We start from the raw sequence: 67557 nt of genomic DNA, 5'->3' as shown, positions 1-67557 counted from the left end.
ATAAATGGGGCCAGGGTTGTGGTTCAGTGCTACAGCACTTGCCTAGCATGTGTGATGCATTGGGTTTGACCTCTAGCACTACATAAAAATAAACAAATAAAAAATAAAGGTGTTGTGTCCATCAACAACTAAAAAGTATTTTTAAAAATTCTCAATAAAATGTTGGCAAATAGCATGCAAAAGCATATTAAAAAAATAGTGCACCATTATCAAGTGGAGTTTTTTCCATGATTGCAGAGATGTTTCAACATATGGAAATCAATAAATAAATTCATCACATCAATAGAGTTAAACATAAGAATCATATAATTATATCATTCGATGCTGAGAAAGCATTTGACAAAACACAGCACCCTATCATGTTCAAAACATTAGAAAAATTAGGACTAGTAGGAACATACCTCAACATCATAAAAGCTATCTATGCTAAACCTAAGGCCAACATCATTCTAAATGGCAAAAAGTTGGAAGCATTCCCTCTAAATCCTGGAACAAGATAGAGATGCCCTTTTTCACCACTTCTGTTCAACATAGTTCTTGAAACTGTAGCCAGAGCAAAAAGACAGATGAAAGAAATTAAAGGGATGCAAATAGAAAAAAAAAAAAAGAACTTAAATTATTATTTGCTGATGACATGATTCTATCTTAGAGGATACAAAAACCACCAGAAAACTTGTAGAATTAACTAATGGATTCATCAAAGTAGCAGGATATAAAATCAATACCCATAAATCAAATGCATTTCTATATATCAGTGATGAATCCTGACAGAGAAATTAGGAAAACCACCTCATTAACAATAGCCTTGAAAAATATATACTTGGGAATTAACTATAGGTGAAAGACCTCTACAATGAAAACTACAGAACACTAAAGAAAGAAATTGAAGCAGACCTTAGAAGATGGAAAGGTCTCCCATGCTCTTGGATAGGCAAAATTAATATTGTCAAAATGGCCACACTTCCCAAAGCACTATATAGATCTAATGCAATTCCAATTAAAATCCCAACATCATTTCTTATAGAAATAGAAAAAGCAATCATGAAAGTCATTTGGAAAAATAAGAGACCCAGAGCTGCCAAAGCAATCCTTAGCAAGATGAGTGAAGCAGGAGGCATCACATTACTGGACCTTAAACTACACTACAAAGCTATAGTAACAAAAATGGGATGGCATTGGTACCCATATAGACATGTAGACCAATGGCACAGAATAGAAGACACAGAAATAAACCCATATAAATACAGTTATCTCATTCTAGATAATGGCACCAAAAACAAACATTGGAGAAAAGATAGCCTCTTCACCATGGTGCTGGGATACTGGGAATCCATATGCAGCAAAATGAAAATAAACTATCTTTCACCATGCACAAAATTCAATCAAAGTGGATCAAGGACCTAGGAATTAGTACAGAGACCCTGCACCTAATAGAGGAAAAAGTAGGCCTAAATGTTCATCATGTAGGATTAGGCCCTGACTTCCTTAAAAAGAGTCCTAAAGCAGCTAAAGCATAAGAATAAAATAAAAAATTATTAAATGTGATGACCTCAAACAAAAAAGCTTCTTCTCTGCAAAAGAAACAATGAAGTGAACAAATAGCCTACAATTTGGAAGCAAATTTTTGCCACACACATGTCAGATAGAGCACTGATCTCCAGGATACATAAAGAACTCTAAAAAGTTAATACCCCCCCCAAAAAAACCAAACCCAACAAAACAGAACAAAACAAAAACCAAACAATCTAATAAAAAAATGGGCTAGAGCTGAACAGAGACTTCCCAGAAGAAGATATACCTTAAATCAACGAATATGTGAAAAAGTCTTCCACATCTGTAGTAATTATAGAAATGGAAATCAAAACTACTCTAAGATTTCACTTCACACCAGTCAGAATGGCAGTTATCAAGAAACAGAAAATAATAAATGTTGGCGAGGATGTGGAGGAAAAGGCACACTCATACACTGCTGGTGGGACTGCAAATTGGTGCAGCCACTATGGAAAGCAGTGTGGAGATTCCTTAGAAAACTTAGAATGGAACCACCATTTGATCCAGCTATCCCACTTCTCAGTCTATACCCAAAGGACTTAAAATCAGCATACTACAGTGACACAGCCATATCAATGTTCATAGCAGCTCAATTTATAATAGCTAAACTGTGGAAGCAACCTAAATGCCCTTCAATAGATGAATGGATGAATAAACTGTGGTACATATATACACACAATGGAATATCACTCAGCATTAAAAGAGAAAAAAATCATGGCATTTGAGGTAAATGAATGGAGTTCAAGGATATCTTGCTAAGTGAAGTAAAGCAGTCCCAAAAAATGAAAGGTCAAATGTTCTCTCTGATAAGTGGATGCTAATCCAAAATGGGGATGGGAGAGGAAATTTGGTTGGGCAAAGAAGAGGGAGGGTGGGGAAGGGGTATTAGGGCAGGAAAGATGGTGAAATGTGATGGACATCATCACCCTAGGTACATGTAAGACTGCACCTAGGATGTGAGGCTACATTGTGTACAACCAGAGAAATGAAAAGTTGTGCTGCAATTGTGAACAATGAATCAAAATGCATTTTTCTGTCATGTATACCTAATTAAAATAAAAAATAATACACTACAGTGTACAGTTGAGGAACCAGTGACTACTTACATCATTCTAAGAACCGTGATCATAGCAGTATGTATTTTTGTTTTTGAACAAGATAGTATTTTTACCATATAAAGTATTTAAAAAACAACAGATAAAACATTACTTGTCATATGCCCCTTTCATTTAGCCTTTATCTTTATGAACTACATTATTTTTGAAGGAGCTACAGACATACTTCCTTTGAAACAGAATGGATGGTATGTAGATGACATGATTTTATCCATACAAAACAGAAGTAATCTTTCTACCAAGTGGACCAGCTGTCCAGTTCCAGAGAGAGTGCTTAACATCCTCACTATTGGTAAAGCTTTGTTAACATTGCTCTGATTTAGAAGTTACCTAGGTATACACATTGCAATGAATTTCTCTTGGAAAGTTATACTGATCAAGGTTGGAAAGTGTTTTTCTGAGCTTTTTAATTTTGCTGAAAGGGAAATATTTGATTTTACAGAAGGAAGACTTTTTTTTTCCTGGCTACATTTATCACATCCAAATTCATGTCGTAGATCCTTGAAACCCTATTTTCTTTGTTTTACAGCAGAGCTCACTTCTCCAAAAGATTCTTGGTGCTTCTCTACATGCCCAGGTTCTTCAAAGTCCCCCAGATTTCAGAAGGGAGTGTGGACAGAACCCCACAGGCTAGAACTGCTTCACTGTCCACATAGAATGCTGCTGTAGGGCCTTGTTTGAGCAGTTCTACTCAATCTCTGGTTCTTTTTGTCATGGTTTATTTCTATCTTAGTACTATCTCAGAATTATTTATGGCATCCATTCTTTATGTTGTTTCAAGGAAAATTATTTAAAACATAATAAATTTAATAAGTTGGGTTTTATGTCCTTTCAGTGTCATACTGGAACGTTAATAGGCTAATACAAAGATTATGTATTACCTGTATGTACATGTATATGTGTGTGTTTATGTTTGTGTGTTTGTGCATATATTTTCTTTATCTCCTCATTCATCCATGGACACTTAGATTGATTCCATATCTTGGCAATTGTGAATGGAGCCACAATGAACACGGGAGTACAGATATCTCTTTGCCACGCTAAATTCCTTTCTTTTGGATATATTATTTGTCATGGGATTGTGTGATCACAGCATCTTTAATTTAAATTGTATTTCTTGTTGCACAATAAGCATACTGTTTCTTAAAATACTCTGTGAATCAGCCTAGAGTAATACCAATTAATTAATTAAATAAGTTTTCTGATTTCTATACTTGTTCCAGAGTCTTATTTATTTAATATTTTAGTATCAGAAAAGATTTATAAGAAATTTCTTACCCCTAACTAGTATAGTATGTGATACTGAGTGACCATTCATTAAAATTGGAGGGAAAAAGAATGAAAAACATCTAAATGAGTAAATGTGGTTTGGTTGAGGAATAAAATACATATATCTATAAGTTTTTCCCTCTTTTTTATTGCTGCATTATAATTATACATAATAGTGGGATTCATTGTTACATATTCACAAATGCATGTGATATAACTTAGTATTGTTCCCCAGTAAGAAAGATATTTATGACTATGAAAACTATACAGTATTTTCTTGCTTTCAATAGATCAATTTTATAAAAACTTTTGTATTACTTGTAAGTAGAACATTTTTATATTAGGCAAGTTTTACGATTAGCACCTTACAAAATACCTTTGTATTAATTTGGAAGTATGAAACATTGAAATATAAGTTGCAACACACCCAAATACTTTTTCTCCTGCAGAAGTGACAAGAAGAGTAAAGAGAGCAAGAGACTTCTCTGGATCATCCCCACAGGACTGGAACTCAGATCCTTGAAAGTTTCTCATCTTATAACCGTGGACCCCCTTCTCATTCCCTTACCTTGGTCTTCCCCACAGCTAAGTACCTTCCAGTTTCCACTTCATCACAAAGTCCTTGGCTAATGTTTTCTTTGCCTCATCCTCTGTATGAACCTTACTCTTTTCTATCTCAGTGAGAGTGATATTTTACATTCCAGGAATCTCAGATGAGGAAGTGCTGGATTGCTCATGCAGAGGGTGGTGGGGCTGGTGCCCAGCCATGAGGGCTCAGCAGCTGAATTCAGGGGGGTTGGCTGGGCTGGGTCCTGGCTCCAATAAGAGAGTAAGGCATCAGGAGGTCTGTCAGCCACATCTGGTTGGATAGTTCAGGATGTGTTCAATCCCCAGTATGAACTGAATTGGGGATTTGGGGGAATTAAGTACTTTATATCAACTGTCACATTTTTAGAATCTTAATGCATTTCATACATTTTACATTAACCATTGTTTTATGGTTTAGGCATTTATCTGAAGGTATTTAGAAAACAATATAGGAAAAAGAAGGGTATTTATTACATGTTGGTCATAAAAGAAAGTTAATATTATTAGCCTGTGATCCGAGCTGGCTTCATGAAAGAAGGTTCGAATCATGAGAAACCTCTAGGGAGTTTGAATTAAAGAGACAAGACTCTTAATTACCTTTAAACCAGCTCCAGGATGGCTTCTCCTAGCTCCAGCCTCAAGTTACCTATTAGGGTAGCGAGGTTTACTGAAGAGGCTAGTGAGAGGGAGAGAGAGAACATGCCAGGGAGTGGACTTTTATTGGGGAACCAAAAATTCTGGGGAAAATCCCATCCAATGAAGGTTAAGGGGTCAGCATCCCAAGGTCAGGGCGATGATTGGTCTTCGGGGTAGTGGCCGGACACACCTCTGCATGGACAAGCCCTCGGACCTGGAGAAGGGTGGGGAATAGCTCTGACACACCTGTGCCTAAGCACCTCTCACCCAACCAGGGAGGTAACTCAAATCATGGGTGAGGATGGCCTCCCACAAATATTAACCTCATTAGTATAGGATCATTTAAGATTATACAAGTAAAAATTATTCGTGGTTTACTGAATGGTGTTTCTTTTCAAAGCAGGTGAATGGTGATCCTGATGAGCTGGGAGAGGACAGTGCTGATGCTCGGCGTCCCCTGCCAGGACTGTTCAAGGATTCTGCCAGTGTTCTTTAAGGAGACCTGACCTGCACTTTGTCACTGCTTCCAACCTCCTCTTCCCCAAATGGAGGGCAAAGGGCAACCTTGGGAGGGAGAATGCTCAGGTCAGGATGGGATAAACTTTCTGGCCATGTAATTGAGGCAACTGAGAGTCCAAGGTCCCTTTCAGCATCTTGCTCACTTGAGTTACCTGGGTCAGGGGGCTGGGCTGGACTGGAAATGTGGTGGTGGGAGGCAGTCTCCTGGCACATCTAACCTCTACCTCATCTAAGAAGTTAGTAGACTGATGTTACCAGATGGCAGGGCTCATGGCTTTATCTCTGCAGTTGTGATAATGAGATGGCAGAAGTAAAATTTATGTACAACAGTTCTTGCTCCTTAGTAGGGATTCAATATAATTTTGTTTTCTTCTTTTTGTAAGATTTCCCTAACATCTCTAGGCCTTGGTGAGTCTGCCCTTGGGATAGGGATTGGTAGTGGCATTGTGGGGTGGTGGTGGCTTTTCACCTCTAAGTGGGTTTGTTCTGCAATGTTCCAGGAAAATTGTGGGTACCCTCTTTTTGCTGCTCTGATCTGCTGCCCTCTTCCTGGTGAAGGGAGTGATGTCCAGAGGGCAGGGTACACTCTGCACAGGCTTTTGCAAGCTTTTGCTTTCAATGGTGGAAGGAGCCAGAAAGGGGTTGCTCCTCTTACTGGGATGGCTTAGCAGGGGCCCCAGTGTCAGACTCTGCATAGATGTCCAGCTCTGCCTGCCGCAGTCTGGCTGGGCACAATTCAGGAGCCACTTGTCAAAAGAAACTAACTTTATTTTTAGAACCACACAAGATAAACAAAACAGCTCCTCAGGAATAAAACCCTCAGAGCAAACTGCCACCACCGGCTTCCCACAAGCCACATACCCCAACAACCTCTTCTTCCCACAATCCTCCTGCTCTTGAGGCCGATTGGCTGGGTTGCATGGGCGGAGCCAAAAAAGTCCCCCAATGAGTAGCTCCGTGGTCTGAAAGGGCAGGGAAACAGCCCAATGAGCATCACCGCAGAGGAGCCAATCAGCTAGATGTTGCTGGGGCCGCTGTGAGCCAATCATCAGCTGGTAGTCTGAAAGGGCAGGGAAACAGCTCAATGAGCATCTCCACAGAGGAGCCAATCAGCTAGGTGTTGCTGGGGCCGCTGTGAGCCAATCATCAGCTGGCAGTCTGAAAGTTTGCTGGAGCCCCTTCGGCTGTGGCTCTCAACATCTCCCCCTCTCTGTTTAAACAAGAAGCATGTGGCTTAGGGACTGTGTCTGCCTTAGGTTGTCCAATAGTACATATGGTTCTTACCCGTTATTGGATGAGCTGACCTCAAGGCGTCAGCCTCCTGTCTTAGGTTGGTACCATAGTAATTGGATCTTACCCGTCATTGACTACCAGTCCAGTATACAGCCACACCTGTGTAGAGGTCTTCGTACCAGCGGGGGGGTGAGGTTCTTTGCCTCACCTCTGTTGGCCCACAAATTTTAGCTGAACGATCATGACAAACAGAAGGGAGGAAGATACACCAAGCCAGCTGACGGCTCCTTTTGGAAAAATTGTACCACCGATGACACCATCAGCATAAATACCCCAACACTACCAGAAGTTGCTGTACCAACAGATAGTTCACAATGCATACAAGTGAGTTCACAATGCATATAAGTGATACATAGTCCAGGCAAGTTCTGCAAGCAGTTCAGTGATGGCTATTGCAGAAGCTGTAGATTGGTTTTATCTTTGTCTTCATGCACTGGGATGAAGATAGGAATTCTGACAATAATGGCTAAAGAAAAAATTATGTAACATTCCAGAAAGCACTAAAAGAAAACAATTTTCTTAACAATTTACATTGTCTTCACCGGCACTGGGATGAAGATAGGAATTTTGGCAATAATGGCTGAAGAAAAAATTATGTAACGTTCCAGAAGGCATTAAAAGAAAACAATTTTCTTAACAATTTACATTATCTTTAAGAGAATTATTAAATATAATGAAAAGGAAAGGTGAAAGTAAACAAACAGATCTGTTAACCTCCTTTTTTGTTCACATTTTAAAACAATCTTCAACAGCTGTTTACCCAATTTAAATTAAACCATTTAAATCACATGAATAAAAAAAAATTATTTGGATTCATTTTTTCATGAGCGCTCATCATATATGACATATGGACATACGTGCATTCAAACACAAAACACAAGTGTGCACACATAATACATACGACACATAACATAATAGTAAAGGCCTTATAACTTTTTACAGGTGAAATCTCCATTGCAATGTTTAAAAACTCTATAGTCAAAAAATAGAACTGATCAGCAAAACATTAACCTAGGTCTGTATGAGCTCAAAAAAAAAAAAAAAATATGGGAAAGGGCAATAATAAAATAGATATTGAAAAAAGCATTCTGGTTCTGTCGCAGATGTAAGAATAACCAAACTGGAGTTCTGGATATCACATCTTCTTTTTGGTCTGTAGAAATCGCTTTAGTTAATCTGTCTGGAATCCAAATCAGCTGCTGTTCTCCCTGTGGAAACACATAAACAGACCCCCGACTCCAGGCAATCACTGGGTCAGGACCTTAGTTAATCTCTCTGGAATCCAAATCGGCTGCTGTTCTCCCTGTGGAAACACACAAACAGACCCCCGACTCCAGACAATTACTGGGTCAGGACCTTTCCATTGTCCTGTTAGAATATCCTTCCAAAGTACCGTGGGCTTATGTACATTTTTGGGACACATATGCCTTTCCGCAGCACTAAGCCCTGATGAATCCAAATTTAAAAAGTTTAGAGTAAAAAGGGTTATTTTAAGTTTATCTTTGGGGAATATATACCCCTTCCCAATTCCTTCTTTTTGCTTTAATAAGTACATTTTAATAGTTTGATGAGCTCTTTCAACTATGCCTTGTCCCTGTGGATTGTATGGGATTCCTGTTATATGAGTAATGCCAAATGATGAGCAAAATTGTTTAAAAGAGGTAGAAGTATAACCAGGGGCATTATCTGTTTTTAACTGTTTTGGAACGCCCACAGTGGCAAAATTTTGTAAGCAATGAGCTATAACATCTTTAGTTTTTTCTCCGGCATGAAGGGAGCCCATCAAAAATCCAGAAGAAGTATCAACTGTAACATGCAAATATTTTAATTTTCCAAATTCTGGCAAGTGTGTGACGTCCATCTGCCAAATATGGTTAGGTGTCAATCCTTTAGGATTGACTCCAAGATTAACTTGTGGTAAAAAGGTCACACAATTTTGACATTGTTTTATTATTTGTCTAGCTTGTTCCTTAGTTATTTTAAAACGCTTTTGTAAAGTATTAGCATTGACATGGAACTTTTTATGAAAATTTATAGCTTCTTCTAGTGTAGAGAAAATATGTATGTCATGTGTAGTTTTATCTGCTAAATCATTGCCCAAACTAAGGGCTCCAGGCAATCCTGTATGTGCCCTGATATGTCCTATAAAGAATGGATCTTTTCTGTCCCAGATTAGACTTTGTATAGTGGAAAGCAAAAAGAAAATAGTAGAGGAAGGGGAAATCCTACCAGCATCTTCAAGGGATACTATAGCATTAACTATATACTGACTATCGGAAAATAAATTAAATACAGAATTTTTAAACATCACAAAAGCCTGTAATACTGCCTTAAGCTCTACCTTTTGAGCTGATTGTTTGGGTACTAAAAATGTAAAAGTTTGATCAGGTGTAACTATTGCTGCTGTACCATTATTTGATCCATCAGTGAATATATTTGGAGCATTCCCGATAGGTGTTTTTCTTGTCATTTTTGGAAAAATTACAGGATGCCATGACCAAAAAGACAATAAAGGATTAGATGGTAAGTGGTTATCAAATGAAACATTAGATTTGCACATGATTATTGCCCAAGTATTTAACTCATTAGCTAACTCATCAATTTGATTCATAGTATATGGAGTAATAATTTTATTGGGAGAAATTCCAAACACTCCTTTTGCTGCTTTTATTCCTTTGAGTATTAATTGTCCTACAGCCTCAGGATACCTAGTAAGAATAGTGTTAGGAGAATAAGATAAATGTATCCATAATAATGGGCCTTCTTGCCAAAATACTCCTGTAGGAATATTTTTTGTTGGCAGTACAATAAATAATAAAGGCAAACTTATATCAATTCTATCCAAATGCATATTTTCCATATATGTTTCAATGATTTTTAATGCCTTTCTTGCTCCAGGCGTTAACATTCGGGGTGAATTTGGATCTGATGGACCTTTTAGGATATCAAATAAAGGTCCCAACTCTCCTGTTGGTATACCTAGATAAGGCCTTATCCAATTTATGTCTCCTAATAACTTTTGAAAGTCATTAAGTGATTTGAGTTGATCTACTCGTATTTGAATTTTTGGTGGGCGGACCATGGTTGAGGATAATAGAACTCCTAAATAATTAATTGGAAAATTTAATTGTACTTTATCTATTGCTATCTCTAGATTATAATTTTTTAATAAGTTTGTAAGTGTGGCATAACAGTCTAGCAATGTGTTTTTAGCTTTGTGTGCTAATAATACATCATCCATATAGTGAAATATTTGTAGTTCAGGATTTTGATTTCTAAGTGGCTGGATTGCTTTGTTAACATAAATTTGACACATAGTTGGGCTGTTAGCCATCCCTTGAGGGAGTACTTTCCATTCATATCTCTGATCAGGACCTTCATGATTCAGTGCAGGGATAGTAAATGCAAAACGTGGACTATCCTCAGGATGAATTGGAATTGAAAAAAAACAATCTTTAATATCTATAACTAAAACATACCAAGTTTTTGGCAAAGCAGACAATTGAGGAATCCCCGATTGAGCAGGTCCCATAATAACCATCTCATTATTAATGGCTCTTAAATCTTGCAATAATCTCCATTTACCAGATTTCTTTTTGATGACAAAAATGGGAGTATTATGGGGAGATACAGAAGGTTGTATATGTCCTTCTGCTAATTGTTGTTTGACCAGATCATGGGCTGCTAGTATCTTTTCTTTAGTCAGGGGCCACTGAGGAACCCATACTGGTCTTTCTGATTTCCAAGTAATTTTTATTGTCTCAGTGGCCCTTTCTGAAAATCCAACCCATGTCTGTCTGTTCCTTGATCTATTTGTATTGGTGCTGCTATACCTTGTTCTTGTTTTCCTAATCTTTTTCCTTTCCTAAAACCTTGTCTAGTCATAATAGTGGGTGCATTTTGGTTGATGTTATTTGTTAATGTCAAACCTAATTGATCTAGGACATCTCGTCCCCATAAATTTATAGGAAGATAATCCAATACATATGGCTGTATAGTTCCTTCACATCCTTCAGGATCCTTCCAATCTAATACCATTGCACTTCTATGGGGATTAGTAGCCACTCCTAGGCCTCGAAGCGTTTGAGTGGCTTGTTGTAATGGCCAATGTTTTGGCCATTCTTGACGAGAGATGATGCTAAGGTCTGCACCTGTATCCAGTAGCCCATTAAATTCATGTCCTTGAATATTTAGTTTTAGCATGGGGCGAGAATCTAAATTTAAAGACAGCATAGCCCAATCTACACCTGTGGAGCCTAATCCCTTGGAACCTCTTTCTATAGCACGACTGGAAAATTTATCATGTAGGCTTGGTATTATTAGTAACTGTGCTATTCTATCTCCTGGTGAAATTACTGATATACCATTTGGAGAACTGGCTATAATTTTTATTTCACTTTCATAATCGGGATCAATTACCCCAGGACTTATCATAAGCCCTTTTAGAGTAGAAGAGCTGCGTCCCAATAATAAGCCTACTGTTCCTTTGGGAAGAGGTCATTTCACCCCTGTGGGAATGATTTGAACTCCCATCTCTGGAGTTAGTACTGATCTGGCGGAGGTGCAGATGTCCAACCCTGCGCTCCCTCTGGTTTGTCTGATGAGGGATCTGATGGACAATGTGTCCTGGGCACTACCCTGATGGGGTTGCTGGGTTCCTCCAGTGCTCCGTATATTTGTGGTTTTGGGCCCCGGAGCATTGGGCCCCCCTGTCCATTTTTTGGCAATGGAGCCCAATGCCTTTCTCCACGATATCGTGGATAAACACTTGGTCCTTGTTCGTTTTTTGATAATGGAGTACCCTCTATGGTGGTTTGAGAACGGCATTCATTAGCCCAATGTCTCCCTCTACGGCATCGTGGGCAAATACCCGGTATTCTACTCCTTTGATACCTAGTTTTGTTAAACCCTCCTCCTATGGGGCAATTCCTTTTAAAATGTCCTGTTTGTTCACAATTGTAGCATGTTCTTGGCCTGGAATCTAAAGCCTGTTTTACTGCAGCTGCCACAATTTGCCCTTGTTCATTAACGTCTCTGGCATCTAAAGCCTGTTTTACTGCAGCTGCCACAATTTTCCCTTGTTCATTAATGTCTCTGGCATCTAAAGCCTGTTTTACTGCAGCTGCCATGACTTGCTCTTGTTCATTAATGTCTCTACATAATTTAATATATGTGTTTAAATCTTCATGTTTCCATGGTCTAATGATATCTCTGCACCAACGATTCGCTTGGTCATAAGCCAGTTGTTTTATTAATGGCATTGCTTGTTCTGTATTCCCAAAAACTCTGGTGGCTGTTTGAATAAGCCTATCTACAAATTCAGCATAAGATTCATTAGTTCCTTGTATTATCTTAGATAATTGACCTTGTAAACCTCCATGTCCTTGTAAAGTCTTCCATGCCTTAACTGCATCTACAGCAATTTGTAAATATACACCAGGATCATATGCAATTTGTTGGTGCTGACCCTCATAAGGTCCCTTTCCTAACAACATATCTAGATTTCTCTGAGGATAACCAGCTGCTGCATTTCGCCTAGCCGTCTCCTTGCAAAATTCCTCATTGGCAACCTTCCATAACAGGTATTGTCCTCCATTTAGCACAGCTTTACACATATTAGCCCAATCTGCTGGCGTCATGTTCAAGTTGGTAATGGATTCGACCAAGCTTACAGTGAAGGGTGCTTGAGGACCATAGGTTGTTACAGCCTCTTTTAGCTGCTTCACTGTTTTGAAATTTAAAGTCTGGTAAATTCGCTGCCCTCCTACCTCAAATACAGGGCATGTTAATACTTGAGATCCTGTCTCAGGATCTGAACTATCCACTGCGTGGGTTGGGGGCCTCTCAGCATATGAAGGTGGCCTTGTCAGTTGGACACTTACGTCCTCTGGTGATAGAAAGGTGTTAGTAGCAGTCTCCTGTAGAGGTGGTGCTGTTGGTTGGACACTTAAGCCCTCTGGTGATAGAAAGGTTTTAGTAGCAGTCTCCTTTTGTAACTTTCCCCCTGATGGCTTTTTCTGCTCTAAACTTTCTTTCTCTGTCTGATTAGCTCGAAAGACCTTCTCTTTTACTTGAATCTTTTCCTCTTTCTGACTAACTTGAGAGACCTCCTCATTTACTTGAATCAATATATCTTCTCCTTCCTCTACCTTTGTCTGAATTGAAGGTTTTGGACTAAGAAAACCAGATACCAACGCCCACAATGCCAATGTGCCAGCTGGCAGAGTTCCTGGGTTGTTCTTTTCTATTCTTTTTAAATCTTCACCATGATGGTTCCATTGTGATATATTTAACAACTCCTCCTTAAAAAGCCATGGGCTACATTTTTGCATTGTATCAACGTATGCCCTGACTGCTCTTGATTTTACTGGGATGCCTTCTTCCTCTAACAATTTACTTAACACTCTTTCAGTTTGTTTTTTACTAATTTCTGATCCCGTATTTCTACTATAATACAACCCAACAAGATGACGCCAAACAAAACCGAGACAGAATGAAATAAAAATGGAACAACAAAAATTCATTATAGCCTTTCTATCCTCCTTATATGTGCATCCGTCCTTTCTCCCTATCTGTTCCTCAGACGTAAATAGTTTTTCCTCAGAAGTGAGCGGTTTTTCTTCCGTCTCACTCATCTCCAGGGACAGGCAACTTAAAACAAAAATGAAGCAAAACAAAAGAGGAATCTTAAAATGGCTCCCCATCCTCTCACCCTGCCCTCAGGGGCGAGCGGTTTACTTACCCTCAGTCGCTCCCCGTGCGAGCCACCAAATGCCGCAGTCTGGCTGGGCACAATTCAGGAGCCACTTGTCAAAAGAAACTAACTTTATTTTTAGAACCACACAAGATAAACAAAACAGCTCCTCAGGAATAAAACCCTCAGAGCCCAACTGCCACCACCGGCTTCCCACAAGCCACACACCCCAACAACCTCTTCTTCCAACAATCCTCCTGCTCTTGAGGCCGATTGGCTGGGTTGCATGGGCGGAGCCAAAAAAGTCCCCCAATGAGTAGCTCCGTGGTCTGAAAGGGCAGGGAAACAGCCCAATGAGCATCACCGCAGAGGAGCCAATCAGCTAGATGTTGCTGGGGCCGCTGTGAGCCAATCATCAGCTGGTAGTCTGAAAGGGCAGGGAAACAGCTCAATGAGCATCTCCACAGAGGAGCCAATCAGCTAGGTGTTGCTGGGGCCGCTGTGAGCCAATCATCAGCTGGCAGTCTGAAAGTTTGCTGGAGCCCCTTCGGCTGTGGCTCTCAACATCTGCCTCTTCTCCATTTTCCAGGGGAACAACTGCCTTTTGAAAATGAGGAATTTGGGCCCTCTGCATTGGATTCAGAAGCAGAGGATTGGGTTCTGAGAGAAGTTTGGGGCAGCTGCAAATTCTGAGGCCAGCTTTGGGGCCTGTTGGGGTCCTTGTGACTCAGATCTATCTCCAGCTGCTGTGTTTAAAGACTCTCCAGGAGTCACATCCTTTCATAGGTGGAAGAAAAGAGAAGCAGGTGAGTTGGCTTTGAAGACATCTGTGACCTAAGAGGAGGAAAGCAGGGAGAAGCTGGTGGCAGGAAGGAGCAGAGGATGAGGTAGTGCGAGAGGCAGTGGTGTGTGGGTAGGTGGAACAGTCTTGTTCTAGGAAGACCCAGGAGAAGCTTAATGAGGATTGTTCCTTTATTAATTTGTTTTAATGATATTTCTGTAACATTTTTCTTGGACCAGGTCTTGTTCTAATTACATGTAGTGACTATCAATTCACATCATTTTCATTACAAACTTGGGGGATAGATGTTGTGACTATGCCCATCATACAGATATGTAAACTGAGGCCAAGAAGGTCACGTTGAGAATGGCTGAGCCTGGAGAGCAGCCTAGAAGTCATCTCCCAGAATTTGTCCTTTTTTTATATAACAGATGGCCCTCTTTCTGCTCCTTCCAAATAGTAGGTGGTTTGGGGGTCTTTCTCTGACTAGGGCTCATTATCTCTATGCTCTGTCTCCAGGAAGGGTCCCTTACATCTCAGGCAGAAATATTTCTCAATGAAAAACAATGCAAGGATAAACCTGTTGGTGGGGAAATGCTTGACACGTGCCAAATGCAGCACCATGTCCTGAGCCCACAGTGGAAGGGACTGGGCTGAGATTCAGGTTTAGGTGAACTCCATATCTAAAAAGTCAGGGCAGGGTTCTGGGCTCCTGTGATGGGCACCACAGCCTCCTTGAGGATGAGTCTGTCAACGACACTGTCCAGGCCAAACCTGGGCATAATTAGGGAGCAGAACAAGAGGGAAGCAAGAGCTGAATGTCCTTCCTGATGGGGGCTCTGAATCTTGGCCCTCCTTTCTGGGGGTCATGAGTGGTGTGTGAATAACAGAGAGAGAGAGGAATGGCTTCCACCACAGAGCTCCAGGTATAGGAAAGGAAGAGCCTGGTGTTCTGGGCTGAGGAGAGCTGTCGGGAGCCATTCTCACACGTGACTGGGTGACTCCTGGTTAGGGTCTGAGGCGCTCTGGCTGTGTCGGAGCTTTCCCGGCCCTCTCCTGTTGAGAGAACCTGTCCGTGTGGGGGTGTAACTGACCACTGACCCCGGGGCCCAATCACTGACCCTGACCTTGGAGTGCGGCCCCCCTTCAACCTTCATTGGATGGAATTCTCCCCTGAATCTCTTGCTCCCCAATAAAAGGCTACTCCCTGGCGTGCTCGCTCTCTCTCTCTCCTGCTAGCCCTGAGTGATCCTTGCTGCCCTGCCGGGCGGTTAGTGGAGGAAACCAGAGAGGGGAGCCGTCTCGGACCTGGTCATAGAAAAAGGTAACTGAGTCTGTGTGTTTATTTCGATCTCACTAGCTAACTTTTATGCCAAGAACCTCATTAATGAAACATTGCGCTGGCCGCGTGGTAGAATTGGCGCCCACGAGGGGGGCATTCTAGATTAGCTAGATTGAGTGGGAGCGCGCGCTATAAAGATAAAGAAAAAAGTAAAAGATAAAGGAAGTGGTGACAATTTGGGTCACAAAAGGAAGTGGTGACAATTTGGGTCACAAAAGTACCTTAAGATATTGAAGGAAAGAGACGTTAAATTAATTAAAATAAAAAATTCAACTTCTACCTATAAGGAAATGTAACTATTTTAGACAGTATAATTAATCAAAAAGAAAAACAGATAAAGAAAGCTCAGTTATTACAATTCTTAGAGATTGTAGGTAAATATTGTCCTTGGTTTCGTGAACAAGAATCTCCAAATTTACTTACTTGGGAGAAATTAGGAAGAAAGTTACAAAAGGTCTGTCTTTCAAATGAATTACCTGGAAGCATAGATAATATTCAGAGAACCTGGACGGCTTTGGAAGTTTGTCTTTTTGAATATATGGGCCAGAATTTGTGGCCCCCTGAGGACCTGCTAAAAGGCATTCAATGGGCTATCAAATCTATTCAAATGGAAAATCTGCCTGAGGCTAAGTTAATTCCTTTTCCTTTAAGCCCCATAAAAACAAAAGGGCTAGGGGCCAAGCCCAAAGTTAAAAATGTAAGTTTAAACTTGCAAAATCAGGCTACTCCGCAGGGAGAGTATGGAGAGCAATATCAGAATGAAGATACCTCTGAGGTCCTAGAGAGTCTTCCAGAGGAGGTAAATGATCTTCCTGGAGAGGAAAATGTAGAAGAGATTCCTAGAGGGGCTCAGAGTTCTTCTCAGCCACGTGACTTAAAAGCCCAATTTCAAAATGGCGACAGCACAGAACCTTTACCAGCTAATCTATGGGGGAGAGATATTTTAACCAAAATGGGATTATTATTAGTTACTCCTAACTCTATGAGATCAGTTGAGGAAGTTAGTCAAAGGTATTTTCCTGGAGATGATAGGGAGACCCTTAGGGAAGAGTATCTGTTTACAAACCAGTCTCCACGACAAAGATTAGTAAATGCTCCAAGCCAAAATTTTTATTAGGGGCCCTGAGTACTTCCCCGATCCCTAAGACAGCTGAAAAAATCACCTGGCTCACAGAGGAGCCTATATGGATTTCTCAGTGGCCCATCTCAGGGGAAAAGCTTAAAATAATTCATAGGTTAGTTGAGGAACAACTTCAGGCTGGTCATATAGAGCCAACGCTTAGTCCTTGGAACACACCTATTTTAAGAAAAAGTCAGGAAATTGGAGATTGCTACAGGATTTAAGGGCAATAAATCATGCAATTCAGCCTATGGGATCCTTACAGCCAGGACTTCCCTCTCCCACAGCCATTCCCTTAGATTATAGCTTGATGGTAATAGATTTAAAAGACTGTTTTTTCTCTATAAGGTTACATCCTGGAGATTGTGAGAGATTTGCTTTCACTGTCCCAACAATTAATTTTAAGGAACCTGTTAAAAGATATTGCTGGAAAGTACTTCCACAGGGAATGCATAACAGTCCTACTCTGTGCCAAAAATACGTAGACCAGGCGATAAATCCCATAAGAAGTAGCTTTCCTGATGCATATATTATTCATTTTATGGATGATATATTATTGGCTCATGCTAATCCAGAGGTACTTTCAGAAATTTTTACTCAGAGACTTTGCTTACAGCAATGGGTTTATGCATAGCTCCTCAAAAAATTCAAAAAGTGTCTCCTTTTCAATATCTAGGTCAGATAATTCAAGGACGTACAATCCGTCCTCAAAATCTTCAGATAAGAATTAAGGAGTTACATACCCTTAATGATTTTCAAAAGCTATTAGGAGATATTAATTGGCTGAGGCCATTCTTAAAACTAACTACTTCTGAGTTAAGTCCTTCATTTCAGATATTACAAGGAAATCCTTCTCCAACCTCTCCACGTCAGCTAACTTTAGAGGCTAAAACAGCTTTAAGGAAAGTTGAAAATGCAATTAAAAATGCACAGCTTACTAGAGTTGATCCTAAGGAAATGGTGTATTTATTAATATTTCCAACTGAACATACACCAACAGGAGCCATATGGCAAAAATTAGGAGTTATTGAGTGGATTTATTTATCCCACTCCCCTCAAAAAACATTAATTCCTTTTCATGATTCTATAGCTCAATTAGTAATTAAGGGTAGAACTAGGATTTTACAATTAATTGGATCTGAACCTGATATCATAATTATTCCATTTTCTGTTCAACAGATTAATTGGCTTTTTGAAACTTCTAGCCCATGGCAAATAGCTTTTGCTGATTTTCCTGGCCAGATAGATAGTCACTATCCTCGTGATAAGATTATACAATTTGCATCATTAACTTCACTTATTTTTCCAAAGATTGTACGTGCCCATCCTATAGATGAAGCCTTATCAGTGTTCACTGATGGATCAAGTTCAGGTAAAGCAGGATTTTATAGTTGTGTTCACACAGAGGTAATACAAACTTCTTATACTTCTGCCCAAAGAGCAGAGCTTCAAGCTCTGATTTGTGCCTTAACTTACTTTGCAAATGAGCCTATTAATATTTATTCTGACAGCTTATATGCAGTCGGAGTTACTAAAAATATTGAAACTTCAGTTATTGGGTATACTTCATCACAAGAGTTATTTGAATTATTTCATAATTTACAAAAGGCAGTGCTAATGCGGAAATATCCATGTTTCATAGGACATATACGAGCTCATACTAATCTTCCAGGACCTTTAGCTTCAGGTAATAACAAAATTGACAGACTCGTAGCTTTTTGTCAACAGATGTCTTCGTATGACTGTGCACTAGCTTCCCATTCCTTGCATCATAAAAATGCTTCTAGCTTACGTAAAAAATTTAATATTACTAGAAAACAAGCTCGTCCGATTGTAAGCCAATGCCCTAAGTGTGTTATTCACACTCCATCTCTGCCATCAGGGGTAAATCCCCGTGGATTAAAACCAAATCAAATCTGGCAAATGGACGTGACTCATATTCCTCAATTTGGTAAGCAGTGTTATGTGCATGTCATAGTGGACACTTATTCTAGATTTATTTTTGCCACAGCACGTACTAAGAAAAATTCTCAAAATGTAATTTCGCATTGCCTAGCAGCTTTTTCTGTTTTAGGGTGCCCTATACAGATTAAAACAGATAATGCTCCAGCTTATGAGAGCTCTTCTTTTCAACAATTTTGTCAAGAGTTTAAAATTAATCATAAAACAGAAATTCCTTATAACCCCCAAGGTCAAGCCATTGTAGAACGAGCTCATTTATCTATTAAACTTCAATTACAAAAATTAAAAAGGGGGGATAAGCTTATGACTCCCCAAAATAGCCTTAATCATGCCTTGTTTGTTTTAAATTTTTTAAACTGTGACGCAGAAGGTTACACTGCTGCTGAGAGACAAATGTCTCCCTCAGTAACAGGCCCTTTAGGCAGAGTTTTGTGGAAAGATTTACAGACCGGCCAGTGGAAGGGCCCAGACCCGGTGCTTATATGGGGCAGAGGGCATGCTTGTATTTTCCCAGAAAATTCTTCTCATCCTATTTGGGTGCCTGAACGTGCTATTTGGGTGCCTGAACGTGCTATCAGACATAGAACCCAGATTCAAGCAACTGAGGATCGACCCAGAGGAGCCCCCATCCAGAAGGAGGAGATATCGGAAAAGGATAAAGAAAGACTAGATTGACCCAGCCAAAAAGCTGATTTCATGGGAAGACGCGAAGAAGCTAACAACCCAGGCTTCCCGAATACTTCGAGACCTAGGAGAAAAGAGGACCCCAATGATGATGGTAGCAACAGTAATTGCCCTACTGGGCTGTCAGGTAAAGGGGGATCAAGTAGACACTTACTGGACATATTTCCCAGATCCACCCCTGGTACACCCAGCTGTGTGGACTGGAGAATCTATTCCAGTATTTACTAATGACTCATTCATGATGGGAGGATTTACAGATACTCATATTACTCCCAATCATGTAACTAGATTTAATTATTCTGGCTATAGTGCCCAATTACCCTTGTGTTGGTCCCACGATAAACATGCTGGCTGTCTGAAAGTATCATTCGAAGAAAAGACAGCGATCGGTAGACCTAGACTGACAAATAATTCTATTTATGGAGACTTAAAGCCTAATACTAGATCAGTAATTAAGATGGGACTTTCCCATAATAAGCCAGTCATTTCTGCAAAACCTCCACAGATATACCACTGTCCAAATAGTTCTACAATTGAGATTGGCACCTTTCCTAAATGGATGGATTGTATAAATCCCTTTCCTGTACAACATAAGGTGTCTAAAGATAGTGGGTATATTTTAGACTGGTCTCCAAAAATTGATAAGAGACAGTCACGAAGAAATTCTGCTATGACACCTGCAGGATTTGTTAGTAATATTTTGACTTATAGTAAAGGTGGTGTTCAAAAGGATATTTGGCGTTTAATTGCTGCCTCAGAATTCTTACATTTTACAGACAAACCCTTACCAAGATTTATTGGCAAGAACTGTAAAGAGGGATCTTGCTATGGCTTATGAGCTTGTGTCCAATCTCCTTATGTTTTAATTATTGGAAATGTAAAAGTTAAATGGATAGATGACAGATATATTGTTACTTGTAAAAAATGTAACCTAACCAATTGTATTACTAGGTATAATGGAGGAAAAGGAGTGCTGATACTTCATCAGCCCTCTTTCGTTTTATTACCTGCTGATATTTCAGAGCCATGGTATGCTGATGCTGGTTTACAAGTCTTACAGCAAATTCATGCCCAGCTGGCAAGACCTAAACGTGCTATTGGAGTTATAATTGTTGGTGTTTTGGCGCTAGTCTCTTTTATTGCCTCAACTGTCTCTGCATCTCTGACATTGTCTCAAAATATTCAGCATGCAAAATTTCTTAATAATTTAGCTCAAAATACTTCCAAGGCTCTGCGTAATCAAGTAAATATTGATGAAAAGATTGAAACTAAATTAAACGCCTTAGAGGCAACTGTTATTGACATAGGTAATGAACTTTCAGCCTTAAAATTTAAAGAAAGGCTTAAATGCCATGCTAATTATAAGTATGTGTGTGTTACAGCTGCCAAGTACAATGCTTCTCTCTGGGATTGGGAGAAGGTTAAAAACCATTTGTTAGGTATTTGGCAAAATAGTAATAATAGCTTGGATATTCTGGAACTTCATCACCATATCCAAGACATTCAAAATAATAGAGCTGATTTTTCAGATCCTTCTTCTTTGGCTAACCAAATATTGAAGGAGTTAAATGGATTCAACCCTGGAAATATTCTTAAACACTCGGCCTGGTACATTATTGGATTATTCTCTTTGCTGCTAATTCTCTATTGCGCTGTAATTGTAGGATGGCAAGTCTTCAGAACAAGAATGCAGAAACTCCGGAGAGTGAACCGCCGCCTCATTTTTGCGAAAAGAAAGGGGGAATATGTCGGGAGCCATTCTCACACGTGACTGGGTGACTCCCGGTTAGGGTCTGAGGCGCTCTGGCTGTGTCGGAGCTTTCCCGGCCCTCTCCTGATGAGAGAACCTGTCCGTGTGGGGGTGTAACTGACCACTGACCCCGGAGGCCCAATCACTGACCCTGACCTTGGAGTGCGGCCCCCCTTCAACCTTCATTGGATGGAATTCTCCCCTGAATTTCTTGCTCCCCAATAAAAGGCTACTCCCTGGCGTGCTCGCTCTCTCTCTCTCCTGCTAGCCCTGAGTAATCCTTGCTGCCCTGCCGGGCGGTTAGTGGAGGGAACCAGAGAGGGGAGCCGTCTCGGACCTGGTCATAGAAAAAGGTAACTGAGTCTGTGTGTTTATTTCGATCTCGCTAGCTAACTTTTATGCCAAGAACCTCATTAATGAAACCATTGCGCTGGCCGCATGGTAGAGAGAGCTGCCCTGGTGGAGAAGGAAGGAACAGTTTCTTACCAGGTAACTCTAATGGTTTCCTGGTCCCACAGTTTACCCAGAAGAGCTAGAAGGATCCCAGGCTCAGCTATTTGTCAGTGTCAAGGTTGTGGGGGGCCCAGCATCCTGTTAGTATGATGTGCCAATAGGAAATGCTTTGCTCCAGCAGGGGACTGCTGTCCAGCCCTGAGCCCTGCTCTCTATGCTGAGGTGCTGGAGCTCTGGGCTGGACCTGCCTCCTGCCTGCAGGTCTTGGCCCTCATCCCCATCTCTCTCCCCAGCTCTAAAGATATGGAAGGGCGCTGCAGTCACTCCTTGCTCTGCTGTCTCACTTCCCTGCTTCTCCTTGTCCACCTGTCCATGGGTGAGTGTCCCCATCTATCTTTCTGTGTGGTTTTAAACAGCAGGATATAAAACATTTGAAAGTATATTTTCCCTCATTTTTTGTTTTCTTGTTCTTCTTCTTATTATTTGTTTTTTGGTGCTGCAAGCATTTATTCATTCATTTTATTCCTGAAATAATAATGAAATGTTGATTGTTAGGTGCTATTTTATGAAAGAATCAGATAGAAATTCTGTCATAAATTTTACCTTCTAGCAGGAGAGAGTGAGTAACAACTACAAGTAGGCAGAGAGGCCTAAGTGTGTTGGAGGAGATGATCGTGATGGGAAATGCAGCAGGGCAGGGTGTGGGCAGAAAGGGGCATGGGAGGCAGGTGTGGGCAGACAGCAGTGTTCAGTGAGGTGGTGTGTAGATGGGAACATAACCCTGGAGAAGGAGGAGTGAGCTGTAGGACTATTTGGAAGGAGGGTTCCTGCAGGGGGAGGAGCCTGTGCAGAGCTGGCAGTGTGCTGAGGTGTGAGGAAGCACAGAGGCCAGGGTTGCTGGACTAGAGCCCATGGGGAGAGAAGCAGCAGGTGAGTTCAGAGGGGTCTTGGGAAGAAAAGTCCACCTTGTCAGGCCAGGGGATAGGTGGGGAGCTACGTGGAGGCTTTGAACAGAGCAGCAACATGGATTAGCTCATATGTTAAAAGGATCACTGAGGTCAGGAATCCTAGTCATCCTTTAGTTGAGATTTAATGGTGGCTGAGACCAGAGTGGAGAGGCACAGGGTTTGAGAGTAGCTCTTTGGAGGTGCTTTGCAGTTTGTCATGCAGAGGAGTCATGTGGTAGCCTCAGAAGCCCAAGAGAACTAAGGGTGGAGAGTGAGGTGAACTGCTTCTTGAATATGCAGTGATGGGGGCTTCTGTGAATGATGAGAGAAGGATTTTCACAGCAGTAAGTAGCATTTGACTCTGTGTTTTAAAGTGCATATGTATTTCTCTCCTCCCTCAGTGGAGGAGAAAAATATAGACTGAAATAAAAAATTTAGAATTGGAAGAGGGGAATTTCCTGGGTGTGGCTGGATGACCAGAATGTGACCTCACTGAAGGTGTGCTCTTTGTCTGTTTTCAGACTTGTCCTGAGACTGGATAAGTTAGATCTGGGGTTCCCAATGTGTGCTCCCTGAAACACCCTGGGAACTCCTTGTAAACATGCATTCATTGGCCCACCCCAGAATCTAGATAATGAGAAGTTCTGTGCATGAAATCTAGAGAACCACTGGATTAGAGATTACTTCATGGAAGGACCTGGAACCAGGGGCAGAAGACAGTGAGGGAGTGTCCTTGACATCATTTCTGGCAACATCATTATGATCAGAAGATATCTTCCAAATCTATCAGACTGCAGGGGTCATCTCATGTGGCCCCTGTCCCAGCTTTCGTGGCCTTCCCACCTGATGGTATGTGTTCTCTATTTTTTGGTTTGTGTCTCTCTAGCTTTCTCCCCCCCATGTCTCTATCCACAGAGTAGGTCAAAGTTGTGGGACCTGAACACCCCATTGTGGCAGTGCTGGGTGAGGATGCCATACTGCCCTGTACCCTAGTCCCAGCCATGAATGCAGAGAACATGGAAGTGGGGTGGTTCTGCACCACACTCTCACAGGCAGTGTTCATCTACTGGAACCAACAGGAACAGACTGAGGAGCAGATGGCTGAGTGCACAGGACGGACCTCACTGTTGAGGGAATTCCTTTCTGAAGGGCAGGCTTCTCTGCGCATCCACAATGTCCAGGTTTCTGACAATGGAATCTACACCTGCTTCTTCAGACATGGAGGCTTCTATGAAGAGGCTGATTTGGGAGTGAAGGTGGCAGGTTAGTTACTTGATGTCTATTCTAGAGACCTTGGGAGTACTGGGTTTGGTGGGAATATCACGGATCATCCAATTTAGCCTCACATTTTATAGGTGAAATGGAAGAAAAAAGTTGCTCATCTTTTATTCATTGATTCAATACAAACACTGTTTATGGGGCATCTAAAATATGTGGGGACTTATCCTGTGCCCAGAGATTAACAGCCATGAAGAGTTTACTTTCAAGAGACAAAGGAAGAAAATTATTATAAATAATTCAGTATAAGATGTTATAAGTTAAAAAAAAAGATGTTATAAGTTGATAAGTATTTAAGACAAAAGACCAAGTAGAATTAAGAAAGGGCACAGGATGTGGGCTGGGAAGCTGGGACAAGCTGCAGTGTTCCATAGGGGCTCAGGCAGAGCCTTATTGACAGTCTGAGCAAGGCTCAAAGGAAGTCGGTATTTAGCCAGGTGGAAATCTGGGGGGCTAGAATTTAATGCAGAGGAGCACCTGGTATGAAACTTTTGAAGTAGGAGTATGGTTGATTATCCTAGGTATAATGAGGACATCATGGTTGGTAGGAGGGGTGAGGGGAGTATGGTAAGAAGTGGCAATACTGGAATAAAAAGATGGTCCTGTCTTAACACCACTCACAGGTGTCAGGATGAGGTCATTAGGAGTGGACACCTGGGCTGGCACAAGAGCCCTGGATGTTGATGGGCTGGAAGGGGAAAAGACAGAGGGCATACAACATGGTGATGGTGGCTATTTGCATTTCACCAGATAGTTCTTGGGGTTGAGTGTGATCTCAGGTGGTGGAGTTTGGGGAGAAGTGTTGGAGAGGAAGGCAGATATCAGATCAGTAAAGGCTTTGTGTGCTGTGTTATGGAGTTTGGATTTAGAGTAAGGGGAATCCTAAATAGAGCCATGCTAGGAATGCTTATGTTGTTAGCTGTGAATGGATGGATGGGAGGTGAGCAGGAAGGAGGCATGGAGTGCAGTTATGATGTGGAGAGAATGAGTGCCTGACCTGAGGCATGGCAGTGGGGTGGGGGAGGAGGGGTCAGACAGGTTTAGAAACTAGAGTCAACTGAGTAGATTTGTGGGCACAGAGTTTGGAAGGGGAGGAGAAGAGTTCAGAGACTTCCAGGGTTTTATTTGATCATTTGTTGTTTTGTGGCAGGACACTGATAATTATGTGTCAGTTCTACTGCTGTGATAAGGCTGTATAACAAACAGCCACAATCTCAGGTGCATCTGGCAATAGAAATGTATTTAATTCAGGCACTAAGTGAGTTCAACTAATTGGGACTGAAGATGGTTAATCTCACCTGGGTTTACTCACATCTTTGGTCATATTTCAGAAACATAATTAAAACCAGATTATCCCTTTCATGCTAGGAGAAAACACTTTTATTACTGAATAAGCATCAAATCATAGTGTGATACATATTATGTTGATCTGTGAAGGGATTACTCAACCAGAAAGGAATTCCATCTTTCTTTTTTAGAGCCAAGCATATATAATCTCCTGTATACTTGTTTTGAAAATGAAGAAGAACTAATGCTCAACTAAGAGGGCTCAAAGCAGAATTTGTTCCATATAACTCATCCTAAATTTACCTGGTAGTTTGGGAGACCATCTGTGTCATCTAATAGGATTTTTCTGGAAGCAAAATAAACTCCTCCAGCTTTATGACGGGAAGCAGTTTTACAACTTGGAGCAAGATGCCCACATAAGTTAGGCTCGTATCTTTCCACAGAAAAGGGGGGCATAGGGTTGTGTTCTTCCCTGATGTTTACATTTCAAAGAAATGGCTCTCAGGTCCTTAAGAAAGGCATTCCTGAGCCACAAAGCTGGCATAAAACCTAACCAGTTTTCAAAATCATATATAAACATTTCAAAAGAGGAAAAAGTACCTATTTGTAATTGAAATTTCCTAAAGCAAATGGTATAAGAAAAAGGAATAAAATATTTCATTAACAGGGAGAATTAAGCTTTTTATTTTTAATTTTTATTTGTTTTTAAGTCAGCAGAAAAGTTCACCAGGTGCACCTTGGTTGGGTGTGCTGATGTTTCAGGTGGTCATTTGGCTGAACTAGGGCAGGTATAGCAGGTTGATCAGGCAATGTTACATGAGTCCATCCTCCACTGGGCAGCCCAGGATTGTCCTCCTGTGGAAATGGGAGAGATTAAAACCAAGGTGCAAGTGCTTTTCAAACCTCTGCACAAGTCACATTAGCTAATTTCTCCTTGGCTAAATCAAATCCCATGCCTGGACCCAGACGCAGAAGGTAAAGGCAATAAAAAGTGTATGGAAGTGGGAGAACTGTCTATAAAGAAGGGTGAGGAATTGGGGACATTTTAATAATCGTTTTATCACAAGTGGTCCAAGTTTATGAATTCTGTTGTGGAGTTTTTAGTTTGAAGTGTATGTGAGGAAACCTGGTAAAGATAACTCATGGGTGACATGGGTGTAGGGGAAGAGAATTCATGAGAAAAGGTGGTCACTGAATATAATTTTGCATGTGATAGACACAGAGAGGCAGATGTCCCAGGAGAGTGTGTGAGGTGAGAAGCCTGGAGGTTCAAGGAGGGAGCCCTGGGACCAAATTCTTCCTGTTTCCTTTGGGCCTCACAGTTGGGGAGAAGAGCCCACTGCCCTGTGTGGGTCCCTGTTCTCCTTCCTTTTCTTCTCTCTTCTCATAGAACTCACAGAATTCAACATGAGAACCTTCCTCTTTAAGTTTTGTAATATTTAGGCAACTCTGGGGTCTCAGGGCCCAAGGTGGCCTCCTGACACTCCACAGCTTCCTTCCCACAGGGATGGGCTCTGACCCACAAGTGCACATAGAAGGGCCAGAAGAGGATGGAGTCTGGGTGGTGTGCAAAGCCTCAGGATGGTTCCCAAAGCCCCAGGTGCAGTGGAGAGACCTCAGTGGAAACAAGGTCCCAGCACTTTCTGAGGCCCACACCCAAGACAGTGAGGAGCTGTTTAGTGTGGAGGCCACTCTGGTGGTGAGAGACAGTTCTGTGGGGGATGTGACCTGCTCTGTCCTCAACCCTGTCCTGGGCCAGGAGAAGGCCATGGCTATTTACATCCCAGGTCAGTGCTGCTGCCCACTCCCAGCAGAGCTGTGGGGAGGGGCTGGCCTCTCTGAGTGTGCTGGCTCTCCTGGGTGTGCCCCTGACCTGCTGTCTGCCTGGCCACAGAGCCCTTCTTCCCTCAGGCTTCTCCCTGGAAGCCAGCATGTGCTGTGATCCTGACCATGCTGGGGCTCCTACTCTTGGGGCCTAGCTATTTTTTTTCAGAAAAACACATTCCAGAAGAATGCGGATGAGGCAGGAAAAGGAGCACCTGTGGCAGCTTAAGGAGGAGGAACAGCAGGCAAAGGAAGAGATGCTGAAGGCCATTGGTAAGACCCCACAGGGCAAGTGCAGACCTGGTGGTGAGTGGGACAGCTGAGAGGGGCCAGAGTCTGGAGTCCAGCTCTCTAGGGAGACCCAGGGTTCTGGGCCCTGAGGAGGTGACTGAAGAGATTAAAGGGGATAGGTAGAGTCAGTGGAGTGGGTGGGTGTGTAGTAGAAATTCTAGTGAATAGAAAAGTTTTTCTGGGGTTTTCTAGGCACACAGTCTTTTCTTTTCTTGGGGACATGTGTTCATTCTGTTTTTCATTTTCTTTCCGATGAACTTCATACAGATCTCAGTAAGTTCTGCTTTCCCTTCTGAATTTTCTGTTTCCCTGATAGCAGACTTTCTAGTTCCTAGCTCCCCTATTTCTTGTTGTTTTTCAGATCAGAGGAAAGCTGCTTATCTGTCTGGTAAGTGATGCTCCATGTATTCCTTGTTTCCTTCTCCTACCTGTGTCCTGGAGTCCTCTCTACTTGTTTCTGTCTAGGCACAGACATGTGAAGCACCATACCAGGGAAGCTAGTGGAAGCCAGAATAGATCCCTAGACTTTCCTAGATCTGGGCTGCTATTTCCTACCTAGTGCATGGAAACCTGGATGTGATGGTGACCTGTGGTGTTTCATGTATTCTGCATCTTGTTTCAACTCTGGCTTGCGCTCTCTCTCTCTCTCTCTCTCTCTCTCTCTCTCTCTCTCTCTCTCTATATATATATATATATATATATATATATATATATATATATATATATTTATTTCAACTTCAATGCATCTAGCTGTTTGTCTGCACCTAGAAGATTAAAGGCAGATAGTATGATTTCATTAAATGATCTATATAAGCAAAGGGTGTCATTAAGTTTAGGAGTGTGACCTTCTGTTTATCTCCCTAGAATTCACCATCTTGGGATTATGTTTTCTTTAGCTCCTGAAGGTGCTATTTCAAGTGGGCTGCTCACCACATGTGGGAATGTGATGCAGTGAACCATGTACTGCCTAAAAAGTGGTTCTTATTCTCTAGAAATATTTCACATGAAAATTTGAGCAGTTTTTTACCCCAGAACTCATTCCTGTCTTTAAATCATTCTTCATTTTTGGCATTCCCAAGTCTCTTTTTAAATTAAAATTAAAATTTTATTTTTTCATTTTGTGGTGCTGAGGCATGAACCTAGAGCCTTGTGCATGCTAGGCAAGCCCTCTACCATGGGGTACATCCCCACCCCTTTCTCAAATATATCTTTGCTAGAAAAAGCCTGAATATAATAATACCAGTGTCAATTGTGGAGTGAATTATATTTTATTCTCTTAAATATTTTCATACATAGTATAATTTTTATCCATAGTGCCTAAACTGAATAAAGACACATAGAATATGGATTTTTATGAGTTTTGAGGCAGATGGTTTTCTGACAGAGAAAGCAGTTGGACAGTGGTAGTAGTTGGGCTTTAAAGCAGCCGCCTTGATCTGTGGTCCAGAGGATTTCCCACAACACCCTGCGGCCCCTGCATACTGCAAGAGGCCATCTCCTTTCTGGTCTCACTCCTCCTGTGGGTAGTCTCATCTTTAGAATGGAGGGGAGGCCAGGGCAGGCACATTCATGCTGAGCAGGCTTGTTTTAGCTGTGGTCTCTCCACTGTGTGTTCCCTTTCAGCCTGGAGGAAGGCCCCCCTGTATGCAGGTAAGTGACTCTGATGTTTCCTTGGCCTTTCCTCCTCCTGGCTCCATTCTACCTTCTGTATCAGTGGCCTCCACCCAGGATGGAATGGGGTTTCCTGTTCTCTATTCTCTAATTTGTTTTCCACCTTCCCAGTAAATACTTTTAACTTCTCTTTTTTTTCTTTCATAATCATCACACATTAATCTGCCCCATTTCCAAACTAACCAAAAGCCAAGCACAACAGGAAAGAAAAATTCTCCTAAAAGGAGAGAAAAATGATTGTAACTTGCATTGGAAGAACATAGGAACTTCTCCTTGGGATTGGATCACAGAACTCACCTCACATTCCTGTATTTTAATTATTCTATATTTTTTAAACTTTTTTTTAGTTGTATGTGGATACAATACCTTTATTTTATTTTTATGTTATGCTGAAGATCTAATATGGTAGGCAAGCAGTGCCTCATACGTGGTAGGCGACCAGTCTACCTCTGAGCCACAACCTCAGCCCTAAATTATTCTTTATTTTTTGTAATTCCCTAATGTCTTTTTTCATTTTCACTTTGTTTTTTTCATGTTGTGGTGTTGAGGACTGAACATATTCTAGACTCACCATCTACTGCAGGCTAGTTTTAGCTGTAGATCTTGAAAACATCATGTTTAACTGGTATTTATTGTTGGTGCAGTGACACTGGAGAGTTCAGTTGTGAGCAGAGCCTGGATGGAGCAGGAACTGTGGAACTGTGAATAGGAATTGCTGGTCTCCATGAAATTTCAGAAATCATATTTGACAGCTTAGGACTTTCATCTTCCTAATGTAAGGCCTTGGTTTTGTATTCCTTTTACTCCAAATTCCTACTGTTTGGGTTCAGATTTGGTTTTCTTGTGTTTTCCTGATGCTCTTGATATTGGTCTTCTCTCAGCCACCTCATACTGTGACTTGCTGTCCTAGCTATCAGAGGCCAGGGCGGGTACATTCATTCTAAGCATCTAGGTTGCTGAGAAATGAGTTTCTGGTGTTCTGAATTTAGAGTCCAGGTTGCTTAAGGAATCAATGAACCACTTGAAATTATATGCAAAGTCTGTGTTTGTGTTTGTGTTATAGGAACACAATGCAATTTATAATGTTCACAAAAATTGTCTCTGCTTTTAAGAGAATTTTGCTTTGCCTGTTGGGCTTGGTCTTTGATTTATATATTTTTTTTGTGTGTGTGAAGATCATAAAAGGAGGAACCTGGAGAGTTTAATATTATTTACCTAAGAAAGGGTACAGAGCAAATCAGAGAAGAAAGTATGAGGTGGGAAGAGAGAGGAGGTGAGAAGAGGAGTAGAGTGCCCAAGATTCACATAGATATTTTGGGTGTGCTGAAGAAGTGAGAGCTGGAAGATCACATCTAAGGTGGTTTGAGTTGAATGTGAAGAGGATTTTCAGGTTCTTTGTGTGCATGAAATGTAACCAACTCCTTGATACATATTTGAGAGCTTTCAGTGAATACATTGTGTGTGTGTGTGTGTGTGAATTCCATTAATCCATTAATCCATTTCTAAGTAATCATCTCATTGAGTTTCCCTGTGATAATGAGACCACCTGAACCTTCCAGTAGCAGTTAGGGCAGGCATATGCTAAGACAGTTTCCAATGCAATGAAAGATTATCCAGAGGACTCTTGAACTCTGGGGGTGAGTTTAGGACTGTGCCATCTGAATTTGTGTCATATGCCATTTTCCTGGGGACATATTTATTAAAAAAGAAGGATCAAATAGTCTTTTTTTTAAACCATCTCCCCATTCTCTGCTGAATTAATATCTATATGTTTTCATGTATAACTTGAATTCTTTTTTACTTTGTAAGGATAAAAACCATTACAATACTAGAATCCACACTTTCATATTGACAGGTTCACATTGTGAGGTGGACAAATATCTATCTCATCTTGTTCATGAAATTGTAACAATGAGTTATAAATTAAAATTTTCTGTGGGAATTATGTGAAGAGTGCATTAAGGTGCATAGCATGGTACTTGACACACTTGAAAATCTGAAAAAGTTTTTTTTCTTTCATTTCTTATCCTTTTCTCCCCCATTTGCTTCCTTCTCTTCCCTTTTCTTCTCCTTTGATAATCTCAGTCAGTTATTATATATAAAATTATAATTGGATTCCAACTAATGTCTTGGTGAAAAATGAGCAAAGTTTACTTTTCTCCATGGGTCATCTGGGTCTGTTCAGCCGTTTTATATGATCTAGTTTCTATCAAGCAACTCAACAATTTCTATCAAGGAAATACCAATGTATGTAATTGAACATGTATTAATGGAAATGGGGGTCACAAATTTAAACACAAATCTTTAAGACTACATGTTGTTTAGTTATTATTTTAGTCATTCTAATCTTGTTCCTGAGGCTCTGCCCTGTTGGAGGCAAAAGCTTTCCAGTTGAAGACATTTTGGAGTGTATGACATATGTAGACTTTGCTTTGATCAATGACTTTCCTATCCTCTTCCCGAAAGGGAGTATGGGGGTTGGAGGAGTCTTATGTGGCTTTGGGACAGTGGGGGAAGATGGATCATGTGTTTTCTCTTAGTTTTTTTCAGGTCCTCACCATCAGGAGGCTACACTGAACTGGTTCATAAGACCCTTGGTTTGGTGTCTCCTGAGAAAAGGCAGGTCTCATCTCATTGCTTGGTCTCCCTTCCCCTGACCCTGAGGTAAAGTCCAAGGTCTGGGTCACTTATTCCTGGTTGCCACTGGGCTTTTTCCTCTGATTTTAGAACTCCTCTGGTTCACTAGCTCACTGGGCACCTGCCTTTTCACCATCCAGAAAAGCATGTGAGATTTTCTGGGTCCTCCGCTTCCTGTGTGCAGGAGACAGGGAGGTTCATGCTTTCTACCAGCACATTTCTCTGCCAGAGCTTTATTCCACACGGGGTGTGGCACCTATGTGGGCATATTAGTTTTCTTTTTTTTTTTTAAAGAAAGAGTGAGAGAGAGTGAGAGATTGGGAGAGAGACAGAGAATTTTAATATTTATTTTTTAGTATTTGGCGGACACAACATCTTTGTCTGCATGTGGTGCTGAGGATCGAACCCGGGCGCGCTACCACTTGAGCCACATCCCCAGCCCCGGCATATTAGTTTTCTATTTGCTGCCATATTATACAAAATTAGTAGCTTAAGCCAACACAAATATATTATCTTACATGTTTGTAGGTCAGAAGTCCAAGAAGGTGTGGACAAGGCTGTGTTTCTCTCTGGAGGCTGTTGTATTGTATGGTTTCTAGAGGCCATCTGTATTCCTTTGTTTGGGGGCCTGTTCTTCAATCTTCAAAGCCAGTAGCACAGCATGTGTTTAAACTTGTTTCTGTGATTCTATCTGCTTCTCCGACACAGCCAAGAAAGGTCTCTTTTACAAGCGTTCATGTGATTAGTTTGGATTGACCCAGAGAATCCAGAGTAATCTCCCCTGCTAAAGAACCTTTATCTTAATCACATTGGTAAAGTTGCCTAGTCATGTATTTAACATATTCACACACTCTGGAGTTTAGGACTATGGGTTCTATCATAGCTGGAAGGTTTAAAACTCTTCAGGCAATTCTTATGGTAGGCAAATGACTAGGTCCAATATTTTTGGGTTCTCCATATCTGTAAATATGTTTTTCTCCTATTGGTCTGTGAGAAGTAGAATAAAAGTCACTAGTATTGACTTCTCACTGGATATGTTTGTTTCTTATTTTGAATTCCTTTATCTCTCATCCTAAAACCCTCTCCATTGTCACCTAAATGGGTAAGATTTCTCTGAGTTCCCTGCACTCATGATTTACAGTCATCCTTATAGTTCAGCTAAACTAGATGTAATTCTCTACTCATGGCTTAGAATTAACCTTACAAGTTCAGCACAGTCAGTTGTTTATAAGTAAAAGGAGGTCTTGTAATGTCATGTAATGTCAGGGAGCAGGTGGTGGAGTGAGTGGCTCATCTCATGGCAGACAGAAGGCGAGAGAGAGAGAGAGAGAGAGAGAGAGAGAGAGAGAGAGAGAGAGAGAGAGAGATAAGTGGCCAAGACTTAGTCTTCAAGGACAAAGCCACAGTTACCTACTTCCTTTCTTTATCCTAGTCCCCACCTACTGAGGTGTGTACCACTTCCCAAAAGAGCCACCAGCTGGGGACCAAGCTTTTAACACATGAGCCTTTGGATCATATTTCAGTTCCAAACTACAGTGAATGATAGCGTTTTAAGAGAAGAGTCCAACATTCTATGTTATCTACTTCCTATTCTGGGATGAATAGAACATACTTATTTTTCCATAATTAGTAAAATTTCTGGTACCACTGAGAATGTTGTGATATGTTAATCCAGGGAATTAAGGATAAGGTAATGGATCCCTTCCTTAAAAAGCTATTAGTACATATTCATTGTAGAAAATATTGGTTTTATTGTGACAACTTCATACATGCATATAATGTGCTTTGATCATATCCACCATTCCTGCTACCCTCTTTGACTTTTCCCTCCATTTCCATTTTGTGTCTATGCTGCAACTGAGAAAGACAAGAATTACTAGAGTAAACATAAATGAAAAAGAGAATTTCCAGATGTAAGGTGAATTTCAGCAAGCTTTGACCATGAGCATAGGTCCAGTTAATATACTTCCTCTTAGTATGTTAAGGGTGTATGGAAAACCACAGCAAACAAGAAGAGACAGGACTGACTATTGAAGACTTAGTCCCTGGAAAAATAAAGGTGTGTTCACTCTACCAGGTAAACAACTATGACCAGTTGTTCTGACTTGGGGAGAGACAACATAGTTTGGGAATTGAAAAATAGATAGAAAGTACATATAACTACACAGTCCTTCTAAAACAAGGACATATTAGTTTTGTATATTTTCTCTTTGCTTGTGGTGTATATGTATGTATTTTTCTATATTAACCACTTCATTCCTTTCTCTTCTTATATTTATGATTTTATATGCAAATTGTTATCTTTTAGGTAACAGTATAGTCAATGTGACCGACTGAATCTGAAGAGTGGATAATATAGCAGTGCAGTGTACAGTGCCTGGGAGTGCTTCTTTCCTTATGTGGGGAGAACAGATGAGAACCTCTTTATTTGTCAGGTGGCTTTGTCATGATAGATTGTTGTTTTATGGAAGTTCAAATGTTTGTAAAATGGTGTAACAGGTATGCATATATAAAGTATAAAGTCAAAGATGTGGACAGAATCCAGTATCATTTCATTGCATTTCTGTTCCAAATCCGCTCTTTGTTTTATTAAAACTGGACCTTGTAAACACTTCTTTGACATCTGACACAATGTGAGATTGTTGGTACAATGCACTGGAAGGGCCACTTTAAGGCAAGGTAGTTCTGATTTTTTTTTCTTTTTCTTTTTTCTTTTTTTTTGTACCAGGGATTGAACCCAGGTGTGCTTAACCACTGAGCAACATCCCCAACCTATATTTTTTTTTAAAATATTTTACTTTAGTTGTGTATAGACATAATAACTTTATTTAGTTTATTTTTTAATGTGGTTCTGAGCACCAAAGCCAGTTCCTCACACTTGCTCCACCAGTGAGCTAGAACCCCAGCACTAACACCCCTCACCCTTTTAATAATTTGAGACAGTCTTTTCCTACATTTCCTACATTGTTTAGAGCCTGGCTAAGTTGCTGAGGCTGGCTTTGAACTTGTGATACTCCTGCCTAAGCCTCCTAAATGCTGGGATTACAGACATGGGCCACCATACTGGGCTGTTTTTCCTTTTTTTGCAACTTCCAGTGGTGTGCAGAAGGCTCACCTTTTGGTGACATAGTAAGAAATGTTTATATTGATATTTTTATCTGTATTTTTAGTCTCTTCCCTAAGTTTCTGAAAAGTGGTTTCTCTCCCTGATCTCTGAAAACAGCTCCTAAAACCCTTGGAATTTTCCTGATGGAGATGAAAAGAGAGTCTGTTGTTATTAGTAACCAGCCCCTTTCAGCCATCTGAGTTTATGTTAATAAGATAACTTTTAGAAAACCCCTGGGTCACCTCAGGATGGGGGCAGGTTGCCAATGGAACAAATTTTATGAAGAAAGTTGAAAGGGGGGAGGAAATAGGGCCAAAGGTTGAGTTAGTTAATTTCCAGTAGTCACTGATTTACCAAAAGGTAAAAATGCATCAAACAATCCCATAAATCACTTTGTAAGTTTCCAGTTCCATATAAATTTTTTGGAATGCAAAAAAGCAGGAACGAGATTTCAATAGAAAGACAATACTAACCTCATGAAGCTTGAGGCTAACATTTGATTGGATCAAATACCTGCTCAAACATCAAATGGAAACAGCATAGCAGACCACATTTCCTAATGGGAAACCATGTTACTCAATATTTCCCAGTCTCCAGGGAAGTCTTTTCCCTTTGGATCATATGTTGTACTTTTGTATCCTAATAAAATAACCTGAACTTAATCCCTGGTGGAGTGTCTCTTCTTGCTCTTGAGATGGCCCACATTATTCTCTGTTTCTATATTCACTTTTCACTTTCTAATGATGCTCTTTCTCTCTTTGCAAAAGCCAAACACATCCTTATGTTCTTTTCTCAGGTATGGGCAAGGGTCTGAAAGATCTGAGTAGAGGTTTCCTTTGCCACTGGAGAGACTTCCCTGGACCTCCTTACAGTGACAGGAACCTCAGAAACAGGTGGGTAACTTGAGGAGCCATCTTGTGATTGTCATCTGAAGTCAAGGGGGGGCATACTTTTAAGACTTTGGGGTCTACCTAACCCTGTGGGGGGGTGTCTCTGCTAATTCCTTAATTGAATTATAGGTCACCCATATATGTGCAGTGTTGTAGAATAAGTTGGTGTGGAAAACTCCAAACATTTGGTGTCAGAAATGTTGGGGCAGGGTATTACAAAAACTCACCTGGTGAGTTGGAGCAATACAGATCCATTTCAACCTTCCAGTGGGCCATGGTTCCATCTTCCCCAATGAGTTCTGCACCTCAGTGTCATTGGGGACCCTGTCATGCATTTTTTCCTTCCTTGGCTACTCTGCCTCAATCCAAGAAGTACTATCTTTTCCCTATATATGCAATTTCTGCATTCTTTGGAGCCTTATTTTACTTCTTTTAGTAGTTAACCACTTTCTACTAGTTTATTCTTTTTCTTTTTTTCAGTGCTGGGGATTAAATCTAGGGCCTCAGACATGAATAGGTCTAGGTTAAGTTTTCCTTGTTCAAATGATTTATGTGATTTCTGGACTTTGAGAGAAGCATCTAAGCCACAGTAACTTAGTACCTTTTTAAGGAAGGTGCTGAATTGCTCACAGCATGTGAGAAAGAGTAATTGAGGCATTAATCAATTTAGTAAAATACTTAACTCCAACAATAAAGTTATATAAATATGTTGATTTTTTTGTGTGGATTTAAAGTATTTTCTATATGTAGATATATTACTTGTCAGTTTGATGCAAGGAGTGTCAGCAACAGAGAAGGAAGGAAAGAGAAGGAGGAGGATTGAGGCAGTAGTGTTCATCTCCTCACTCCACAATTGTGCCCTCATCTCCCTCTCAGTCTATTTCAGAATTATATTGTCTGATTTAGAATGTTACTACATTAATGCTAGATTGTGTTGCTCAGAATTTCTTGGCCATATCATTGTCACTGTATTTTGCTTGTTTCTTTGCACTGCTTCATCTTCCCTCTCAACATACCTGTTGCTACTTGGAATATAGATTGGTTCATTTTGGTGCCAACTGGCAACATGGGGGTGTTTGATCCAACAGAAATACAAAATTGAGGTCAACTGAAGTCACACATAAAAGAAGTCATGTAAAAGTGTGGTTCCCCTCTTAGGAACTGAGCATTCCTTGGCCTTTAGTGATGAGAATGTGGAGATGTGGCAAGCCAGCCATGGGCTGTGTCTGTGTGAACTATGAGCATTGAGCGCACAAAGTGGACTGAACTGATGTTGCCCCTCTGTTTGGGCAGGCCTCACTCTGGTGTTTTCGCTTGCTCTGCCATAATCCCCATACAGCTCATGAGATGGGGCATGGCATCCCCAGATGTCAGTCAACCCACTGACAGCAGACATCATGAAGCTAGACTCAACCCCCTGAAAACTGACCCCTTGCCTCATTTGAATGGCTTCTTCCTGAGAAAAGGGTTCAGCATGTGCTTTCTCTCTCTCTTTTCATGGACCCCAAAAGTCAGAGGAGCTGTCACAGGACCCAAAGAAAAAGGTATCTCTGTCTCTGTGTGATTATTTCATGCAGCCCAGTTCACCTGGAGTTACCCTGAGTGTTTTATCATGAAACACGATGGTTTCCACTTGTTTTGTTTCTTCATGTATCTTTATAGTATAATTTTTAGCTTTGATAAATGGCTGAAGCCAGAGAAGCTGTGGTTGTAGTTAGGATACTCTAGAGTAGCATATGATCAACCCAAACTGAGTCAAGAGGACATACACAATTTATACAGATCAATATCAAGCAAGGAAATAGAAGACACTATCAAAAGCCTACTAACCAAGAAAATCCCAGGACCAGACAGATTCACAACTGAGTTCTACAAGACTTACAAGGAATAGTTAATACTAACGCTCCTCAAATAATTCCATGATAGAAAAGGAAGGAATCCTTTCAAACTCATTCTATGAAGGTGGTATCATCCTGATACCAATACCAGGCAGGAAGGAAAGAAAACTTCAGACCAATAGTCCTGAAGAACATCGATGCAAAAATTCTCAAAAATGGGGCCAGGGTTGTGGTTCAGTGGTAGAGCAGTTTTCTAGCATGTATGATGCACTGGATTTGACCCCTGATACCACATAAAAATAAACAAGCAAAAAATAAAAGTATTGTGTCCATCAACAACTAAAAAGTATTTTAAAAATTCTCAATAAAATGTTGCAAATTGCATACAAAAGCATATTAAAAAATTGTGCACCATCATCAAGTGGAGTTTATTCCAGGATCACAGAATTGTTTCAACAAATGGAAATCAATAAATATAATGCATTACATCAATAGACTTAAAGAGAATTATATGATTATATCAATTGATGCCAAGAAAGTATTTGATAAAATACAGCTCCCTTATATGTTCAAAACACTAGAAAAACTAGGAATAGTAGGAGCATACTTCAACATTGTAAAAGCTATCTATGCTAAACCCAGGGCCAACATCATTCTAAATGGCAAAAAGTTTTAAGAATTCCCTCTAAAAACTGGAACAAGACAGGGATGCCCTCTTTTACCAACTCTGTTCAACATATTTCTTGAAACTGTAGCCAGAGCAATTAGACAGATGAAAGAAATTAAAGGAATACAAATAGGAAAAGAAAAACTCAAACTATCATTATTTGCTAATACTGTGATTCTATACTTAGAGGAAACAAAAACTCCACCAGAAAACTTGTAGAATTAATTAATTATTTCAGCAAAGTAGCAGTATATAAAATCAATACCCATAAATCAAATGCATTTCTATACATCAGTGATGAATCCGGACAGAGAAATAGGAAAACTACCCCATTCATAATAGCCTCAAAAAATATATACTTGGGAATTAATTTATCAAAAGGTAAAAGACATCTACAATGAAAACTACAGAACACTAAAGAAAGAAATTGAAGAAGACCTTAGAAGTTGGAAAGATCTCCCATGCTCTTGGATAGGCAAAGTTCATATCATCAAAATGGCCATACTTCCCAAAGCACTATACAGATTTAATGCAATTCCAAATAAAATTTCAACATCATTTCTTATAGAAACAGAAAAAGCAATCATGAAATTCATTTGGAAAAAAAGAGACCCAGAATTGCCAAAGCAATCCTTATCAAGAAAATTGAAGCAGGAGGCATTACAATATCACACCTATAAACTATACAAAGCTATAGTAACAAAAATGGGATGACATTGGCACCCATATAGACATGTAGACCAATGGCACAGAATAGAAGACACCAAGATAAACCCATATAAATACAGTTATTTCATACTAGAACCAGGTGCCAAATGCATACATTGGAGAAAAGGTATTCTCTTCAACAAATGGTGCTGGGAAAACTGGGAATCCATATGCAGTAAAATGAAAATAAATTCCTATCTTTCACCATGCACAAAATTCAATCAAAGTGGAATAAGGACCTAGGAATTAGTCCAGAGATCTGGACAAATAGAGGAAAAAGTATGCCTAAATGTTCATCATGTTGGATTAGGCCCCAACTTCCTTAAAAAGAGTCCTAAAGCACAAGAAATAAAATAAAAAATTAATAAATGTGATGAACTTAAATGAACAAGCTTCTTCTCTGCAAAAGAAACAATCAATGATGTGAAAAAAAAGCCTACAATTTGGGAGCAGATTTTTGCCACACACATGTCAGATAGAGCACTAATCTCTAGGATACATAAAGAACTCTAAAAACTTAATTCCAAAAAACAAACAAACAAACCACCTAATTAACAAATAGGCTAGAGCTGAAGAGACACTTCTCAGAAGAAGATATACCTTTCATCAACAAATATGTGAAAAAATGTTCAACATCTGTAGTAATTAGAGATGGAAATTAAAACTATTTTAAGATTTTATTTCACACCAGTCAGAATGGTAGTTGTCAAGAATACAGACAACAATAAATGTTGATGAGGATGTGGGGGAAAAGGCACACTCATACATTACTGGTAGGACTGCAAATTGTACAACCAATCTGGAAAGCAGTGTGGAGATTCCTTAGAAAACTTGGAATGGAACCACCATTTGATCCAGCTATCCCACTTCTCAGTATATTCCCAAATGACTTAAAATCAGCCCACTACAGTGACACAGCCATATCAATATTCATAGAAGCTCAATTTATATTAGCTAAACTGTGGAAGCAACCTAAATGCCCTTGAATAGATGAATGGATGTAAACTGTGGTATCACTCAGCATTAGAAGAGAATAAAATCATGGAATTTGAGGTAAATGGATGGAGTTGGAGGATATCATGCTAACTGAAGTAAGCGAGTCCCCAAAACACCAAAGGCCAATGTTCTCTCTGATAAGTGGACGCTAATCTAAAATGGGGGAGGGGGAAGGCATGGTGAAAATGGAGGATATTTGATTGGGCAAAGGAGAGGGAGTGTGGGGAAGGATTATGGGGGCAGGAAAGATGGTGGAATGAGATGGACATCATTACCCTAGGTACATGTAAGACTGCACATAGTGTGTGACACTATATCATGTATAATCAGATAAATGAAAAGTTGTGCTTCAATTGTTTACAATGAATCAAAATGCATTTTGCTGTCATGTATGCCTAATTAAAATAAAAAAGTATATACTAGAATCAACAGTTGAGGAGCTAGTGACTACTTATATCATCCTAAGAACCGTGACCATAGCAGTATGTATTTTTGTTTTTGAACAAGATAGTATTTTTGTGGGAGGCCATCCTCGCACATGATTTGAGTTACCTCCCTGGCTGGGTGAGAGGCGCTTAGACACAGCTGTGTCAGAGCTTTCCCCACCCTTCTCCAGGTCTGAGGGCTTGTCCGTGCAGAGGCGTGTCTGGCCACTGTCCTGAAGGCCCAATCATTGCCCCTGACCTTGGGATGCTGCCCCCCTTAATCTTCATTGGATGGGATTTCCCCTGGAATTTTTTGTTCCCCAATAAATGTTGACTCCCTGGCGTGTTCTCACTCTCTTGCTAGCCTCTTCAGTAGACCTTGCTACCGAATTGAAAAACCAGCCTCTATCTCAGAGCAAAGCTGTCCAAGGAAGGGACATGGCCTTTGTCCTCGGAAAAACCCACAGAGCACTCCTAGGCACATTCCCACCCTGCTAAATTGTTTATCTACAGGAGAGATCTGCTGCGCCAGGTGTCCCTGACTCAGTCAGGCTAGGTGGGGATCCATAGCAGCCCCCTAGCAGCCACCAATCAGCATGAGACAGGGAAATACCTGGGATGCCAGATAACCCTCCCAGTAGTTTATGGTAGTTGATAACCTGTTGGGAAACCATGTAGTTCAGCACGTACACCCCTCTTGGCTTAAACCAATCAGTTCAAACAAATACCCCTTTTGTATTGACCAATCACCCCTACCTACCTTGTTCCCATCAGTGAATGTGCTAATCATGTTTTAGAGTTGTTTGATTTTCCTGTGGCGTAAGGTGATTTGTTATGCTGTATGTGAAGTCCCTGCCCTTTTCAAAGAATGTATATAAGCTCTGCTCAAGCTGTTCTCGGGGCTCTTTGCTCTTTACCTCTTCAGGTAGGCTTGGAGCCCCAGCATGCTGGACCCCCAATAAACCCTTTGCTGTTGCATGAGACAGTCTCTTGGTGGTCTTTTCCTCCGATGTTCTTCTGACCTTTACAGCATTAGGTGACTGGAGGTGGGATCTAGGGGAAGCTGTCCTAGCGCTTGTTTTAAAGGTAATTAGAGTGTTGTCTCTTTAATTTAAAACTCCCTAGCATTTTACTCATGAATCTAACCTTCTTTAATGAAGCCAGCGTTGGTCGCTTGGCAGAAGTGGCACCCAACGTGGGGCTCATGAGTTAAATCGACTAGGTTGACTTAAAAAACATGCTATAGAAATGCAGATTTGTGACAATTTTTAGGGTCACGGAATTACCAGGCAGTTTTTGGAGCAAAAGGATGTTAAAAAATTTTTTTAATGATGGGAAATTCAACTTCTACTGATAAAGACATGTATTTGACTATTTTAGAGACAATAATTAATCAGAAGGGAAAGCAGGTCAAAAAGATCCAGTTGCTACAATTCTTAAAGATTGTAGGTGAATGTTGCCCTTGGTTTTGTGACCAAGATTCACCAAATTTACATACATGGGACAAATTAGGAAGGAAATTACACAAAATTTGCCTTTCTAATGAATTACCTGTAAAATTTGAGAATATTAAAAAGGTCCAGACTGCATTAGAGATCTGTCTTTTTGATTACATGGGCCATAGTCCATGGCCCCTTGAAGAACTACTAAAAGGTATTCAGAGAGCCATTAAGTCTATTCAAATAGAAAAATTACCTGAGGCTAAGGAAATCTCTTTTCCTCAAAGCCAGTTAAAAACTAAAACAAATTATATTCAAACAAAAAACCTCGGGGCAAAACTGAAAGTAAAAAACTTAGCCTTGCCTGAACCAAACCAGAGTAATCTGGAAGAAGACCATAGAGAGGAGAGTCATAGAGAGGAGGCCTCCAGGGGGATAGAAGTTCCTTCTCCTGAAGAGGAGAATCCAGAGGAGATTCATAGAGAGACAGAAATTCCTTCTCCTCCACAAGACTTATAAGCTCAGATTTAACATAGTGACAAGGAAGAGTCCATGGATGAATTGTAGTCTGAGGGAGAGGAGTTGGACAGTGAAGTCCAGGATTTACCAGGGAATTTTAACAGGTTGTGCTTAATGGCATCTGCCCTGGCCATTTGAATTCGGCTACTCCCTGTTAAAAGGACAAATTTTAACAGATACTCTGAACTGGTGATGACATTCCTTACTCCATTCCAGTGGGGAATTAGAAAGGCCCAGGAAGCTGGGGAGGACACTAGCAACTTTCAACTCTTTCTGTTTTTTGAGCAGGTTAATGATCAGGTTAATGTTCGTGTCCATGCAGTAATCCCTTTTAAAACTATTAAAGAGTTAAAAAATGCCTTCGAGGTCTATGGTTCAAATTCATCATTCATGCAGAGCTTGCTCAAGACTATCTGCTCTTAATCGCTCTCACTGAGTGACTGGATTTCTATCAGTAGAGATTACTTGAGTGGGGGGATTTTTTACTCTGGCGGTCATATTGGACAGACTTTTGTTTGGAGCAGGCAGAAAAGAATCAGAGGCAGGATCTTCAAACATCTGTAGACATGTTTTTCGGAACAGGTGAATTTATTGATTTGGAAAGGCAGCTAAATTTTGAATTAGCGGTGTATGATCAGATTACAGCATGTGCTAAGTGTGCCTGTAGACAAATTGCCTCCAGGGACCAATCTAGCTTAGTTCTGACTAAATTTAAACAAGGTGCCAATGAAATTTATTCTGATTTCGTAGTGCAGCTCTACCAGACCAAAAACTGCTCCATTGGAGATCCAGGTGCTTGTGGGTTTATTGTTAAACAATTGGCATTTGAAAGTGCAAATAAATATTGTCAAAATGTTCTCAGACCCCATAGAAAGAAGGGTACAGTTTTAGAGTTTATTCGATTGTGTTCTGATATTGATCCAGCCCATTTACAAACAATTACACTCGCATCGGCTTTAAAACAAACTCTCTACTCCCAAGAATTTGTATGTAGACCCCACAGGAGTTGCTTTCATTATGGGAGGAATGCCCATTATGTGCGAAATTGTAATGCCTGAAATTTTAAACCCAGGGCTCCCTCTGATGCTGGTAATAGATATTACAGAGTTGAAGACCATGTGGCAGGCCAAGATGGCACTGATCAGGCCACCTTCTGGCCTTCACTTCCGCCTAGTAGGAAGTCAAAAAACTTCCGGTCGGCCCTTCCCCAGGCCACAAAAACAGGGGAACCGGAAGAAAGGTCGCACAATTTAATGTCATCACAACCAACCATGGGGAGCCGCCATTTCTACCGGAGCAGATTTTACGAACAGCTTCTTTACAACCCTCAATGATAATTAAATTAAATCCTGAATTAGAGCCACAACAAATTCCTACTGGGATTTTTGGGCCACTCCCTAGAGAAAGTATAGGGTTAATTTTGGGATGTAACAATTTAAAAGAGGCCACCAAGGTGATACCTGGAGTGGTAGATTCTTATTTTGAGGGAAAATTAAATGTTACTGTAAAGTCGAATTATGCCCTTCGGCTTACTCCAAAAAATATTGCTCAATTGATTTTATTACCCCGTAATTCCGATGGACACTGACAAGTAAGTCAGTTTCCAAACCACTAGACAGAGTGTACTGGTCTCAATTAGTGTGGCAGGAGCGCCCCCTACTGGAATATAAAATTAATCATATAAAGTTCAAAGGTGTAATGGACACCAGAGCGGATAAATCAGTCCTGTCCAGTCACTTCTGGCCTAAGAATTGGCCCTACATATAGCACCAGCTAATGTAGAAGGAATTGAACAAATCTCCAGCCTGCTCAAAGTGCTAATTATCTCCATTGGGATGATCCTTGTTGAGAGCCACTGCCCAGTCAGAATGATGCCTCACATTTGCCAGAGGGAATGGTTGAAAGGTGACCAGCAAACCATTGAGATGATGATTTGAGTTAAGCTATATATAATTGCTGTGATGCTGGATTGATTGTATTGTGTAATTGACCTTTTCTGTTGGGCAATGGGGCGGCTCTTGGTGCCTTGGGGGCCCGCTGCTTTGGAGTTCTTGCGCTACTTTGGAGTTCTCGTGGGGATTCCTGGAGGGTTCGCTTTGGTTGGGGAAGTTCTGGAGGAGGGATTTGCTGTTGGAGTGGTGTGTGCCTGGAGGAGCTATGTGGGTTGCGTTAGGGAGAGGTTCCCAGGAAGCATGTTGGAGTGTGCTGGTAGAGTTCAGAAATAAAGTTTGTTCCTGCTTGAGTGGCTCGTGATTTGTGCCCAGCCAGATTGCAGCATTTGGTGGTCCGTATTGGAACGAACCCGCGACCTTGATTTTTAAACCTTATGTGTTAGGGTCCTTACCAGTAAACCTATGGGAAAGAGATATTAAGCAAAATAGGATTATTATTAGTAACTCGAAATTCTATGAGATTATTTGAGGAAATTAATCAAGGGCTTCTTCCTGGAGATAATGAGGGAAATTATCAGGGAGAGTATCTGCTTACAAACCAGTCTCCTCGACAGAATTATATACTCCAAACCAAAATTTTTACTAGGGGCCCTGATTCTCTCCCTGATCCAAAAAACAGCAGAAAAGATCACCTGGCTCACAGAGGAGCCTATATGGATTTCTCAGTGGCCCATCTCAGGGGAAAAACTTAAAATAATTCATATGTTAGTTGAGGAACAACTTCTGGTCATATAGAATCAACACTTAGTCCTTGGAACACCCTCATTTTTGTTATTAAGAAAACATCAGGTATTTGGAGGTTACTACAAGATTTAAGGGCAATAAACCATGCAATTCAGCCTATGGGATCATTGCAGCCCAGACTTCCTTCTCCTACAGAAATTCCTTTAAATTATAGCTTAAGGGTAATAGATCTAAAATATTGCTTTTTCTCAATAAGGTTACATCCTGAGGATTGTGAAAAATTTGCTTTTAAAGAACCTGTTAAAAGATATTGCTGGAAGGTTTTGCCTCAACGGATGCATAATAGTCCTACTTTATGTCAAAAATTTGTGGGTCAAGTGATAGCTCCTATAAGAAATAACTTTCCTGATGCATATATTATTTATTTTATGGATGATATATTATTGGCTCATGCTAATCCAGAAGTACTTTTAGAAATTTTTACTCAGAGGCTTCACTTAAGACAATGGTTTGTGCATAGCTCCTCAAAAAATACAAAAGATGCCTCTCTTTCAATATTTGGGTCAAAAAATCAATGACTTACAATCCATCCTCAAAATCTACAGATAAAAGTTGCTGGTTTTCAAGTCTTCCAGCAAATTCATACCCAGCTAGTGAGACCTAGACATGCCATTGGAATTATAATTGTGGGAGTTATGGCCTTGGTTTCTTTCATTGCATCCACAGTCACAGTTTCAATAACTTTATCTCAAAATATTCAACATGCAAAATTTCTTAATAATTTAACCCCAAATACTTCCAAGGCTCTGCATAATCAAGTAAATATTGATGAAAGGACTGAGACTAAGTTAAATGCCTTAGAGGCGACTGTTATAGATATAGGTAATGAACTTTCGGCTTTAAATTTTACAAAAGGCTTAAATGCCACGCAAGGTATAAATATGTGTATGTTACAGCTGCCAAGTACAATGCTTCTCTCTGGGATTGGGAGAAGTTTAAGAACCATTTGTTGGGTATTTGGCAAAATAATAATAATAGCTTGGATCTTTTGGAACTCCATCATCATATCCAAGATATTCAAAATAATAGAGCTGATTTTTCAGATCCTTATTCTTTAGCTAATCCAATATTAAAGGAATTAAATGGATTTAACCCTGGAAATATTCTTAAAAACTCAGCCTGGTACATTATTGGATTGTTCTCTTTGCTGTTAATTCTTTTTTGTGTTGTAATTATAGAATGTCAAATCTTCAGAGTGAGAGTACAGAGACTCAAGAGAGTAAATCATCGCCTACTTTTTAAAAGAAAAAAGGGGGAATATGTGGGAGGCCATCCTCGCATGTGATTTGAGTTACCTCCATGGCTGGGTGAGAGGCACTTAGACACAGCTGGGTCAGAACTTTCCCCACCCTTCTCTAGGTCTGAGGGTTTGTCCATGCAGAGGCATGTCTGGTCACTGCCCCGAAGACCCAATTGTTGCCCTGACCTTGGGATGCTGCCCTCCTTAACCTTCATTGGATTGGATTTTCCCCAGAATTTTGGTTCCCCAATAAAAGTCCACTCCCTGGAGTGTTCTAACTCTCTTGCTAGCCTCTTCAGTAAACCTTGCTACTGCATTAGGTGGCTGGAGGTGGGAGCTAGGAGAAGACATCCTGGAGCTTGTTTTAAAGGTAATTAGAGTCTTGTCTCCTTAATTTAAAACTCCCTAGCATTTTACTAATGAATCAAACCTTCTTTAATGAAACCAGCACTGGTCACTTGGCATATTTTTACCACATAAAGTATTTAAAAAGTAACAGAAAAATATTACTTATCATATCCCCCCTTTCATTTAGCCTTTATCTTTATGAACTACATTATATTTGAATGAGCTACAGGCACACTTCCTTTGAAACAGAATGGATGGTATGCAGATAACATGATTTTATCCATACAAAATAGAAGTAATCTTTCTACCAAGTGGACCAGCTGCCCAATCCCAGAGAGAGTGATTAACATCCTCACTATTGATAAAGCATTGTTAACATTGCTCTGATTTATAAGTTACCTAGGTATACACTGCAATGAGTTTCTTTTGGAGAGTTATACTAATCAAGGTTGCCAAATGTTTTTCTGAACTTTTAAATTTTGTTGTAAGGGAAATGTTTGATTTTACAGAAGGAATACTTTTTTTTCCCCTGGCAACATTTATCACATCCAAGTTCATGGTGTAGATCCTTGAAACCCTACTCTGTTTGTTTTACAGAAGAGCTCACTTCTCCAAAAGATTCTTGATACTTCTCTACAAGCTCAGGTTCTGAAAAGCCCCCCAGATTTCAGAAGGGAGTGTCAACATAACCCCACAGGCTTCACTGTTCACATAGATTGGCTACTGTAGGGCCTTATTTGAGCAGTTCTACTCAGTCTCTGGTTATTTTTGTCATGGTTTGTTCCTATCTTAGTACACCCTCAGTATTATTCTTGGCATCCATTCTCCATGTTGTCAAGGAAATTTATTTAAAAATAATAAATAAGTTGGGTTTTATGTCCTTTCAGTGTCATACTGGAGCATTAATGGGCTAATACAAAGATTATGTATCACTTGTAGATATGAGTATGTGTGTGTTTGTGCATATATTTTCTTTATCTACTCATTCATCCATGGACAAGTTGGTTGATTCTATATCTTGGCAATTGTTAATAGAGCTTCAGTGAACATATGTGTGCAGATATCTCCTTGCCACACTGCTTTCCTTTCCTTTGGATGTATTACTAGTTGTGGGATTGCTGGACCATAGCATATTTAATTTAAATTGTATTTCTTGTTGCACAATAAGCATCTTTTCCTTAAAATACTCTGAATCAGCATAAAGTAATCCTAATTCTAATACTGAATAATTAATTCAAAAGTTTTTTGGTTTCTATACTTGTCCCACAGTCTTATTTATTCATTTAATATTTTAGTATCAGAAAAGATTAATAAAAAATTTCTTGCCCCTACCTGGCATAGTATGAGATACTGAATAGTATTCATTGAAACTGGAGGGAGAAAGAGTGAGTGAATGTGGTTTGTTTGAGGAAAAAAAAAATATATATATATATATATTTATTTATATATATAAATATTCTTTTTCCCCATTTTTAACTTGAACATTATAATTAAACATAACAATGGGAATCTTTGTTACATATTCATAATTGCATGTAATATAATACTTGGTCAGTATTGCTCCTCAGTAAGAAAGATATTTATGACTATGGAAACTATACAGTATTTTATTCCTTTCAATAGATTGATTTTATAAAAAGTTTTATATTAGTTGTAAGTAGAACATTTTTATATTAGGCAATTTTTATGATAAGTACCTACAAAATAACTTATTAATTTGGAAATATGAAACATTCAAATATAAGTTGCAACATACCTAAATAGTTTTTTGCTGCAGTCTGGCTGGGCACAAATCATGAGCCACTCACAGCTTTGTAGATTCAAACAGCAATTCTTTATTCCCGATCTCACACCGGCCGTCTACAAACACCTTCTGGGGAAATCCACGTTCTCTGCCCAAATCCACACCTCCACTGGGCTTCTGTCTCCCCAAAATACTGTCTGACCCTAAGAACTCAAGAGGAATTCAGGCAGCAGGATACGCCCTATTCCCGGCCAGAATAATCTTCCTAAACCGTGAACGCCCTAAACTCGGATTATCCTAAACCGGGAACACCCTAAACACGAATCCGCCCTGGTCTTTGAGCAAGGTCACTTTCCAGGAGTCCTTCCACTAAGCAGCATAGGGGTACGCTGGCAAGGAAATTGTCATACCTACTTGGCTAATGGCTCCCAGCATCTCCCCCCTTCTGATTAATTAAACAACAAGTAATGTGGCTTAAGGACCGTGCAGCAGTTTTTCCCCTGCAGAATTGAGAAGAAGAGTAAAAAGACCAAGAGACATTTCTGGATCATTCCCAGAGGACTGGAATTCAGATCCTTGAAAGCTTCTCATCTTATAACCACGGATCCCCTTCTCATTCCCTTACCTTGGTCTTCCCCATATCTGAGTACCTTCCAGTTTCCATTTTATCACAAAGTCCTTGGTAATGTTTTCTTTGCCTCATTCTCTGTATAAACCTTTGCTTGTTGTCCATCATCTTTTCCACTCACCTTTCACATTCTCTGCCCCAGTGAGAAGGACATCTGATGTAAAGCAGAGTTCTTTACCAGAGGGAGAGGGACTCTCAAAAAGGTCAGGGGTTGTTTGGGAGAGTTAGTTTCTGTTCTCAAGAAGACTCATCCTCCCCAAATGGCTTTTGTTTTCCTTCTCTGGCACCTCCTATGTGTCCTCCCACCACACAAAGCTCTGGAGAAACATCAGAGTCTCTGGAGTGAGGCGCACACCAGTCATCTCATCATTGGTTCTGAGGGAGTTCATTAATCTTTCACTTCCACTGTGTCCTTAATTCTTTCCTTCTTTCTTTCCTTTACTGTTCTGCATTGAGTAGCCACATGACCTTTCCAGTGGGGTTGGAGGGATGTTCTAATAATCCTATTATGATGAAGACTATAATCCATGTCCATTATCCTCTCCAGTATCAGCAGGATACTTTACAAAGCTTGCCTGAGCTGACACCATGACCAAGGGCACACAACCCTCCTGTTCCTTTATCAACTTACCTCTGAAGGAGCAAGAGAAGCATAAAGTTGGGTCCCTGGTCCACTTATTCTCATTCCCCCTTGAGATTGCTCCTTTAACCTGGGCTTTGGCATTTTGCCCTGGTCCACACCAGGAAGTGTTACAAAGGATGATCTGACTGAACTCACTGTTGAATGTATTGTGGGGATTTTGCTTGCTCTATTAAGTGGTGTGCCATTTTTCTGAAGGACTACAGGGGTAGGGTTTCTCTGATCTTAGTACCAGGAAACAATGGAGTATTACCCTGCTACTATCATGTGAGTCTCCAATGTCTCCACATTTAAATGTTTTTCCTCCCAGCTTGTTGCCAGTGGGAAGGTGTGGAGTCTTTAGAAGGTGGGGCCAACTGGAGTTCTTTAGGTCATTGTGGGTGTCCCTTTGAAGGAGATTTTAGGACATGTTTCTCTTTGTCTCTCTTACTTCTTGGCCATGAGATGAGAGGTTTTGCTGCTGCATATGCTTCAACCTTGATGAGCTGAGTCACCCCAAAGCATCAGGGAAATCCATGTGATCAGTTATAGTCACTGAAAAAATATTTATTAAGTAGCCATGATATGACAGGCTCAGTAATCCCAGGCTTTGGGAACACATGCACATCACCATGAAATTTATATTCTAGAGGAAACTTGGACATAAATCAAATAATGAAGACTAACTGTAAACTGAAAAAACTTATGTATGGTTGATGTGCATTATAAGAATTTTCCAGGGTTCTTTTGACCATACATAAATTTTACCTGCCTAAAAACTTTGCATAAGGTGAATAGTTTTTTTCTCTTCCCCTCTGTAAACTCACTCTCTCTCTCTCTCTCTCTCTCTCTCTCTCTGTGTGTGTGTGTGTGTACATATATATGTATAATAGTAGGGATTGAAAAAAATATATATATATTTGTAGTAGGGATTGAACCCAGGGGTGCTTAATCATTGAGGCACATTCCCAGTCCTTTTTATTTTTTATTTTGAGAAAGAGCCTTGCTCAGTTGCTTAGATCCATGCTAAATTGCTGAGTCTGGCTTCCAACTTGAGATCCTTCTGTCTCAGCATCCCAAGATGCTGGGATTACAGGTGTGAACCACTGTGCTTGGCTTTTTCTTTTTCTTTTTTAATGTTGAAGGTGAATAAATGCACTGATATTCAGTTTCCAGTTACATAGTTTACATGAGTGTATACATGAGGAAGCACCCCAGATGAAAATATGAAAACTTCCCTCACCCCAGGAGGCTCCCTGATGTCTCTTTTTGTCTTAACTACCTCCTCAGCCTGCCAGGGAGCTCCTCATATGACTTCTGTCACCATAGCTTCTGTCTGTCTATTCTTTAACTTCATATATTTGGAATCCTACAGCATCTGGCATTTTATATCTGGTTTCTTTCAATTCTTTCCACATTTTTAAGGTTCCCCTTTTTTAAAAAAAACTTGATTTTATTCATTTATTTTTTCATGGGGTGCTGAAGGTAAAACCCAGTGCCTTGCACATGCTATGTAAGCTCTCTACTGTTGAGCAACACCCAACTCCCCACAGTTTGAATATTTCTTGTCTGCACCTCCATACCCTCTCTCTGTCTTCCTTCTGGGAACTGCCCTTTTTGTCTGCCATATTCTGGCCACAAGTGGACAGCAGAGGCTGAGGAGATTGGGGGAGACTAGGTGTTTGGCCTTTCCATTGGCCCAAGAGTGCTCTTGCATCCAAGGAGCACCCTGTTGCTTAGTACTTGTAGTTCCTTCCTCTCTGGGAGGGAGTTTCCAAATGGTTCGGGACATGCCCTCCTTTTTTAAAAATATTTTTTAGTTGTCAATGAACATTTATTTCATTTGTTTATATATGGTGCTGAGAATTGAACCAGGTGCCTCACACATGCTAGGAAAGCACTCTACTGCTGAATCACAACCCCAGCCCCACATGCCCCCTTTTTAAAGTTATGTATCGAATATGCAAATAACAAATACGTACACATATTATTCAGCTTATAAAATCAAATAGATGTAAGGGTAAAATTTTTAGATAGAAGTTCTGATGTACCCTTTTCCTTCCCTTTTGCCCCTCAGGTCCCTGGAGCACCCCAAGTGCTGGTACCCCCAACTCTTTTAGATTTAGACTATGCCGTGGAGCAGACCTGCTTTTGTCAGTGTTTGTCCACGTGACCCTGTGACCTTGGATAGCTTCCACATATTGCTTATATCCCTCAGCTCTAGAATGAGGACAGTGAGAACCACCTCATGGTATTATACTAAATCATCATGGGAATGAAGTATAAAATGTTCAAGGTAAAATGACCCTCAGTGAATGGTGTGCCTAAGTATTTCTTGGTGGTTATTACAGAACAGAGACCTTGTCTCTGCCTGCAGAGAGGAATCTCTGTGACAGGAGAGGAACAAGTTGTGCAGCATCCTAGGGACTGTTAGAATTTTCCTCTGGGGACTGAACAGGGCCTCTCCTGCCCTGGGCCCCCTCTACTTCTCTGAGGGGCAGAGGTCAACCTTTGAGACCTCTAGGCCTTTTTAATGACCCAGTTCTGAAATCCCTTCCACTGGGACTCACCTGTTTCACCCTTGACCATACATGGGCCTGACCTACCTGGGATTGGGAGGGTCAATAAATTCTTCTTGGGTCACTGATGGGTCACATATATGGTCAGTGCCTGTGCTGGCTCTCTGCAACTGATCTGACATTGCAGTAACTGGGAAACATGTTTCAGATACTTGGGCCAATGTGTTCCTTCTGGTGTCTCATCTCCTGATAGGTAGGACCAAATGCCAGGCCCTTCCAGCCTCCCTTTTTTTCTAAAAAATACTTTTAGTTGTTTTTAGTTGTAGATGGACACAATACCTTTATTTTATTTACTTTTATGTGATGCAGAGGATCAAACCCAGGGCCTCACATGTGCTGGGCAAGGGCTCTACCACTGAGCCATACCCACAGCCCTGCTCCTTCCTTTTTATGGCAGCTTTCTCTCAGTCTGCTGTCTTTCCTTTTAAATTTTTAGTTATTGTTTGCTTTTCATTAGTCTAATACATTTCACTCAATTCTCTATAGGCATGTATATTTTCTCCCCCTGGCCTCACTCCCTTACCCTTTTCTATCTCAGGGATTGAGTGGGAGGGATATTTTACATTCCTGAAATCTCAGATGAGGAAGGGGTGGATGCTCATGCAGAGCGTGGTGGGGCACGTGCCCCAGGCAAGAGGGCTTAGCAGCTGAATTCATGGGGTTTCTGGGCCAGGCCCTGGCTCCAATGAGAGAGAGAGAGAGAGAGAGAGAGAGAGAGAGAGAGAGAGAGAGAGCATAAGGAGGTCTCTCAGCCACTTCTGGTTGGATATTTCAGGATGTGTTCAATCCGCAGTATGAACTGAATTGGGGGTTTGGGAGAGTTAAATACTTTATATCAACTGTCACATTTTTAGAATCTCAATGCATTTCATTATGGTTTAAGCATTTATCTGAAGCTGTTTAGAAAACAATATAAGAAAAAGATAAGAGGTATTTATTACATGTTGATCATAAAAGAAAGTTAATATTTACCTCATTAATATTACAATCACTTATACAAGAAAATCCATTTATACAACATTATGCAAGAAAAATTATTTGTGTTTCAGTGAATAGTGTTTCTTGTCCAAGCAGCTGAATGGTGATCCTGATGAGCTGGGAGAGGACAGTGCTGATGTTCAGCATCCCCTGTCAGTGTTGGTCAAGGATTCTGCCAGTGTTCTTTAAGGAGACCTGACCTGCACTTTGTCACTTCTTCCACTCCCTCCTCCCCTAATGGAGGGCAAAGGGCAACCTTGGGAGGGAGAAAGCTCAGTTCATGTTGAGATAAGCTTTCTAACCAAGTAATTGAGACAACTGATAGTTCAAGTTCCCTTTTAGAATCTTGCTCACTTGAGTTACCTGGGTCAGGGGGCTGGGCTGGGCTGGAGATGTGGTGGTGGGAGGCAGTCTCCTGGCACATCTAGCCTCTACCTCCTCTAGGTTGGTGTTACCAGATGGCAGGGCTCATGGATTTATATCTGCAGTTGTGATAATGCGATAGTGTATGTAAAATTTATGTAGCACAGTTCTTGATAGGGATTCAATTTAATTTTGTTTTCTTCTTTTTGTAAGATTTTCCTGACATCTCTAGGCCTTGGGGAGTCTGCCCTTTGGGCAGTAATTGGTGGTGACATTGTGGGGTGTTGGTGGCATTTCACCTCTGAATGGGGTTGTTCTGCAAAGTTCCAGGAAAATTGTGGGTTCCTCTTTTTGCTGCTCTGCTCTGCTGCCTTCTTCCTGGTAAAGGGAGCAATGTCCAGAGGGCAGGGCACACTCTGCCCAGGCTCCTTTTGCAAGCTTTCACTTTAGATGGTAGAAGGAGCCAGAGAGGTGTTGCTCCTCTGACTGGGAGGGCTTAGTGGGGGCCCCAGTGTCAGAGACTCTGAAGAGATCACATTACTTATGTCAGGATCTGTTTTTTCCCCAGTTTCCTGGGGACCAAGTATTTCTTGGAAATGAGAAGTTTGGGCCCCCAGCATTGGACTCAGAAACAGAGGATTGGGCTCAAAGAGCAGTTTGGGGCAGCTGCAAATTCTGAGGGCAGCTTTGGGGCCTGTTTGAGTCCTTGTGACTCTGATCTATTCCAGCTGCTGTGTTTAGAGACACTCCAGGAAGTGACATCTTTTCATAGGTGAGAGAACAGAGAAGCAGGTAAGTTGGCTTTGAAGACTTCTGTGACCTAAGTGGAGGAAACCAGGGAGAAGCTGGTGGCAGGAAGAAGCTGAGGATAAGGTCATGGAGAGGCTGTGGGGGTGGGTAGTTGGAACAGTCTTGTTCTAGGAAGACCCAGGGGAAGCTTAATGAAGGTTGTTCTTTTATTTATTTGTTTTAATGATATTTCTGTACCATTTTCTTTGATGAGGCCCTGTTCTAATTACATGTAGCAAACATAAATTCATATAATTTTCATTATAAACTTGGGGGATAGATGTTGTGACTATGTCCATCATACAGATAAGAAAACTGAGGCCAAGAAGGTCACGTTGAGAGAGGCTGAGCCTGGAGGGCAGCCTAGAAGTCATCTCCCAGAATTTGTCCTTCCTTATATCACAGATGGCCTTCTCCCTGCTCCTTCCAAATAGTAGGTGGCTTGGGGGTCTTTCTCTGACTAGAGCTCATTATCTCTATGCTCTATTTCCAGGAAGGGTCCCTTACCTCTCAGGCAGAAATACTTCTCAAAGCAAAAGAAGGCAAGGACAAACCTGTTGGTGGAGAAGTGCTTGGCACCTGCCAAATGCAGTGCCATGTCCTGGGCCCACAGTGGAAGGGACTGGGCTGAGATTCAGGTTTAGGTGACTCCATATCTAAAAAGGCAGGGCAGGGTTTTGGGCTCCTGTGATGGGCACCACAGCCTCCTTGAGGATGTGTGTGTCTCTGACACTGCCCAGGCAAAACCTGGGCATAATTAGGGGCAGAACAAGAGGCAAGCAGGAGCTGGATGTCCTTCCTGATACGGAATCTTGGCCCTCCTCTCTGGGGGTCATGAATGGTGTTTGAATAAGAGAGAGAGAGAGAAATGGCTTTCACCACAGAGCTCCAGATATGAGGAAAGGAAGAGCCTGGTATTCTGGGTCTAATAGAGCAGCCCTGTGGTTAGAGTGGGAAAGAAAGAAATAGCTTCTTACCATGTAACTCTAATGTTTTCCTGGTCCCATAGTCTACCCAGAAAATCTGGAAGGATCCTGGGCTCAGCTGTTTGTCAGTGTTTGGGTTATGGGGGCGAAGCACCCTGTTAGTGTGATGTGCCAATAGGAAATGCTTTGCTCCAGCAGGGGACTGCTGTCCAGCCCTGAGCCCTGCTCTCTATGCTGAGGTGCTGGAGCTCTGGGCTGGACCTGCCTCTGCCTGCTGTTCATGGCCCACATCCCCATCTCTCTCCCCAGCTCTAAAGATATGGAGGGGTCCTGCAGTTACTCCTTGCTCTGTTGTCTCACTTCCCTGCTTCTTCTTGTCCAGCTGTCCATGGGTGAGTGTCTCCATCTGTCTTCCTTTTAAAAATCAAGATATAAAAACATTTGAAAATACATTTTCTTCATTTTTTCTTTTCTTTTTTTTTGGTGCTGCAAATTTCATTTATTCATTTTATTCCTGAAATATTAATCAAATGTTGATTCTTAGGTGGTATTCTATGAAAGCATCAAACAGAAATTCTGTCATAAAGTTTGCCTTCTGGCAGGAGACAGTAAGTAATAACTGTAACTAGGCAGAGAGGCCTAAGTGTGTTGGAGGAGATGACTGTGATGGGAAATGCAGCAGGGCAGGGTGTGGGCAGTCAGGGGCATGGGAAGCAGGTGTGGGCAGAAAGCAGTGTTCAGTGAGGTGGTGTGTAGATGGGAGCATAATCCTGGAGAAGGAGGAGTGAGCTGTAGGACCATTTGGAAGGAGGGTTCCTGCAGGGGGAGGAGCCTGTGCAGAGCTGGCAGTGTGCTGAGGTGTGAGGAAGCACAGAGGCCAGGGTTGGCTGGACTAGAGCCCATGGGGAGAGAAGCAGCAGGTGAGTTCAGAGGGTCTTGGGAAAGGATGTTACCGTTGTTTACAGGTGATGAGTCTTTGCTTCCCCAATGATGAAGTATAACACCAGAGAAGCACACTGAGGCAAGTTTAGAGTGGAAAGTAGAGGCTTTATGAAAGGACAGCAGAAAAGTCTTCTCTTGGAGGAAGAAGGGGGCCCAAGAGGTGGAATCTGAGGAAGGATGATATCTTCCCCTTTTTATAGCTAATGTCTTCATTCAGCTTTCCCAAATTCCTGTCCTTTGTTCTGTTAGCTTTCAGTGATGGAATGTAGGTGGGAAGGCCCAAAGGGTGGGGCACACGTGGGCCAAAGAAGTAATCTGGGCAGGCAGGACTTTTGTGTTTGCTGGGCGCTGTTTCGTTAACATTTCTTTTGGATGGGCTCTGGGCCTTGGGGACATTAGCATTCCAAGAATTGTTTTGCTTTTCCCGGACTTCATTCTCAACATGGACTTCATTTTTGGTTTTACTGGATATTAGACCTGATTCACCTAATTACACTGACTACTTATTTTTAAATCTGGCTTCAGGGGGGTCCACCTTGTCAGGTCTGGGGAGAGGTAGGGAGCCATGTGGAGGCCTGGAGCAGAACATCAATGTGGATTAGCTCACATGTTAAATGGGTCACTGAGGTCAGGAATCCTAGTCATCCTCCAGTTGAGATTTAATGGTGACTGAGACCAGAGTGGAGTGGCACAGGGTTTGAGAGTTGCTCTTTGGAGGCCCATTGCAGTGTGTCCTGCAGAGGAGTCATGTGGTTGCCTCAGAAGCCCAAGAGCACCAAGGAGGTGGAGAGTGAGGTGAACTTGCTTCTTGAACATGCAATGATGGGGCTTTCTGTGAATGAGGAGAGCAGGATTTTCACAGCAGCAAGTAGCATTTGACTCTGTGTTTTAAAGTGCATATCTACTTCTCTCCTCCATCAGTGGAGGAGAAAAATATAGACTGAAGTAAAAAATTTAGAATAGGAAGAGGGGAATTTTCTGGGTGTGGCTAAATGACCAGAGTGCTGACCAAGGCCACAGGTGTGCTCTTTGTCTGTTTTCAGGTTTGTCTGGAGTCAGAGCAAGTTAGACCCAATGCTCCCAAGACCACCCTTGGAACTCCTTGTAAATTCACATTCATTAACCCACACTAGATCTAGTGAATGAGACTCTCTGGAATGGGGTCCAGTGATGTGTGTTCTATAAGGCATCCTATTGGTTCAGGGGCCTGAAAGCTTGAGGATCACTGAATTGGAGATTACTTCCTGGATGGGCCTGGGACCAGGAGCAGAGGCCAATGAAGCAGTGTTCTTGACATCATTTATGGCCACATCATAATAATCGGAAGATCTCTTCCAAATCCATCAGACCTCTAGGGTCATCTCATGGGGCCCCTGCACCAGCTTTTCTGGCCTTTCCACCTGATGGTATGTATTCTCTGTTTTTTAGTCTGTGTCTCTTTAGCTCTCTCCCCCATATGTCTGTATCTACAGAGCAGTTTCAGGTTGTTGGCCCTCAATGAAGCCAGATTTAAAGTTAGGTAGTCAGTGTAGTTAGGTAAATCGGGTCTAATATCGAGTGAAATCTAAAATGGAGGCCATGCTGGGAATGACTCAGGGAAAACGCAGGACAACTCATGGAATGTTAATGAAGTCCTGAAAAGGCCCTAGGCCAAAGTCCACCTCAAAGAAATGTTAATGGAGCCCGGGAAAACAGCCCCAACAGACTTGGAGATAGCCCATCCCAAAGGGTGATAATTAAGCCCACCTGTGTCCCACCCCTCGGGCCTCCAACCTACATTCCATCACTGAAAGAACTATAAAAAGGGGAAAGAACAGCCCTTCCACGGATTCCACCTCTTGGGTCCCCTTCTTCCTCTGGGAGAAGTCTTTTCTGCTGTCCTTTAATAAACTTCTAATTTCTATTCTGACCTTGCCTCGGCGTGCTTCTTTGGTGTTATTCTTCAACATTGGGGAAGCAAGAACTCGTCACCGGTCAACAGCAGTTTCATATTGGAGGTCCCACCGAGATTCTACACCGAGGTAAGTGCACGCACCCCATGTCTGTTTGAGGTGCATCTTTCTCTCTCTTTCTCTCTGGAGGGTAAGGTGGGCACCCGACGGCTACTTAAACGCAACTAGTGCAGCCGCCACTCTTCAAGACTCAGGTGAGAGGTTTCTCGGCCTAGGCAGCTCTTAATCACCTGTTCAATACAGAGCAGGCATGTTGGGTTCTGCCAAAGCCGCTTCCAACTTTTCTGTCTGGGCCCGGAGAGCAATTGGCGTGAGTACACAGTGTCCCGAATCCCGATCTGCCTCGGATGCGTGGAGGTGGGGGAAGGAGTTTGGAACAACTGTGGAATTCTGGTCTGGGCTACACTCAGACAATTCCTAAGGTTCCTTTCTCTTGAGCCTCCTCCCGACAGCCCCCAGGGGTATCTAGGGTGATCGGTAGATGAATGGCACTGAGGGAAAGCCCCAATCACATTTGCCTCCGTATGGGCTACGCAACACTCCAAACCCCGCATCCAATCCCTCCTGGATGCTCCCCTTCCTTCACAGGTCAGAAATGTTAGCAATTCAGGTTGAGACTGAGAAAGGCATGAGATATTTCGTAAAATCTGCCCAGGTTCCCTAAGGTGCATAGGTAACTTTCAATAGTCTGTTTTACCGCCCAATGTTTAAAATGGGCTGTGTTCTCTTTAAGCTGCTAGAGAGGCATTTTTAGAATCAACTCCTCAGGTAATCTGCTAGTCTACAGAGCAAAGGCAACAAAAGAGAACATGTTTCTCTTTTCCAATGGGTTTTTAGTGGCCAGGAGGATACAGTAATGCCCTTAAGTCTGAATCCTCCCAGGGTCTCTGGCACAGGGCAAACTGAGACCCTAGCACTTTGCTAAAGGGGACCAGAAACCCCTTGGCAAAGCAAGGTGAGAGACGGGTTTTCTGGACCGTTTAGGAAGCTCAAACCTAGGGAGACGTCCCTAATGAGAACAGTTTTCTCTGGCGCAGCGTGGGCGCCTGAGTCCTGTTTTCTTCTCACTCAGATGGGAGCTTCTCTCTCTCCAATACACCAGGTGCACCACTAGCCTGCGTATTGAAAAATTGGGATAGTTTTGAACCTCAGACGCTCAAGACAAAGCGCCTCATTTTCTTGGCCTGGCCTCAATACAAACTCTGATGGGAGAAACCTGGCCACCTGAGGGAAATATCAATTTTAATACAATTTTGCAGTTTGATAAAATTTACAAAAAGGAAATGGTGTGAGGTGCTGTATGTTCAGATTTTTGTTGCTCTAAGGGAAAATCCTAAATTATGCCAACAGTGTAAAGTAGACTTAGCTATGATATCTGCTATGAAGAGAGAAAATCTTGGACTCACTGAGGGAAAAAAATCAAGAGAAAAATTTGAGCCAATCAAAGTAAATACCCTCTTCCCCCTTCAAGACCTAAGGCAGATAAAAACTGACTCTACTGGAAAAGTTAGGAGATATGCCAGATTGCCTGGGATTGGGTCTATCCAAAGGTGCTAATCCTATAAGTAAAGGGGAGACTGAGGATTTCCCAGCAGCTGCCAGAGCCATTTGCTCTGGGGAATTTCCTCATTCTTTCCCTGCACTGCAAGGATTACTCCACCTGAATGCAGTAAAGTCAGTCACACTGAGACCCTTAATTTTACACCTATAGTTACCCCTATGTGAAAACATCTGGTTCACTCATGGGGAAATCTATGGTGCCACTGATAGGAGTCATAATTAAATGGAAGTTCAAAACCTGGAGAGATATTTTCTTATCTAGTTGTCTGATTGTTTCTTGGGAATAATCTAGGCTAAATATGTGTCTGAAAGATGTTTCATTGTAACATCTGGTATCTAAATGAGTTTGAAGCATTGCACAATCTTGCAGTAAAAAGTTAGGGTTAGGTAATTATTTAGTTTGTGATTTCAGATAATTCATGCCAGAGAACTTAGATACTTAGGATAGAAAATTAAAAGAACTCTACTTCCAAGTTGGCAAGTAACTCCCAATCATTCAGTTTTATTTTTCATCAATTTTGAACTGGGTAGCCTGAAAAGATTTCACTAGGTGTACCAGTGCATTAATTTGGGCAAGGATAGTAAATTATGATTTGGTATCTGTTCCCCTTAGTGTGTAAGATTCAGGAAAAGAAAATGTTGGATTGGGACATTGGTCTGGCTTATTGAAATAACATTGAATAGCAACAGTCTTGGAAATTTTTAAAGCTTAATTTTGGATATACATGGTAGTGTGTAGTTCTCTTTTAAAATTTTTTCAGGTGATTTAATGTAACTTAGTACTACTTTAGAAACTTCAGAACAAAGAAAGTGGCTTAATGATCCTGAAGGGATCTCTTCTGATGGTAGCTTTATATTATTAAGTAAGATCCTATTTTCAGTTTTGTGTGAGCAAGTTTTTCTAGTGTAGAAAGATGTAAAGGTATGAAATTTTATAAATTGTATCTTAAACTTGTATCATAATTTTCAACACCCAAACCTGAAAATTGTGACTTATGGTTAAAATGCCTTAGGCATGAGGTTTGTGCTCAGAATTCCAGTTTTCCCAGACCTCAGCTGCTTTCATGTGAACTTCTGCAGACTGTGAATTTCTGAGACCCTCCCTTTACATGCTGGGTATAAAACTCTGAAACTACCTGAACTCGGGGTTCAGGGGATTGATTGATTACAGCAAAAGTTGTGCTCTCTGAGCCTGGCTGCAGACAAATAAAACTGCTTCCTGCAATACTGGGTCTACAGACCCCCTGTGTCAAAAGGCCTGTGAGTTGATACCTGGAAGGCTCAGTGGGCTTTTCCTTCTGCTCTGTGTTCAGACTTCAGATGTGTGGTTATGAGAGTTCTGTTCATGTCTTAATTTCAGATAGCGGAAGATAGAATTTAACTGTTTTGGAACTGGGTCAGAGAATGTGGAATTTAACTGAGGAGCCCTATTTTTGTGGTATTAAAAAGCATTTTAAGCAGCTGTGTCAGCACATACCTGTAGTCCCATCTACTGGGGAGGCTAAGGCACACAGATCAATTTATCCCATAAGTTTGAGACCAGCCTGGACATCATAGTAGTATCCTGTTTCCAAAAATGAAACAAAAAATTCAAACAAAGGGGAGATCACATTACTGCATGTGCATGTGTGTAGGGGAACCTTGAGGTTGAAAATTATCCCTAGTTCTACTTTTGCAGATTTGGACTATTAGATGTCAGTTCATTATCCAAAAATTTCCAGTGAAATGGATAGGTGTGTTTTTCATTTTTTTTTGTCTCTGTGACAAAATACTGAGAAAATCAACCTAAAGGAGGAGGGAGAGATTTATTTTCCTCACAGTTGTTGAGGTTTCAGTCCATAGTCACCTGGCTCCATTGTTTCTGAGGTAGAATGTCATGTGATGTCAGGGAGCAGGTGGTGGAGTGAGTGGCTCACCTTATGGCAGACAGAAGGCAAGAGAGGGAGAGAGAGTGGGAGGGGGGAAAGAGGAGAGAAAATGAGAGAGAGAGAGAGAAAGAGAGAGAGAGAGAGAGAGAGAGAGAGAGAGAGAGAGAGAGCGCCAAGACATAGTCTTCAAGGACAAACCCACAGTTACCTACTTCCTTCTTGTTTCCTAGCCCCCACCTACTGAGGTATATACCACCTCCCAAAAGAGCCACCAGCTGAGGACCAAGCTTTTAACACATGAGCCTTTGGAGCATATTTCAGTTCCAAAATATAGTGAATGATGGAGTTTTAAGAGAAGAGTTCAACATTCTATGTTATCTACTTCCTATTCTGGGATGAATGGAACATACTTATTTTTCCATAATTTAGTAAATTTCTGGTACCACTGAGAATGTTGTGATATGTTAACCCAGGGAATTAAGGATAAGGCAATGGACCCCTTCCTTAAAAAGCTATTAGCGCATATTCATTGTACAAAATATTGGTTTTTATTGTGACAACTTCATGCATGCATATAATATACTTTGATTATATCCACCATGCCTGCTACTCTCTTTGATTTTTTCCCCCATTTCCATTTTGTGTCTATGCTGCAACTGAGAAAGACAAGAATTACTAGAGTAAACATAAATGAAAAAGAGAATTTCCAGATGCAAGGTGAATTGCAGCAAGCTTTGACCATGAGCATAGATCCAGTTAATATACTTCCTCTTAGTACTTCCAAGTTTGATGTTAAGGGAGTATGGAAAACCAGCAAACAAGAAGAGACAGGACATTGAAGACTTAGGCCCTGGAAAAATAAAGGTGTGTTCACTCTACCAGGTAAACAATTGTGACCAGTTCTTCTGACTTGGGGAGAGACAATGTAGTTTGGGAATTGAAAGATAGATAGAAAGTACATATAGCTACACAGTCCTTCTAAAACCAAGGACATATTAGTTTTGTATATTTTCTCTTTGCTTGTGGTATATGTGTGTGTATTTTTATATATTAACAATTTCATTCCTCTCTCTTTTTATATTTATAATTTATATGCAAACTGTTATCTTTTAGGTAACAGAATAGTCAATGAGACTGAGTGAATTTGAAGAGTAAATAAAATAGTAGTGCAGTGTACAGTGCCTGGGAGTGCTTCTTTCCTCATGTGTGGGAATAGATGAGATCCTCTTCATTTGTCAGGTGACTTTGTCATGATAGATTGTTGTTTTATGGAAGTTCAAATGTTTGCAAAATGATGTAACAGATATGCATATATAAAGTATAAATCAAAGATGTGGACAGAGTCCAGTATCATTTCATTGCATTTCTGTTCCAAATCTACTCCATGTGGGTGTTCTTTGTGTTATTGGAACTGGACCTTGTAAACACTTCTTTGACATCTGACACAATGTGAAATTGTTGGTACAATGCACTGGAAGAGCCACTGCAAGGCAAGGTAGTTCTGTTTCTTTCTTTTTTTTTTTTTTTTGTACCAGGGATTGAACCCAGGTGTGCTTAACCACTGAGAAACATCCCCAGCCTATATTTTTTTAAAAAATATTTTACTTTAGTTTACTTTAGTGGATGGACACAATACCTTTATTTAGTTTATTTTTTAATGTGGTGCTGAAGATCAAAGCCAGTTCCTCACATTTGCTCCACCAGTGAGCTAGAACCCCAGAATCTAACACCACCCACCCTTTTAATAATTTGTGACAGTCTTTTCCTACATTTCCTATATTGCTTAGGGCCTGGCTAAGTTGCTGAGGCTGGCTTTGAATTTGTGATACTCCTGCCTAAGCCTCCTAAATGCTGGGATTACAGACATGGGCCACCATACTGGGCTGTTTTTCCTTTTTTTTTTTTTTTTTTTTGCAACTTCCAGTGGTGTGCAGAAGGCTCACCTTTTGGTGACATAGAAAGAAGTGTTTATATTGATATCTTTATCTGTATTTTTAGTCTCTTCCCTAAGTTTCTGAAAAGTGGTTTCTCTCCCTGATCTCTGAAAACAGCTCCTAAAACCCTTGGAATTTTCCTGATGGAGATGAAAAGAGAGTCTGTTGTTATTAGTAACCAGCCCCTTTCAGCCATCTGAGTTTATGTTAATAAGATAACTTTTAGAAAATCTCTGGGTCACCTCAGGATGGGGACAGGTTGCCAAGGGAACAAATTTTATGAAGAAAGTTGAAAGGGGGCAGGAAATAGGACTAAAGGTTGAGTTAGTTAATTTCCAGTAGTCAATCAATCATAATGACACAGCAAAACCACCATAAAAATGTTCCTCTAACTTGATGAACAACAATGCATCCATGTTTCTGGGGGTAGTGTTGGAAATACACTACAGGTATTCCTGTGCTCCAGGCTTTTCTGGGCCTTAACCCATGTGAATTTTCATCTGGCTATTCACTGTATCCTTAGCATGATCCTTTATAATAAATTGATTAGTGGGCTGGGGATGTGGCTCAAGTGGTAATGTGCTCCCCGGCACGCACGGGGCGCTGGGTTCGATCATCATCACCATATAAAATAAAGATGTTGTGTCCACCAAAACCTGAAAAATAAATATTAAAAAATTCTCTCTCTCTCTCTCTCTTAAAAAAATAAATTGGTTAGTAAACAAAGTTGTTTCTGTTGATTTTATGAGCCCTTCTAGAAAATGGCTGTAGAAAATCACCCAATATGAGGATGGACCTTGGGAATGGAGGATGGGCCTTGGAATGAGAGAGAAATTTAGGATACTAAAAAAAAAGAAAAGTCTCTAAACGATAAATGTGCCCCTTGGGATGTGGAAAAATTACTTACGATGAACTGCTCTTGACTTGGTCAAAGAAACTTAAGGGACAGAAAGAGACTAAAAGGTAAAAATGCATCAAACAATCCCATAAATCACTTTGTAAGTTTCCAGTTACATATAAATTTTCTGGAATGCAGCAAAGCAGGAACAAGATCTCAATAGAAAGACACCACTAACCTCATGAAGCTAGGGGGCTAACATTTGATTGGATCAAACATCATTTGAAAACAACATAGTAGACTGTATTTCCTAATAGGAAACCATGTTACTCAATATTCCCAAGTCTCCAGGGAAGTTCTTTCCCTTTGGACCATATATCCTACCTTTGAACTCTAATAAAATAACCTGAACTTAATCCCTGGTGATGTGTCTCTTCTTGCTCTTGAGATGGACAACATTATTCTCTGAGTGTTCCTGTATTCACTTTTCACTTTCTAATGGTGGTCTTCTTCTCTGCTAAAGCCCAACACATTTTTACATTTTTTTCTGTGGTATGGGCAAATGTCTGAAAGGTCTGAGTAGAGGTTTTCTTTTCCCCTGGAGAGACTTCACAGGATCTCCTTACAGTGACAGGAAGTTTAGAAACAGGTGGGTAACTTGAGGAACCATCTTGAGATTGTCATCTGAAGTCATGAAGGGCATAATTTTAAGACTGTGGGGTCCACTTAACCTGTGGGACTCTCTGTTAATTCCTTATTTGAATTATAGGACACCCAGATATATGCAGAGAATTGGAGAATAATTTGGTGTGGAAAACTCCAAACATTTGGTGTCAGAAATGTTGGGGTGGCAGTATTATGAAAGAGGACACCTGGTGAGTTGGAGCATTACAGATCCATTTCAACCTTCCAGTGGGCCATGGTTCCATCTTCCCCAATGAGTAATGCACATCAGTCTCTTTGGGGACCCTGTAATACATTTTTCCTTCCTTGGCTACTCTGCCTCAATCCAAGAAGTACTATCTTTTCCCTATATATGCCATTTCTGCATGTTTTGGAGCCTTATTTTACTTCTTTTAGTAGTTAACCACTTTTTACTAGTTGATTCTTTTTCTTTTCTTTCTTTCTTTCTTTTTTTTTTTCAGTGCTGGGGATTAAATCCAAGGCCTCAGACATGAATAGGTCTATATTAAGTTTTCCTTGTTCAAATGATTTATGTGGTTTCTGGAATTTGACAGAACCACAATAACTTAATAGTTTTTTAAAGGAGGATGCTGAATTGCTCACAGCATGTGAGAAAGAGTAATTGAGGCATTAATCAATTTACTAAAATGCTTAACTCCAACGATAAATTTATATAAATATGTTGATTTTTTTGTATGGATTTTAAGTATTTTCTATATGTAAATATGTTACTTGTCAGTTTGATGGAAGGAGTGTCAGCAACAGAGGAGGAAGAAAAGGAGAAGGAGGAGGATGGAGGAAGTAGTGTTTGTCTCCTCACTCCACAATTGTTGCACCGTCATCTCCCTCTCAGTATACTTCACAATTGTATCATCTGATTTAGAATGTTACTACATTAATGCTATATTATGTTTCTCAGAATTGCTTGGTCATACAATTGTCACTGTATTTTGCTTGTTTTTATGCACGGCTTCATCTTCCCTCTCAATTTATCTGTTACAACTTGGAATCTAGATTGGTTCATTATGGTGCCAAGTGGCAACAAGAGGGTGTTTGGTTCAACAGAAATACAAAATTGAGGGCAACTGAAGTCACACATGAAAGAAGCCATGATCAAGTTTGGCTTTCTGTTGGGAGCTGCCATTTAGGAACCAAGTGCCCCTTGACCTTGAGTGATGACAATGTAGAGATGTGGCAAGCCAGCCAGGGGCTATGTGTGTGAACTTTGAGCACTGAGTGCATAAAGTGCGCTACCTTGTTTGGGTGGCCTCTGTCTGGTCTTTCCGCTTACTCTGCCATGATCCCCATATAGCTCATGCAATGGACATGGTGTTCCCAGATGTCAGTCAACCCACTGACAGCAGACATCAGGAAGCTAGACTCAACTCCCTGAAACCTGATGCCTTGTCTCATTTGAATGGCTTCTCCCCAATAAAAAGGTTTGGCTCCAGCTCTTTCTCTTTCCATGGGCCTCCTAAGGTTGGAGGAGCTGTCACAAGACCCAAAGAAAAAGATATTTCTCTGTCTCTGTGTGATTATTTCCTGCAGCCCAGATTACCTGGTGTGACCCTAAGTGTTTAGTCATGAAATGTGACAGTTTCCACTTGTTTTGATTCTTCAGGTATCTTTATAGTATGATTTTTAGCTTTGATAAATGACTGAAGCCAGAGAAGCTGTGGTTGTAGTTAGGATACTCTAGAGTAGCATATGATCAACCCAAACTGAGTCAAGAGGACATACACAATTTATACAGATCAATTTCAAGCAAGGAAATAGAAGACACCATCAAAAGCCTACTAACCAAGAAAATCCCAGGACCAGACAGATTTACAGCTGAGTTCTATAAGACCTACAAGGAATAATTAATACCAACACTCCTCAAATAATTCCATGATATAGAAAAGGAAGGAACCCTTTCAAACTCATTCTATGAAGGTGGTATCATCCTGATACCAATACCAGGCAGGAAGGGAAAAAAACTTCAGACCAATACTCCTGATGAACATCTGCAAAAATTCTCAAAAATGGGACTGGGGTTGTGGTTCAGTGGTAGAGCATTTGCCTAGCATGTATCATGCACTGGTTTTGACCCCTGGCACCACATAAAAATAAACAAATAAAAAATAAAAATATTGTGTCCATCAAAAATAAAAAGTATTTAAAAAAATTCTCAGTAAAATTTTTGCAAATCACCTACAAAAACATATTAAAAATATAGTGCACCATGATCAAGTGGAGTTTATTCCAGGATTACAGAGTTGTTTCAGCATATGTAAATCAATAAATATAATTAATCACATCAATAAATTTAAAGATAAGAATTTTATAATTATATCAATTGAAGCTGAGAAAGCATTTGACAAAATACAGCACCCTTTCATGTTCAAAACACTAGAAAAACTCAGACTAGTAGGAGCACACCTCAACATTGTAAAATCTATCTATGCTAAACCCAAGATCAACTTCATTCTAAATGTCAAAATGTTGGAAACATTCCCTCTAAAAACTGGAAAAAGACAGGGATACCCTCTTTCACCATTTCTATTCAACATAGTTCTTGAAACTGTAGCCATAGCAATTAGACAGATG

At 40.8% G+C, this 67557-nt stretch overlaps 1 protein-coding gene and 2 pseudogenes across 1 annotated transcript; all 3 read left to right on the top strand.

Annotated features, from left to right (window-relative positions):
- The first annotated feature begins 21742 nt into the window (after positions 1-21742).
- LOC143402013 (butyrophilin-like protein 1) lies at positions 21743-34029 on the top strand. Its single transcript, XM_076859534.1, has 5 exons — positions 21743-21793; positions 23625-23967; positions 26775-27056; positions 29008-29034; positions 34001-34029. Exons 1-5 carry the CDS (start codon positions 21743-21745, stop codon positions 34027-34029), a joined length of 732 nt encoding a protein of 243 aa, XP_076715649.1.
- A 2429-nt stretch (positions 34030-36458) lies between these two features.
- On the top strand, positions 36459-37402 carry LOC143402012 (protein cornichon homolog 4 pseudogene; annotated as a pseudogene).
- A 28358-nt stretch (positions 37403-65760) lies between these two features.
- Positions 65761-66630, top strand: LOC143400746 (protein cornichon homolog 4-like; annotated as a pseudogene).
- Positions 66631-67557: the final 927 nt, after the last annotated feature.

Source organism: Callospermophilus lateralis, chromosome 6, assembly GCF_048772815.1.
Source record: "Callospermophilus lateralis isolate mCalLat2 chromosome 6, mCalLat2.hap1, whole genome shotgun sequence".
NCBI lineage: Eukaryota > Metazoa > Chordata > Mammalia > Rodentia > Sciuridae > Callospermophilus > Callospermophilus lateralis.
Note: the sequence above shows the minus strand (reverse complement) of the source record. Positions and strands in the feature narration are given on the sequence as shown.

What these genes read in the sequence shown, in the direction of transcription:
- LOC143402013 (XM_076859534.1), top strand. Translation starts at nt 21,743, where the DNA reads ATGGTAGAGAGAGCTGCCCTGGTGGAGAAGGAAGGAACAGTTTCTTAC. An exon ending in TTTGGGAGTGAAGGTGGCAG is followed by an intron (nt 23,968 to 26,774) that starts GTTAGTTACTTG and finishes TCCTTCCCACAG; the next exon opens with GGATGGGCTCTGACCCACAA. An exon ending in GAAGGCCCCCCTGTATGCAG is followed by an intron (nt 29,035 to 34,000) that starts GTAAGTGACTCT and finishes GTTATCTTTTAG; the next exon opens with GTAACAGTATAGTCAATGTG.